We start from the raw sequence: 72,089 nt of genomic DNA on the forward strand, positions 1-72,089 counted from the left end.
CGTCTCAATATTGGCTGTCTTGTAAAATACAAAAATTCTATTTTTATGCAGTTACAGAAAATATAAATACTCGAATTTAACCTTAAAAAATTTACTCTGAAGACACTCTGATAGAAAAAATATACAATGCAATTTTCTACTATGTTTTAAAGTATATGCACCGACTCAATATTCTCTATCTTGTAAAATATGGAAATTCTAATTTTATGCGGTTACAGAATATATACATACTCATTTTAACACAAATGTTAAACACAAAATTACTAAAAATGTAAATATTCTCTTTTTACCCCAACGTTAAAAACAAAATTGTTCTGACAATACTCTGTTAGAAAAAATATACAATGCCCTTTTCTATTCTGTTTTAAAGTATATACACCATCTCCATATTCCCTCTTGTAAAACATGGAAATTCTATTATTACGTGGATAGAGAAATTGTAAGTATTTCCGTTTGACTTCAATGTTAAAAACGGAATTACTCTAAAGACACTCAGTTAGAAAAAATACACAATGCTTTTTTTACTATCTTTTTTAGTATATACACAATTTCAATATTCTCTCACATGTAAAATACAAAAATTCTAAATTTACGTGGTTAGACACAAATATAAATATTCTCTATGCACCCCAATGTAAAAAACAAAATTGCGTGGAAGATACTCTGTTAGAAAAAAAATATAATGCTCTTTTCTACTCTCTTATGGTATATATATACCATCTCAATATTCTCTCTCATGTAAAATACTGAAAATCTAAATTTACGCTGTTAGAAATAAATATAAATATCCTCTATGTCCCCGAATGATATAAGCAAAATTGCTCGAAAAATAGTCTGTTAGAAAAAATATACAATGCCCTCTTCCACATTCTTTTGGAGTATATACACAATCTCAATATTCTTTATCATGTAAAATAACAAAATTCTAAATATACGTGAATAGAAAAACATAAATATTATCTAATTACCCAAATGCTGAAAGGAAAATTGCTCTAATGATAATCTGTATGAAAAAATATACAATGCCCTTTTCTACACACTTTTGGAGTATATAAACCAAATCAATGTGCTCTCTCATGTAAAATATTAAAATTCTAAATTTACACGGATAAAAAATATATAAATATTATCTATGTAACACAATGTTAAAAGCAAAATTGCTCTAAAGAAAATCTGTTCCAAAAAATATACAATGCCCTTTTCTACACTGTTTTGGAGTATATACAGCAACTCAGTATGCTCTCTCATGTAAAATATAGAAATTCTAATTTTACGTGAATCACAATAAATCTAAATAATATCTAGGCGCCCCAAAGTTAAAAGAAAATGGCTCTGAATATAGTCTGTTACAAAAAATATACAATGCTTTATTCTACTCTGTTTTGGAGGATATACACCAACTCAATATGCTCACTCATGTAAAATACTGAAATTCTAATTTTACTTGAATTGATAAAAATCTAAATATTATGTAGGAACCCAAATGCTAAAAGTAAAATTGCTCTGAATATAATCTGTCAGAAAAAATATACAATGGCCTTTTCTACTCTGGGTTGGAGTATATACACCAACTCAATATGCTCTCTCAGGTGAAATTACGAAATTCTAATTTTAGGCGGATCGAAAAAAATCTAAATAATATCTAGGTGCCTCAAAGTTAAAAGAAATTGGCTCTGAATGTAGTCTGTTAGAAAAAATATACAATGCCTTATTCTACTCTGTTTTGGAGTATATACACCAAATCAGTATGCTCTCTCATGTAAAATACAGAAATTCTAATTTTACCGGAATCGAAAATATCCAAGTATTACCTAGGCACCCCAATGTTAAAAACAAAATTGCTCTTAATATAATCAGTCAGAAAAAATATACCATTCCCTATTCTACTCTGTTTTGGAGTATATACACCAACTCCATATGTTCTCTCATGAAAAATACAAAAATTCTATATTTAAGCGAATCAAAATAAATCTAAATATTATCTAGGCACCCAAGTGTTAAAAACAATATTGATCTGAATATAATCTGTCAGAAAAAATATAAAATGCCTTATTCTACTCTGTTTTAAAGTATATACAAAAACTCAGTATGCTCTCTCAGGTTAAATACCGAAATTCTAATATTACGTGAATCAAAAAAAAATCTAAATATATTTTAGGCACCCCAATGTTAAAACTAAAATTGCTCTGAATATAATCTGTCAGAGAAAATAAGCAATGCCATATTCTACGCTGTTTTAAAGTATATACACTAACTCGGTATGATCTCTCACTTAAAATACCGAAATTCTAATTGTACGCGAATCAGAAAAAAATCTAAATATCATCTAGGCGCTTAAAAGTTTGAAGAAAATGGCTGTGAATACAGTCTGTTAGAAAAAATATAGAATGCCTTATTCTATTCTGTTTTGGAGGATATACACCAACTCCATATGCTCTCTCAAGTAAAATACAGAAATTCTATATTTAAGCGAATCGAAAAAAATCTAAATATTATCTAGGCACCACAATGTTTTAAGTAAAATTGCTCTCAATATAATCTGTCAGAAAAATTATACAATGCCCTTTTGTACTCTGTTTTCGAGTATATACACAAACTCAATATACTCTCTCATGTAAAATAACGAAATTCTAATTTTATGCGAATCGAAAAGAATCTAAATAATATTTAGGCGCTTAAAAGTTACAAAAAATGGCTCTGAATATAGTCTGTTATAAGAAATATACAATGCCTTATTCTACTCTGTTTTGGAGCATATAAACCAACCCAGAATGCTCTCTCATGTAAAATATCGAAATTCTAATTTTACGCAAATCAAAAGAAATCTAAATAATATCTAGGCGCCCTAAAGTTAAAAGAAAATGTCTCTGAATATACTATGTTAGAAAAAATATACAATGCCTTATTGTACTCTTTTGTGGAGTATATACACCCACTCTATATGCTCTCTCATGTAAAATACAGAAATTCTACATTTAAGCGAATCAAAAAAAATCTAAAGATTACCTAGGCAGCCCAATGTTAAAAGCAAAATTGCTCTGAATATAATCTGTCAGAAAAAAATACAATGCCCTATTCTCCTCTGTATTGGAGTATATACACCAAATCAGTATTCTCTCATGTAAAATACCGAAATTGTAATTTTACGTGAATCGAAATAAATCTAAATAATATCTAGGCGCCCCACACTGAAAAGAAAATGGCTCTGAATATAGTATGTTAGAGAAAATATGCAATTCCCTATTCTACTCTGTTTTGGAGTATATACAGCAACTCAGTGTGCTCTCTCATATAAAAAACCGAAATTCTAATTTCACGTGAATCGAAAAAAATATAAACATTATCTAGGCACCCGAATGTTAAAAGAAAATTGCTCTGCATATAATGTGTCAGAAAACATATAAAATGCCCTTTTCTACTCTGTTTTGTAGTATATACACCAACTCAATATGCTCTCCCATGTAAAATACAGAGATTCTCTAAGTGAATCGAAAAAAAATCTAAATATTATCTAGGCACCGCAATGTTAAGAACAAAATTGCTCTGAATATAATCTGTCAGAAAAAATATACAATGCCCTATTCTACTCTGTTTTGGAGTATATACACCAACTCCATATGCTCTCTCATGTAAAATACAGAAACTCCATATTTAAGGGAATTGAAAAAAATCTAAATATTATCTAGGGACCACAATGTTAAAAGCAACATTGCTCTGAATATAATCTGTCAGAAAAAATATACAATGCCCTTTTCTACTCTGTTTTGTACTATATTCACCAACTAAATATGCTCACTTATGTAAAATACTGAAATTTTAATTCTACCCGAATCGAAAAATCTAAATGTTATCTAGACAACCCAATGTTAAAAGCAATATTGCTCTGAATATAACCTGTCAGAAAAAATATACAATGCCACATTCTACTCTGTTTTGGAGTATATAGACCAACTCAATATGCTCTCTGATGTAAAATACAGAAATTCTATATTTAAGCGTATTGAAAAAAATCTAAATATTATCTAGGCACCCCTTGATAAAAACAAAATTGCTCTGAATATAATCTGTCAGAGAAAATATACAATACCATATTCTACACTGTTTTGGAGTATATACACCAACTCCGTATGCTCTCTCAGGTAAAATACAGAAATTCTCAATTTAAGCGAATCAAAAAAAATCTAAATATTATCTAGGCACCCCAATGTTAAAAGCAAATTTTCTCTCAATAGAATCTGTCAGAAAAAATATAAGATGCCCTTTTGTACTCTGTTTTGTAGTACATACACCAACTCAATATGCTCTCTCATGTAAAATACCAAATTCTAATTTTATGTGAATCGAAATAAAACCTAAATAATATCGAGGTGCCCCAAAGTTAAAATAAAATGGCTCTGAATATAGTCTGTTTTAAAAAACATACAATGCCTTATTCTACTGTGTTTTGAAGTATATACACCAACTCAGTGTGCTCTCTCATGTAAAATAAAGAAATTCTAATTTTAAACGAATCTAAAAATTCTAAATATTATCTAGGCAACCCAGTGTTAAAAACAAAATTGCCCTGAATATAATCTGTCCGAAAAAATATACAGTGCCGTATTCTACTCTATTTTGGAGTATATACACCAACTCCATATGCTCTGTCATGTAAAATACAGAAATTCTATATTTAAGCGAATCGAAAAATATCTAAATATTATCTAGGAACCCCAATGTAAAATCCAAAATTGCCCAGAATATAATCTGTCAGAAAAAATATACAATGCTCTTTTCTACTTTGTTTTGTAGTATACACACCAATTCATTATGCTCTCTCATATAAAATACAGAAATTCTAATTTTACCCGAATAGAAAAAATCTAAATATTATCTTGGCACCACAATGTTAACAACAAAATTCCTCGGAATATAATCTGTCATAGAAAATATACAATGCCCTATTCTACTCTGTTTTGTGGTATATAAACCAAGTCCATATGCTTTCTCATGTAAAATACAGAAATTTTAATTTTACCCAAATCGAAAAAATCTGAATATTATCTAGGCACCACAATGTTAAAACCAAAATTGCTTTGAGTATAATCTCTCAGAAAAAATATACAATGCCCTATTCTAATCTGTTTTGGAATATATACACCAAGTCCATACTCTCTGTCATGTAAAATACAGAAATTCTATATTTAAGCGAATCGAAAAAAATCTAAATATAATCTTGCCACCCCAATGTTAAAAGAAAAATTGCTCTGAATATAATTTGTCAGAGAAAATATACTATGCCCTTTTCTACTCTGTTTTGTAGTATATACACCAACTCAATATGCTCTCTCATGTAAAATACTGAAATTCGAATTTTACGCGAATCGAAAAAATTCTAAATAATATCTAGGCACCCAAAAGTTAAAAGAAAATAGCTCTGTATATAGTCTGTTAGAAAAAATATACACTGCCTTATTCTACTCTTTTTTAGAGTATATAAACAAACTCAGTATGCTCTCTCATGTAAAATACAGAAATTAAAATTTTACGCGAATCGAAAAAATGTAAATGTTATCTAGGAACCCCAATGTTAAAAACAAAATTGCTCTCAATACAATCTGTAAGAAAAAATATACAATGCCCTATTCTACTCTGCTTTGGAATATATACAGCCACTCCATATGCTCTCTCATGTAAAATACAGAAATTCTATATTTAAGGGAATCAAAAAAATTCTAAATATTATTTAGGCACCCCAATGTTAAAAGAAAAATTGCTCTGAATATAATCTGTCAGATCAAATGCACTATGCCCTTTTCGACTGTGTTTTGTTGTATATAAACCAACTCCATATGCTCTCTCAGGTAAAATACAGAAATTCTAATTTTACGTGAATCGAAAAAAATCTGAATAATATCTAGATGCCCCAAAGTTAAAAGAAAATGGCTCTAAATTTCGTCTGTTAAAAAACAAATAAACAATGCCTTATTCTACCCTGTTTTGGAGAATACTCACCTACACAGTATGCTCACTCATGTAAAATTACGAAACTATAATTTTACGTGAATCGAAAAAAATCTAAATATTATTTAGGCACCCCAATGTTAAAAGAAAATTGCTCTGAATATAATCTGTCAGAAAAAATATACAATGACCTTTTCTACTCTGTTTTGGAGTATATACACCAACTCAATATGCTCTCTTGTAAACTAATGAAATTCTAATTTTACGCGAATCGAAAAAAATCTAAATAATATCTAGGCGCCCCAAAGTTAAGGAAAATAGCTCTGAATATAGTCTGTTAGATTAAACATACAATACCTTATTCTACTCTGTTTTGGAGTATATAAACCAACTCAGTATGCTCTCTCATGTAAAATACCGAAATTCTAATTTTACCTGAATCGAAAAATCTAAATATTATCTAGGCACTTCAATGTGAAAAACAAAATTGCTCTGAATATAATCTGTCAAAAAAAATATACAATGCCCTATATTACTCTGTTTTGAAGTATATAGACCAACTCTATTTGCTCTCTTGTAAAATACAGAAATTCTATATTTAAGCAAATTGAAAGAAATCTAAATATTATCTAGGCACCCCAATGTTAAAAGCAAAACTGCTCTGAATATAATCTGTCAGAAAAATTATACAATGCCCTATTCTACTCTGTTTTGTAGTATATACACCAACTCCATATGCTCTCTCAGGTAAAATACCGAAATTATAATTTTACGCGAATTGAAAAAAATTTAATATATCTAGGAGCCCTAAATTTAAAAGAATATGGCTCTGAAAAAGTCTGTTAGAAACAATATACAATGCCTTATTGTACTCTGTGTTGGAGTAGATACACCAACTCAGTATGCTCTCTCATGTAAAATACAGAAATTCTATATTTAAGCAAATTGAAAAAAATCTAAATATTATTTAGGCACCCCAATGTTAAAAGCAAAATTGCTCTGAATATAATATGTCAGAAAAAATATACAATGCCCTTTTCTACTCTGTTTTGGAGTATATACACCAACTCCATATGCTCTCTCATGTAAAATACAGAAATTCTAATTTTATGCGAATCGAAAAAAATCTAAATTATATCTAGGCGCCCCGAAGTTAAAAGAAAATGGCTCCGAATATAGTCTTTTAGAAAAAATATACAATGCCTTTTCCTACTCTGTTTTGGAGTATATACACCAACTGAGTATGCTCTCTCATGTAAAATACCGAAATTCTAATTTTACGTGAATCGAAAAAAATTGAAATATTATCAAGGCAGCCCAATGTTAAAAGCAAAATTGCTCGGAATATAATAGTTCAGAAAGAATATACAATGCCCGTTTCTGCTCTGTTTTGGAGTACATACACCAACTCAATATGCTCTCTCATGTAACATACGGAAATTGTAATTTTACACGAACCGAAGAAAATCTAAATGATATCTAGGCATTCCAAAGTTAAAAGAAAATGTCTCTGAATATACTCTGCTAGTAAAAATATACAATGCCTTATTCTACTTTGTTTTGGAGTATATACCCCAACTCAGTATGCTCTCTCATGTAAAATAGAGAAATTCTAATTTTAAGTGAATTTAAAAAATCTAAATATTATCTAGGCATCTGAATGTTAAAAACAGAATTTCTCTGAATATAATCTGTCAGAAAAAATATATAATGCCCTATTCTACTCTGTTTTGGAGTACATACACCAACTCCATATGCTCTCATGTAAAATACAAAATTCTATATTTAAGCGAATCGAAAAAAATCTAAATGTTATCTAGGAACCCCAATGTTAAAAGTAAAATTTCTCAGAATATAATCTGTCAGAAAAAATATACAATTCCCTATTCTACTCTGTTTTGGAATATATACACCAACTCAGTGTGCTCTCTCATGTAAAATACAGAAATTTTACATTTAAGCAAATCGAAAATAATCTAAATATTATATAGGCACCCCAATGATAAAAGCAATATTGCACTGAATATAATCTGTCAGAAAAAATATACAATGCCCTATTCTACTCTGTTTTGGAGTACATACACCAATTTCATATGCTCTCTCATATAAAATACAGAAATTCAATACTTAAGTGAATCGAAAAAAATCTAAATATTATCTAGGCACCTCAATGTTAAAAGAAAAATTTTTCTGATTATAGTCTGTCAGAAAAAATGTACAATGACCTTTTCTACTCTGTATTGGAGTATATACACCAACTCAATATGCTCTCTCATATAAAATACCGAAATTGTAATTTTATGCGAATCGAAAAAAATATAAATAATATCTAGGCGCCCCAAAGTTAAAAGAAAATGGCTCAGAATATAGTGTGTTAGAAAAAATATACAATGCCTTATTCTACTCTCTTTTGGAGTATATACACCAACTCACTGTGCTCTCTCATGTAAAATATCGAAATTCTAATTTTACGTGAATCACAACAAATGTAAATATTATCTAGGCACCCCACTGTAAAAACAAAATTGCTCTGAATATAATCCGTCAGAAAAAATATACAATGCCCTATTCTACTTTGTTTTGGAGTATATACACCAACTCCATATGCTCTCTCATATAAAATACAGAAATTCTATACTTAAGCGAATCAAAAAAAATCTAAATATTATCTAGGCACCCCAATGTTAAAAGAAAAATTTCTCTGAATATAATCTGTCAGAAAAAATATACAATGCCCTTTTCTCCTTGGTTTTGGAGTATATACGCCAACTCCATATGCTCTATCATGTAAAATACAGAAATTCTAATTTTACGTGAATCGAATAAACCTAAATATTATCTAGGCACCCCACAGTTAAAAATAAAATTGCTCTGAATATAATCCGTCAGAAAAAATACACAATGCCCTTTTCTACTCTGTTTTGGAGTATATACACCAACTTAATATGCTCTTTCTTGTAAAGTACAGAAATTCTATATTTAAGCGAATCGAAAAAATCTAAAAAATATCTAGGCACTCAAAAGTTAAAAGAAAATGGCTCTGAATATAGTCCGTTAGAAAAAATATACAATGCCCTTTTCTAAACTGTTTTGGTGTATATACACCAACTCAGTATGCTCTCTCATATAAAATACAGAAATTCTAATTTTACATGAATAGAAAAAAATATAAATATTATCTAGGCACACCGATGTTAAAAACAAAATTGCTCTCAATATAATCTTACAGAAAAAATATACAATGCCCTATTCTACTTCTTTTTGGAGTATATACACCAACTCCATATGCTCTATCATATAAAATACAGAAATTCTGTATTTAAGCGAATCGAAAAAAATCTAAATATTATCTAGGCACCCCAATGTTAAAAGGAAAATTTCTCTGAATAAATTCTTTCAGAAATAAGATACAATGTCCTATTTTACTCTGTTTTGTAGTATATAAAAAAATTCAATATGCTCTGTCTTGTAAAATACCAAAATTCTAATTTTACGTGAATCGAAAAAAATCTTAATATTATCTAGGCACCCCAATGTTAAAAGAAAAATTGCTCTGAATAAATTCTTTCAGAAATAATATACAATGCCCTATTTTACACTGTTTTGGAGTATATAAACCAATTCAATATGCTCTATCATATAAAATACCAAAATTCTAATTTTACGTGAATCAAAAATAATCTTAATGTTATCTAGGCACCCCAATATTAAAAGCAAGATTTCTCTGAATATAATCTGTGAGAAAAAATATACAATGCCCTTTTCTACTCAGTTTTGGACTATATACACCAACTCAATATGCTCTCTCATTTAAAATACTGAAATTCTAAATTTAAGTGAATCGAAAAAATCTAAATATTATCTAGGCACCCCAATGTTAAAAGCAAAATTGCTGTGAATTAATTCTGTTAGAAATAATATACAATGCCCTATTTTAATCTGTTTTGGAGTATATACACCAATTCAATATGCTATCTCATGTAAAATACCGAAATTCTAATTTAACGGGAATCGAAAAAAATATAAATATTATCTAGTAACCCCAATGTTAACAACAAAATTAGTCTGAATATAATCTGTCAGAAAAAATATACAATGCCTTATTTTACTTTGTTTTGGAGTATATACACCAACTCAATATGCTCCCTCATGTAAAATACCGAAATTCTAATTTTACGGGAATCGAACAAAATATAAATATTTTCTAGGCACCCAATGTTAAAAGCAAAATTGTTCAGAATATAATCTGTCAGAAATAATATACAATGCCCTTTCCTACTCTGTTATAAAGTATATAAACCAACTCAATATGCTCTCTCATGTAAAATAAAGAAATTGTAAATTTACGCAAATTAAAAAATTCTAAATATTATCTAGGCACCCCAATGTTATAAGCAAAATTCTTCTGAATGTAATCTGTCAGAAAAAATATACAATGCCTTTTTCTACTCTGTTTTGGAGTATATACACCAACTCAATATTCTCTCCCATGTAAAACACACACGTTCAAATTTTACACGAACCAAAAAAAATCTAAATATTATCTAGGCATTCCAATGTTAAAAGCAAGATTGCTCTGAATATAGTCTGTCAGAGAAAGAACACAATGCCCTCTTCTACTCTTTTTTGGAGTATATAAACCAACTCAATATGCTCTCTCATGTAAAATACAAAAATTCTAATTTTACCTGAATCGAAAAAAATCGAAATATTATCTAGGCACCCCAATGTTGAAAGCAAAATTGCTCTGAATATAATCTGTCAGAAAAATATACAATGCATTTTTCTACTCTGATTTGGAGTATATACACCAACCCAATATGCTCTCTCATATAAAATACAGAAATTCTAAATTTATGAGAATCAAAATAAATCTAAATATTATTTAGGCACCCAATGTTAAAAGCAAAATTGCTCTAAATATAACCTGTCAGAAATAATATACAATTCCTTTCCTACTCTGTTATAAAGTATATACACCAACTCAATATGCTCTCTCAGGTAAAATACCGAAATTATAAATTTACAAAATTAAAAAAATTCTAAATGTTATCTATGCAACCCAATGTAAAAAGCAAAATTGTTCTGAATGTAATCTGTCAGAGAAAATATACAATGCCTTTTTCTACTCTGTTTTCGAGTACATACACCAACTCATTTTGCTCTCCCATGTAAAATACAGAAGTTCAAATTTTACACGAACCTAAAAAAATCTAAATATTATCTAGGCATTTCAATGTTAAAAGCAAAATTGCTCTGAATATAGTCTCTCAGAGAAAATACGCAATGCCCTCTTCTACTTTTTTTGGAGTATATAAACCAACTCAATATGCTCTCTCATGTAAAATACCGAAATTCTAATTTTACCTGAATCGAAAAATATCTAAATATTATCTAGGCACCCCAATGTTAACAGCAAAATTGCTCTGAATATAGTCTTTCAGAAAAAAAAATACTATGCCCTTTTGTATTCAGTTTTGGATTATATACACCAACCCAATATGCTCTCTCATGTAAAATACCGAAATTCTAAATTTACACGAATCGAAAAAAATGTAAATAATATTTAGGCCCCCAATGTTAAAAGCAAAATTGCTCTGAATATAATCTGTCAGAAAAAATATACAATTCCCTTTCCTAATCTGTTTTAAAGTATATACACCAACTCAATATGCTCTCTCATGTAAAATACCGAAATTATAAATTTACGCAAATTAAAAAAATTCTAAATATTATCTAGGCACCCGAATGTTAACAGCAAAATTGCTCTGAATGTAATCAGTCAAAATAATATACAATGCCTTTTTCTACTCTGTTTTGGAGTATATACACCAACTCAATATGCTCTCCGATGTAAAATATAAAAATTCATATTTTACACGAACCGAAAAATCTAAATATTATCTAGGCATTTCAATGTTAAAAGCAAAATTGCTCTGAATATAATCTGTCAGAAAAAATAAACAATGCTTTTTTCTACTGTGTTTTGGAGTATATTCACCAGCTCAATATGCTCTCTCATGTAAAATACCGACATTCTAAATTTCCACGAATCGAAAAAAATCTAAATATTTTCTAGGCCCCCCAATGTTAAAAGCAAAATTGCTCTGAATAAAATCTTTCAGAGAAAATATACAATGCCCTTTTCTATTCTGTTTTGGGGAATATAAACCAACCCAATCTGCTCTCTCATGTAAAATAACAAAATTCTAAATTTATGCAAATCGAAAAAAATCTAAATATTATCGAGGCACCCAATGTTAAAAGCAAAATTGCTCTGAACATAATCTGTCAGAAATAATATACAATGCCCTTTCCTACTCTGTTATAAAGTATATACACCAACTCAATATGCTCTCTCGTGTAAAATACAGAAATTATAAATTGATGGAAATTAAAAAATTCTAAATATTATCTAGGCACCCCAATGTTAAAAGCAAAATTGTTCTGAATGTAGTCTGTCAGAAAAAATATACAATGCCTTTTTCTACTATGTTTTCCAATATATACACCAAGTCAATATGCTCTCCCAGGTAAAATACAGTAGGTCAAATTTTACACGAACCGAAAAAAATCTAAATATTATTTAGGCATTCCAATGATAAAAGAAAAATTGCTCTGAATATAATCTGTCAGAAAAAATATACAATGCTTTTTTCTACTCTGTTTTGGAGTATATACACTAACCCAATATGCTCTCTCATGTAAAATACCGAAATTCTAAATTTACGCGAATCGAAAATAATCTGAATATTATCTAGGCACCACAATGTAAAAACCAAAATTTCTCGGAAAAAAATCTGTCAGAGAAAATATACATTGCTCTTTTCTACTCTGTTTTGGAGTATATAAACCAACTCAATATGCTCTCCCATGCAGAGTAACGAAATTCTAAATTTACACGAACAGAAAAAAATCTAAACATTATCTAGGCATACCAATGTTAAAAGAAAAATTGCTCTGAATATAATCTGTCAGAAAAAATATACAATGCTTTTTTGTACTCTCTTTTGGCGCATATACACTAACCCAATATGCTCTCTCATGTAAAATATCAAAATTCTAAATTTACGCGAATCAAAAAAAATCTAAATATTATCTAGGCACCCGAATGATAAAATAAAATAGATCTGAATATAATCAGTCAGGAAAAATATACAATCCCCTTCTCTACTTTGTTTTGGAGTTTATACACCAACTCAATATGCTCTCTCATGTAAAATACCGAAATTGTAATTTTACGCGACTCGAAAGAAATCTAAATATTATTGAGGTACCACGATGTTAAAACCAAAATTTCTCTGAATATAATCTCTCAGAAATAATATACAATGCCCTATTCTACTCTGTTTTGATGTATATAAACAAACTCAATATGTTCTCTCATGTAAAATACCAAAATTCGAATTTTACGGGAATCGACAAAAATCTAAATATTATCTAGGCACCCCAATGTTAAAGGAGAATGGCTCTGAATATAATCTGTCAGAAAAAATATACAATGCTTTTTTCTACTCTGTTTTGGAATATATACACCAACTCAATATGCTCTCTCATGTAAAATACCAAAATTCAAAATTTAAATAAACAGCAAAAAGTCTAAATATTATCTAGGCATTCCAATGTTAAAAGCAAAATTGTTCTGAATATAATCTGTCAAAAATAATATACAATGCCCTTTCCTACCCTGTTATAAAGTATATACACAAGCACAATATGCTCTCTCATGTAAAATACGGAAATTCTAACTTTACGTGAATCGAAAAAAATCTAAATATTATCTAGACACCCCAATGTTAAAAGCAAAATGGCTCTGAATATAATGTGTCAGAAAAACTATAAAATGCCCTTTTGTACTTTGATTTTTAATATATACACCAACTCAATATACTCTCATGTAAAATACAGAAATTCTAATTTTATGTGAATAGAAAAAAATCTAAATGATATCTAGGAGCCCCAAAGTTAAAGAAAATGGCTCTGAATATAGTCGGTAAGAAAAAATATACAATGCCTTATTCTACTCTGTTTTGGAGTATAGACCAACTCAGTATGCTCCCTCATGTAAAATACCGAAATTCTAATTTTACGTGAATCGAAAAAAATCTAAATATTATCCTGGCACCCCAATGTTAAAATCAAAATTGCTCTGAATATAATCTCTCAGAAAAAATATACAATGCCCCATTCTACTTTGTTTTGGAGTATATACACCACCTCAATATGCTCTCTCATGTAAAATACAGAAATTCTATATTTAAGCGAATCGAAAAAGATCTAAATATTATCTAGGCACACCAATGTTAAAAGCAAAATTGCTCTGAATATAATCTGTCAGAAAAAAGATACAATGCTTTTTTCCACTATGTTTTGTAGTATATAAACCAACTCAATATGCTCTCTCATGTGAAATACTGAAATCCTAAATTTACACGAATCGAAAAATATATAAATAATATCTATGTGCCCCAAAGTGAGACAAAAATGCCTCTAAATATAGTCTGTTAGAAAAAATATACAATGCCTTATTCTACTCTGTTTTGGATTATATACACCAAGTCAGTATGCTCTCTAATGTAAAATACCGAAATTCTAATTTTACGCAAATCAAAAAAAATCTATATAATATCTAGGCTCCCCACAGTTAAAAGAAAATGGCTGTGAATATAGTCTGTCAGAAAAAATATACAATGCCTTATTCTACTTCGTTTCGGAGTATATACACCAACTCAGTATGCTATCTCATGTAAAATAAGAAAATTCATATTTTACGCGAATCTAAGAAAATCTAAATAATACCCAGGAGGCCCAAAGGTAAAAGAAAATGGCTCTGAATATAGTCTGTTAGAAATAATATACAATGCATTATCTTACACTGTTTTGGAGTATATACACGAACTCAGTATGCTCTCTCATGTAAAATACTGAAATTCTAAATTTACGTGAATCGAAGAAAATCTAAATAATATCTAGGTGCCCCAAAGTTAAGAGAAAATGGCCCTCAATATAGTCTGTTAGAGAAAATATACAATGCCTTATTCTACTCTGTTTTGGAGTGTATATACCAACACAGTATGCTCTCTCATGTAAAATACCGAAATTCTAATTTTACGTGAATCGATAAAAATCTGAATATTATGTAGGCACCCGAATGTTAAAAGCAGAATTGCTCTGAATATAATCTGTCAAAAAAAATATACAATGCCTTTTTATACTCTGTTTTGGACTATATACACTAACTCAATATGCTCTTTCAGGTAAAATACCGAAATTCTAATTTTATGTGAATCGAAAAAAATCTAAATAATATCTAGGCACAACGAAGTTAAAAGAAAATGGCTCTAAATATAGTCTGTCAGAAAAAATATACAATGCCTTATTCTACTCTGTTTTGGAGTATATACACCAACTAGATATGCTCTCTCACGTAAAATACCGAAATTCTAATTTTACTCGAATCGAAAAAATCTAAATATTATCTCGACACCCCAATGTAAAAAACAAAATTGCACTAAATATAATCTGTCAGAAAGAATACACAATACCTCATTCTACTCTGTTTTAGAGTACATACACCAACTCCATATGCTCTCTTATGTAAAATACAGAAATTCTATATTTAACCGAATCGAAAAAAATCTTAATATTATCTAGGCACCCCAATGTTAAAAGCAAAATTGCTCTGAATATAATCTGTCAGAAAATATATACAATGGCTTATTCTACTCTCTTTTGGAGTATATACACCAACTCAGTATGCTCTCTCATGTAAGATACAGAAATTCTAATTTTACGTGAATCGAAAAAATCTAAATATTACCTAGTCAACCAAATGTTAAAAACAAAATTACTCTGTATATAATCTGTCAGAGAAAATATACAATGCCCTATTCTACTCTGTTTTGGAGTACATACACCAACCTCATATGCTCTCTCATGTAAAATACCAAAATTCTAATTTTACGCGAATCGAAAAAAATCTAAATAATATCTAGGCGAACCAAAGTTAAAAGAAAATGCCTCTGAACATAGTCTGTTAGAAAAAATATACAATGCCTTATTCTACTTTGTTTTGGAGTATATACACCAACTCAGTATGCTCCCTCACGTAAAATACAGAAACTCTAATTTTACCCAATTCGAATAAATCTAAATATTTTCTAGGCACCCCAATGTTAAAAACAAAATTACTCTGAATATAATCTGTCAGAAAAAATATACAATGCCCTATTCTCCTCTGTTTTGTAGTATATACACCAACTCCAAATGCTCTCTCATATAAAATACCAAATTTCAATATTTAAGCGAATTGAAAAATATATAAATATAATCTAGGCACCACTATGTTAAAAGCAAAATTGCTCTGAATATAATCTCTCAGACAAAATATACAATGCCCTTTTCAACTCTCTTTTGGCGTATATACAACAACTCTATATGCACTCTCATGTAAAATACCGAAATTCTAATTTTACGTGAATCAAAAGAAATCTAAATATTTTCCAGGCACCACAATGTTAAAAGCAAAATTCTTCTGAATATAATCTGTCAGAGAAAATATACAATGCCCTCTTCTACTCTGATTTGGAGTATATACATCAACTCTGTATGATCTCTCATGTAAAATACTGAAATACTAATATTACATGAATCAAAATAAAATCTAAATATTTTCCAGGCACCACAATGTTAAAAGCAAAATTCCTCTGAATATAGTCTGTTAGAAAAAATAAACAATGCCTTATTCTAAACTTTTTGGAGTATATGCACCAACTCAGTGTGCTCTCTCATGTAAAATACAGAAATTCTAATTTTACCTGAATCGAAAATATCTAAATATTATCTAGGCACCCCAATGTTAAAAGCAAAATTGCTCTGAATATAATCTGTCAGAAAAAATATACAATGATCTTTTCTACTCTGTTTTGGAGTATATAAACCAACTCAATATGTCTCTTGTAAAATACTGAAATTCTAATTTTACGTGAATCGAAAAAAATCTAAATAATATCCAGGCGCCCCAGAGTTAAGAAAAATTGCTCTGAATATAGTCTGTTAGATAAAATATACAATGCCTTATGCTACTCTGTTTTGGAGTATATAAACCAACTCAGTATGCTCTCTCATGTAAAATACAAAAATTCTAATTTTACTCGAATCGAAAAAATCTAAATATTATCTAGGCACCCAAATGTTAAAAACAAAATTGCTCTGAATATAATCTGTCAAAAAATATACAATGCCCTATATTACTCTGTATTGAAGTATATAGACCAACTCCATTTCCTCTCTTGTAAAATACAGAAATTCTATATTTAAGCGAATCGAAAGGAATCTAAATATTATCTAAGCACCCCAATGTTAAAATCAAAACTGCTCTGAATATAATCTGTCAGAAAAAAATATACAATGCCCTATTCTACTCTGTTTTGTAGTATATACACCAACTCCATATGCTCTCTCAGGTAAAATACCGAAATTATAATTTTATGCAAATCGAAAAAAATTTAATAATATCTAGGCACCCCAAATTTAAAAGAAAATGGCTCTGAATATAGTCTGTTAGAAAAAATATACAATGCATTATTGTACTGTGTGTTGGAGTATATACCCCAACTCCATATGCTCTCACATGTAAAATAAAGAAATTCTATATTTAAGAGAATCGAAAAAAATCCAAAAATTATATAGGCACGCCAATGTTAGAAGAAAAATTGCTCTGAATATAATCTGTCAGAAAAAATATACAATTCCCTATTTTACTCTGTTTTGTAGTATACAAACCAACTCAATATTCAATATCATGTAAAATATAGAAATTCAAATTTTACCTGAATCGAAAAAATCTAAATATTACCTAGGCACCCCAATGTTAAAACAAAATTTCTCTGAATATACTCTGTCAGAAAAAATATGCAATGCTTTATTTTACTCTGTTTTGGAGTATATACACCAACTCAGTATGCTCTCTCATGTAAAATACTGAAATTTTAATTTTAGGTGAATCAAATAAAATCTAAATATTATCTAAGCACCCCAACGTTAAAAAAAATTGCTCTGAATATAATCTGTTAGAAAAAATATACACTGCCCTATTCTACTTTGTTTTGGAGTATATACACCAACTAGATATGCTCTCTCATGTAAAACACAGAAATTCGATATTTAAGCGAATCGAAAAAAATCTAAATATTATATAGGCACCACAATACTATAAGCAAAATTGCCCTGAATATAACCTGTCAGAAAAAATATTCAATTACCTTTTCTACTCTGTTTTGTAGTATATACACCAACTCAATATTATGTCTCATGTAAAATACCGAAATTCTAATTTTACCTGAATCGAAAAAATCTAAATATTGCCTAGGCACCCCAATGTTAAAAACAAAATTTCTCTGAATATAATATGTCAGAAAAAAATGTACAATGCCCTATTTCACTCTGTTTTGGTGTATATACACCAACTCAGTATGCTCTCCCATGTAGAATACCGAAATTCTAATTTTACACGAATCGAAAAAAATCTAAATCATATCTAGGCACACCGAAGTGAAAAGAAAATGACTCTGAATATAGTCTGTTAGAAAAAATATACAATGCCTTATTCTACTCTGTTTTGGAGTATATACACCAATTCCGTATGCTCTCTCATGTAAAATACCGAAATTGTAATCTTACGTGAATCGAATAAAATCTAAATATTATCTAGGCACTTGAATGTTAAAAGAAAAATTTCTCTGAATATAATCTGTCAGAAAAAATATACAATGGCCTTTTCTACAATGTTTTGGATTATATACACCAACTCAATATGCTCTCTCATGTAAAATACCGAAATTCTAATTTTACGCGAATCAAAAAAAAAACTAAATAATATCTAGGCGCCACAAAGTTAAAAGAAAGTGGCTCTAAATATAGTCTGTTAGAAAAAATATACAATGCCCTATTCTACTTTGTTTTGGAGTATATACACCAACTCAGTATGCTCTCTCATGTAAAATACCGAAATTCTAATTTTACCCGAACCAAAAAAATCTAAATATTATCTAGGCACCCAAATGTTAAAAGCAAAATTGCTCTGAATATAATCTGTCAGAAATAAGTTACCATGCCCTTTTCTACTTTGTTTTGGAGTATATACACCAACTAAATATGCTGTCTCATGTAAAATACCGAAATTCTAATTTTACGTGAATCGAAGAAAATCTAAGTATTATCTAGGCACCCCAGTGTTAAAAACAGAATTGTTCTGAATACAATCTGTCAAAAAATATGTAATGCTCTATTCTTGTCTGTTTCGGAGTATATACAGAAACTACATACGCTCTCTTATGTAAAATACAAAAATTCTATATTTAAGCGAATCGAAAAAAATCGAAATATTATCTAGGCACCCCAATGTTAAAAGCAACATTGCTCTGAATATAATCTGTCAGATAAAATATACAATTCCCTCTTCTACTCTGTTTTGAAGTATATACACCTACTCAATATGCTCTCTCATATAAAATACCATAATTCTAATTTTACGTGAATCAAAAAAAACTAAATATTATCTAGGAACCCCAATGCTAAAAACAAAATTGCTCTGAATATAATCTGTCAGAAAAAATATACAATGCCCTATTCTACTCTATTTTGGAATATATACACCAACTCGAAATGCTCTACAATATAAAATACAGAAATTCTTATTTAAAAGAATCGAACAAATCTAAATATTATCTAGGCTCCCGAATGTTAAAAGCAAAATTTATCCGAATATTATCTGTCAGGAAAAATATACAATGCCCTCTTTTACTCTGTTTTGTAGTATATAAACCAACTCAATATACTCTCTCATGTAAAATACAGAAATTCAAATTTTACCCGAATCGGAAAATTCTAAATATTATCTAGCCACTCCAATGTTAAAAACAAAATTGCTCTGAATATAATCTGTCAGAAAAAATATAAAATGCCCTATCCTACCCTGTTTTGGAGTATATAAACCAACTCCATATGCTCTCTCATGTAAAATACAGAAATTCTAACTTTACCTGAATCAAATAAATCTAAATATTATCTAGGCAACCCAATGTTAAAAACAAAATTGCTCTGAATATAATCTGTCAGAAATAATATACAGTGCTTTATTCTACTCTGTTTTGGAGTATACACACCAACTGCATATGCTCCCTCATATAAAATACAGAAATTCTATATTTAAGCGAATCGAAAAAAATTTCAATAATATCCAGGCGCCCCAAAATAAAAAGAAAATGGCTCTGAATATAGTCTGTAACAAAAAATATACAACGCCTTATTCTACTCTGTTTTGGAGTATATACACCAACTCAGTAGGCTCTCTCATGTAAAATACCAAAATTCTAATTTTACGGGAATCGAAAAAAATCTAAATAATATCTAGGCACCCCAAAATTAAAAGAAAATGGCTCTGAATATACTCTGTTAAAAACAATATAAAATGCCTTAATCTACTCTGTTTTGGAGTATATACACCAACTCAGTGTGCTCTCTCATGTAAAATACCGAAATTCGACTTTTACATGAATCAAAAATATCTAAATATTATCTAGGCATCGGAATGTTAAAAGCAAAATTGCTCCGAATATAATCTGTCAGAAAAAATATACAATGTTTTTTTCTACTCTGTTTTGGTGTATATACACCAACTCAATATGCTCTCTCATGTAAAATACCGTAATTCTAATTTTACAAGAATCAAAAAAAATCTAAATAATATCTAGGCGCCCCAAAGTTAAAGGAAAATGGCCCTCAATATAGTCTCTTAGAAAAAATATACAATGCCTTATTCTACTCTGTTTTGGAGTATATACACCAACTCAGTATGCTCTCTCATATAAAATACCGAAATTCTAATTTTACGTGAATCGAAAATAATCTAGATATTATGTAGGTACCCCAGTGTTAAAAACAAAATTGCTCTGAATATAATCTGTCATAAAAAATATACAATGTTCTTTTCTACTCTGTTTTGGAGTATATACACCAACTCAATATGCTCTCTCATGTAAAATACCACAATTCTTAATTTATGTGAATCAAATAAAAACTAAATATTATCTAGGCACCCCAATGTTAAAAGCAAAATTGCTCTGAATAGAATATGTCAGAAAAAATATACAATGCCCGTTTCTACTCTGTTTTGGAGTTTATACACCAACTCAATATGCTCTCTCATGTAAAATACCGAAATTCTAATTTTATGCAAATCGAAGTAAATCTAAATAATATCTAGGCGCCACAAAATTAACAGAAAATTGCTCTGAAAATAGTCTGTTAGAAAAAATATACAATGCCTTATTCTACTCTGTTTTGGAATATAGACACCAACTCAGCACGCTCTCTCATGAAAAAAACAGAAATCCAAATTTTACGTGAATCGAAAAAAATCTAAATATTATCTAGGCACCCCAATTTTAAAAGCAAAATTACGCTGAACATAATCTGTCAGAATAAAATACAATGCCCTTTTCTACTCTGTTTTGAAGTATGTACACCAATTCTGTATTCTCTCTCATGTAAAATACAAAAATTCTAATTTTACGTGAATCGAAAAAAATCTAAATATTATCTAGGCACCCCAAAGTTAAAAGAAAATGGCTCTGAATATAGTGTGTTAGAAAAAAATATACAATGCCTTATTCTACTCTGTTTTGGAGTATACACAACAACTCAGTAAGCTCTCTCATGTAAAATACAGAAATTCTAATTTTACGTGAATCGAAAAAAATCTAAATTATATCTAGGCGCCCCAAAGTTAAAAGAAAATGGCTCTGAATATAGTCTGTTAGACAAACTATACAATGCCTTATTCTACTTTGTTTTTGAGTATATACACCAACTCCATATGCTCTCTCATGTAAAATACAGAAATTCTATATTTAAGTGAATTGAAAAAAATGTAAATATTATCTAGGCTCCCCAATGATAAAGCAAAATTACTCTAAATATAATCGGTCAGATAAAATATACAATGCCCTTTTCTACTTTGTTTTGTAGTATAGACACCAACTCAATATGCTCTCTCATGTAAAAAACCGAAATTCTAATTTTACGTGAATCGAAAAAAATCTAAATTATCTAGGCACCCCAATGTTAAAAATCAAATTGCTCTGAGTATAACCTGTCAGAAAAAATATACAATGCAGTATTCTACTCTGTTTTGGAGTATATGTACGAACTCAGTATTCTCTGTCATGTAAAATACCGAAACTCTGATTTTACGTGAATCGAAAAAAATCTAAATATTATCTAGGCACCCCAATGTAAAAATAAAATTGCTCTCAAATAATCTGTCAGAAAAAATATACAATGCCCTTTTCTACTTTGTTTTGTAGTATATACACCAACTCAATATGCTCTCTCATGTAAAATAACGAAATTCTAATTTTACGCAAATCGAAAAACATCTAAATATTATCTATGCACGCCACTGTTAAAAACAAATTGTTCTAAATATAATCTGTCAGACAAAATATACAATGCCCTATTCTACTTTGTTTTGGAGCATATACACCAACTCCATATGCTCTCTCATGTAAAATATAGAAATTCTATATTTAAGCAAATCGAAAAACATCTAAATATTATCTAGGCACCTCAATGTTAAAATAATAATTGCTCTGAATATAATATGTCAGAAAATATATACAATGCCCTTTTCTACTCTGTTTTGTAGTATATACACCAAATCAATATGCTCTCTAATTTTAAATACCGAAATTCTAATTTTACGCGAATCAAAAAAAATCTAAATAATATCTACAAGCCCCAAAGTTAAAGAAAATGGCTCTGAATACAGTCTGTTAGAAAAAATATACAATGCCTTACTCTACTCTGTTTTGGTGTATATACACCAACTCAGTATGCTCTCTCATGTAAAATGTAGAAATTCTAATTTTACACAAATCAAAAAAATCTAAAAATTATCTAGGTACCCCAAAGTTAGAAACAAAATTGCTCTGAATATAATTTGTCAGAAAAAATATACAATGCCCTATTCTACTCTGTTTTAATGTATATACACCGACTAAATATGCTCTCCATTGTAAAGTATCGAAATTCTAATTTTACGCAAATCGAAAAAAATCTAAATATTATCTAGGGGCCCCAAAGTTAAAGAAAAATGGCTCTGAATATAATCTGTAAGAAAAAATATACAATGCCTTATTCTACTCTGTTTTGGAGTATATACACCAACTCAGCATGCTCTCTCATGTAAAATACCGAAATTCTAATTTTACGCGAATCGAAAAAAATGTAAATAATATCTTGGTGCCCCAAATGTAAAAGAAAATGGCTCTGAATATAATCTGTTAGAAAACATATACAATGCCTAATTCTACTTTGTTTTGGAGTATATACACTAACTCAGTATCCTCTCTCATGTAAAATACAGAAATTCTAATTTTACCCAAATCGAAAATACTTAAATATTATCTAGGCACCCCAATGTTAAAAACGAAATTGCTCTGAGTATAATCTGTCAGAAAAAATATGCAATGCCCTACTCTCTGTCTTGTAGTATATACACAATCTCAACACAATATGCTCTCTCATGTAAAATACAGGAATTCTAATTTTACCCGAATCGAAAAAATCTAAATAATATCTAGGCACCCCAATGTTAAAAACAAAATTGCTCTAAATATAATCTGTCAGAAAAAATATACAATGCCATATTCTACTCTGTTTTGAAGTATATATACCAACTCAATATGCTCTCTCATGTAAAATACCGAAATTCTAATTTTACACGAATAGAAAAATATCTAAATAATAACTAGGCGCCCAAAAGTTAAAAGAAAATGGCTCTGAATATAGTCTGTTACAAAAAATATACAATGCCTTATTCTACTCTGTTTTGGAGTATATACACCAACACAGTTTGCTCTCAGATGTAAAATACCGAAATTCTAATTTTACGCGAATCAAAAAAAATCTAAATAATATCTAGGCTCCCCACAGTTAAAAGAAAATGGCTGTGAATATAGTCTGTTAGAAAAAATATACAATGCGTTATTCTACTTCGTTTTGGAGTATATACACCAACTCAGTATGCTCTATCATGTAAAATACCGAAATTCAAATTTTACGTGAATCGAAAAAATTTTAATATTATCTAGGCACCAAAATGTTAAAAACATAATTGCTCTGAATGTAATCTGTCAGAAAATATATACAATGCCCTTTTCTACTGTGTTTTGTAGTATATACACCAACTCAATATGCTCTCTTATGTAAAATAACGAAATTTTAATTTTACGCGAATGGAAGAAAATCTAAATAATATCTAGTCGCCCCAAAGTTAAAAGACAATAGCTCTGAATGTAGTTTGTTATAATAAATATACAATGACTTATTCTACTTTGTTTTGGAGTATATACACAAACTCTGTATGCTCTCTCATGTAAAATACCAAAATTCAAATTTTACGCGAATCAAAAAAAATCTAAATAATATCTAGGAGCCCCAAAGGTAAAAGAAAATGGCTCTGAATATAGTCTGATAGAAAAAATATACAATGCCTTATTCTACGCTGTTTTGGAGTATATACACCAACTCACTATGCTCTCTCATATAAAATACAGAAATTCTAATTTTACCCGAATCGACAATATCTAAATATTATCTAGGCACCCCAATGCTAAAAACAAAATTGCGCTGAATATAATCTGTCAGAAAAAATATACAATGCCGTATTATACTTTTTTTTGGAGTATATACACCAACTCCATATGCTCTCTCATTTAAAATACAGAAATTCAAATTTTACCCGAATCGAAAAAATCTAAACATTATCTAGGCACCCTAATGTTAAAAACAAAATTGCTCTGAATATAATCTGTCAGAAAGAATATACAATGCCCTATTCTACTATTTTTTGGAATGTATACACCAACTCCATATGCTCTCTCATGTAAAATAAAGAAATTCTAATTTTACTCGAATTGAAAAAATCTAAATATTGTCTAGGCACCCCAATGTTAAAAACCAAAATGCTCTGAATGTAATCTGTCACAAAAAATATACAATGCCTTATTCTACTCTGTTTTGGAGTATATAGACCAACTCAGTATGCTCTCTCTTGTAAAATACCGAAATTCTAAATTTACGTGAATTGAAAAAAATCTAAATATTATCTAGGCACCCCAAAGTTAAAAGAAAATAGCTCTAAATATACTCTGTCAGAAAAAATATACAATGCCCTATTCTACTCTGTTTTGGAGTATATACACCAACTCAGTATGCTCTCTCATGTAAAATACAGAAATTCTATATTTAAGAAATCGAAAAAAATCTAAATATCATCTAGGCACCCCAACGTTAAAAAAAAAATTGCTCTGAATATATTCTGTCAGAAAAAATATACAATGCCCTTTTCTACTCTGTTTTAAAATATATACACCCACTCAATATGCTCTGTCATGTAAAATACCGAAATTCTAAATTTACACGAATCGAAAAAATTCTAAATATTATCTAGGCGCCCGAAAGTAAAAAGAAAATGGCTCTGAATATACTCTGTTAGAAAAAATATACAATGCCGTATTCTATTCTGTTTGGGAGTATATACACCAACTCAGTATGCTCTCTCATGTAAAATACAGAAATTCTAATTTTACGTGAATCAAAAAATATCTAAATATTATCTAGGCACCCCAATGTTGAAAGCAATTTGGCCCTGAAAATAGTCTGTCAGAAAAAATATACAAGGCCCTGTTCTTTTCTGTTTTGGAGTATATACACCAACACAATATGCTCTCTCATGTAAAATACAGAAATTCAAATTTAACCCGAATCGAAAAATATAAATATTATCTAAGCTCCCCAATGTTAAAAGCAAAATTTCTCTTAATATAATCTGTGAGAAAAAATATACAATGCCCTTTTCTACTCTTTTTTTTAGTATATACACGAACTGAATATGCTCTCTCATGTAAAATAACGAAATTCTAATTTTACACGAATCGAAATAAATCTAAATAATATCAAGGCGCACCAAAGTTAAAAGAAAATGCCTCTGAATATAGTCTGTTAGAAAACATATACAATGCCTTATTCTACTCTGTTTTGGACTATATATATCAACTCAGTATGCTCTGTCATATAAAATACAGAAATTCTAATTTTACCCGAATCGAAAAAATATAAATATTATCTAGGCTCTCCAACGTTAAAAAAAAATTGCTCTGAATATAATCTGTGAAAAAAAATATACAATGACCTTTTCTACTCTCTTTTGTACTATATACAGCAACTCAATTCGCTCTCTCATGTAAGATACAGAGATTCAAATTTTACACGAATCAAAAAAAATATAAATAATATCTAGGCCACCCACAGTAAAAAAAAAAAGTCTCTGAATATAGTCTGTTAGAAAAAATATACAATGGCTTATTCTACTCTGTTTTGGAGTATATACAACAACTCAGCATGCTCTCTCATGTAAAATACCGAAATTCTAATTTTACACGAATCCAAAAAAATGTAAATAATATCTTGGTGCCCCAAATTTAAAAGAAAATGGCCCTGAATATAGTCTGTTAGAAAACATATACAATGCCTTATTCTACTTTGTTTTGGAGTATATACACTAACTCAGTATCCTCTCTCATTTAAAATACAAATATTCTAATTTTACCCAAATCGAAAAAACTTAAATATAATCTAGGCACCCCAATGTTAAAAAGAAAATTGCTCTGAGTATAATCTGTCAGAAAAAATATGCAATGCCATACTCTCTGTTTTGTAGTATATACACAATCTCAACTGAATATGCTCTCTCATGTAAAATACAGAAATTCTAATTTTAACCAAATCGATAAAATCTAAATATTATCAAGGCTCCCCAATGTTAAAAACAAGATTGCTCTTAATATATTCTCTCAGAGAAAATATACAATGCCGTATTCTACTCTGTTTTGGAGTATATAAACCAACTAAATATGCTCTCTCATGTAAAATAACGAAATTCTAAGTTTACGCGTATCGAAGAAAATCTAAATAATATCTAGGCGCCCAAAATGTAAAAGAAAATGGGTATAAATATAGTCTGTCAGAAAAAATATACAATGCCCTATTCTACTCTGTTTTGGAGTATATACACCAACTCCATATCCTCTCTCATGTAAAATACAGAAATATTATATTTAAGCAAATAGAAAAAAATCTAAATAATATCTAGGCACCCCAATGTTAAAAGCAAAATTGCTCTGAATATAGTCTGTCAAAAAAAATATACAATGCCCTAGTCTAACCCTATTTGGAGTATATAAACCAACTCCATATGCTCTCTCATGTAAAATACAAATATTCTATATTTAAGCGAAGTGAAAAAAATTTAATATCATCTAGGCACCCCAATAATAAAAGCAAAATTGCTCTGAATATAATCTGTCTTAAAAAATAAACAATGCCCTTTTCAACTCTGTTTTGGAGTATATACACCAACTCAATATGCTATCTCATGTAAAATACCGAATTTCTAATTTTATGCGAATCCAAGAAAATCTATTTAATACCTAGGCTCTCCAAAGTTAAAAGAAAATGGCTCTGACTATTGTCTGTTAAAAAATATATAAAATGCCTTATTCTACTCTGTTTTGGAGTATATACACCAACTCAGTATGCTCTCCCATGTAAAATACAGAAATTCTAATTTTACCCGAATCAAAAAAATCTAAATATTATCTAGGCACCCCAATGTTAAAAACAAAATTGCTCTGAGTATAATCTGTCAGAAAATATATACAATGCCCTATTTTACTTTTTTCTGGAGTATATACACCAACTCCATATGCTCTCTCATGTAAAATGCAGAAATTCTATATTCAAGCAAATTGAAGAAAATCTAAATATCATCTAGGCACCACCATGTTAAAAGAAAAATTGCTCTGAATATAATCTGTCAGAAAGAATATACAATGCCCTTTTCTACTCTGTTTTGTAGTACATACACAAACTCAATATGCTCTCTCATATAAAATACCGAAATTCTATTTTACATGAATCAAAAAAAATCTAAATAATATCTAAGCAACCCAGAGTTAAAAGAAAAAGGCTCTGAATATAATCTGTTAGAAAAAATATACAATGCGTTTTCTACTCTGTTATGGAGTATATACATCAACTCAGAATGATCTCTCATGTAAAATAAAGAAATTCTACTTTTACCCGAATCAAAAAAATCTAAATATTATCTCGGCACCCCAATGTTAAAAACAAAATTGCTCTGAGTATAATCTGTCAGAAAAAATATACAATGCCCTATTCTACTCATTTTTGGAGTATAAACACCAACTCCATATGCCCTCTCATTTAAAATACAGAAATTCTATATTTAAGTGAATCGAAAAAAAACCTAAATATTGTCTAGGCACTCCAATGTTAAAAACAAAATTGCTCTGAATATAATCTGTCAGAAAAAATATACAATGCCCTATTCTACTCTGTTTTCGAGTATATACACAAACTCAGTATGCTCTCTCATGTAAAATACCGAAATTCTAATTTTACACGAATCGAAAAAAATCTAAATAATATCTAGGCACCCTAAACTTAAAAGAAAATGGCTCTGAATATAGTCTGTTAGAAAAAATATACAATGCCTTATTCTACTCTCTTTTGGAGTATATACACCAACTCAGTATGCTCTCTCATGTAAAATACAGAAATTCTAATTTTACCCGAATCGGAAAAAATCTAAATATTATCTATGCACCCCAATGTTAAAAGCAAAATTGCTCTGAATATTATCGGTCAGAAAAAATATACAATGCCCTTTTTTACTCTGTTTTGTAGTATATACACAAACTCAATATGCTCTCTCGTGTAAAATACCCAAATTCTATTTTTACGCGAATCGAAAAAAAGCTAAATAATATCTAGGCACGCCAATGTTCAAAGAAAAATTGCTCTGAATATAATCTATCAGAAATAATATACAATGCCCTATTCTACTCTGTTTTGGAGTATATACACCAACTCAGTGTGCTTTCTCATGTAAAATACCGAAATCCTAATTTTACGTGAATCGAAAAAACTCTAAATATTATCTAGGCACCTCAATGATAATAGTAAAATTGCTCTAATTATACTCTGTCAGAAAAAATGTATAATGCCCTTTTCTACTCCTTTTTGGAGTATATACAAACTCAATATGCTCTCTCATGTAAAATAACAAAATTCTAATTTTACGTGAATCGAAAAAAATCTAAATCATATCTAGTCGCCCCAAATTTAAAAGAAAATGGCTATGAATATAGTGTGTTAGAAAAAAATATACAATGCCTTATTTTACTCTGTTTTGGAGTATATACACCAAATCTGTGTGCTCTCTCATGTAAAGTACGGAAATCCTACTTTTACCCGAATCGAAAAAAATCTAAATATTATCTTGGCACTCAAATGTTAATAACAAAATTGCTCTAATGTAATCTGTCAGAAAATATATACAATGTCCTATTCTACTTTGTTTTGGAGTATATGAACCAACTGAATATGCTCTCTCATGTAAAATACAGAAATTCTATATTTAAGCAAATCAAAAGAAATCTAAATATTATCTAGGCACCCCAATGTTAAAAGAGAAATTGCTCTGAATATAATCTGTCAGAATAAATATACAATGCCCTTTTCTACTCTGTTTTAAAGTGTATACACCAACTGCATATTCTCTCTCATGTAAAATACAAAAATTCTATATTAAAACGAATCGAAAAAAATCTAAATATTATCTAGAAACCCCAATGTTAAAAGAAAAATTGCTCTGAATATAATCTGTCAGAAAAAATATACAATGCCTTTTTCGACTCTCTTTTGTAGTATATACACCAAATTAATATGGTCTCTCATGTAAAATACCGAAATTCTAATTTTATGCGAATCAAAAAAAAATCTAAATAATATCTAGGACCCCAAAGTTAAAAGAAAATGGCTCTGAATATTGTTTGTTACAGAAAATATACAATGCCTTATTCTACTCTGTTTTGGAGGAAATAAACCAACTCAGTATGCTCTCTCATGTAAAATACACAAATTCTAATTTTATCAAAATCGAAAAAATCTAAATAATATCTAGGCGCCCCAAAGTTAAAAGAAAATGGCTCTGAATATAGTCTGTTAGAGAAAATATACAATGCCTTATTCTACTCTGTTTTGGAGTATATACACCAACTCAGTATGCTCTCTCATGTAAAATACAGATATTCTAATTTTACCAGAATCGAAAAAATCTAAATATTATCTGGGAACCCCAATGTTAAAAAGAAAATTGCTCTGAATGTGATCTATCAGAAAAAATATACAATGCCCTATTCTACTTCTTTCGGAGTATATACACCAACTCCATATACTCTCTCATGTGAAATACAGAAATTCTTATTTTACCAGAATCGAAAATATCTAAATATTATCTAGGCACCTCAATGTTAAAAACAAAATTGGTCTAAAGATAATCTGTCAGAAAAAATATACAATGCCCAATTGTAATGTGTTATCGAGTATATACACCAACTCAGTATGCTTTCTCATGTAAAATACAGAAATTCTAATTTTACGTTAATCGAAAAAAATCTAAATATTATCTAGGCACCCCAATGTTAAAAGCAAGTTGCTGTGAATATAATCTGTCAGAAAAAATATACAATGTTCTATTCTACTCTGTTTTGGAGTATATAAACCAACTCCATATACTCGCTCATGTAAAATACAGAAATTTTTTATTTAAGTGGATCAAAAAAAAATCTAAATAATATCTAGGCACTCCAAAGTAAAAAGTAAATGCCTCTGAATATAGTCTGTTAGAAAAAATATACAATGCCTTATTCTACTCTGTTTTGGAGTAAATACACCAACTCAGTATGCTCTCTCATGTAAAATACCGAAATTCGAATTTTAAGTGAATCGAAAAAAATGTAAACATTACCTAGGCACCCTAATGTTAAAAGCAAAGTTGCTGTGAATATAATCTTTCAGAAAAAATATACAATGCCCTTTTCTACTCTATTGTGTAGTATATAAACCAACTCAATATGATCTCTCGTGAGAAATACAAAAGTTCTAATTTTACCCGAATCGAAAAAAACTAAATATTATCTAGGCACCCCAATATTAAAACCAAAATTGCTCTGATTATAGTCTGTTAGAAAAAATATACAATGCCCTTTTCTACTCTCTACTGGAGTATATATACCAACTCAATATGCTCTCTCATGTAAAATAGCCCAATTCTAAATTTACGCGAATCGAAAATAGTCTAAATAATATCTAGACGATCCAAAGTTAAAAAAAAATGCCTCTGAATATAGTGTGTTAAAAAAAATATACAATGCCTTATTCTACTTTGTTTTGGAGTAAATACACCAACTCAGTATGCTCTCTCATGTAAAATACAGGAATTCTAATTTTACCAGAATCGAGAGTATCTAAATATTATCTAGGAACCCCAATGTTAAAAACAAAATTGCTCTGAATATCAACTATCAGAAAAAATATACAATGTTCTATTCTACTCTGTTTTTGAGTATATACACCAACTCTACCTGCTCTCTCATGTAAAATACAGAAATTCTATATTTCAGGGAATCAAAAAAAACTAAATATTTTCTAGGCACCCCAATGTTAATAGGAAAATTTCTCTGAATATTATCTGTCAGAAAAGATATACAACGACCTTTTCTACTATGTTTTGGAGTATATACACAAAATCAATATGCTCTCTCATGTAAAATACCGAACTTCTAATTTCACGTGAATCGAAAAAATCTAAATATTCTCTAGGCACCCCGATGTTAAAAGCAAATTTGCTCTGAATATAATCTGTCAGAAAAAATATAAAATGCCCTTTTCTACTCTGTTTTGTAGTATATACACCAACTCAATATTCTCTCTCATGTAAAATACAGAAATTCAATTTGTACCCGAATCGAAAAAATCTAAATATTACCTAGGCACCCCAATGTTAAAAACAAAATTGCTGTGAATATAATCTGTCAGAAAAACTATACAATGCCTATTCTACTGTTTTCGATTATATACACAAACTCAGTATGCTCTCTCTTGTAAAATAACGAAATTCTGATTTTACACAAATCGAAAATAATCTAAATAATATCTAGGCGCCCCAAAGTTAAAAGAAAATGGCTCTGAATATAGTTTGTTAGAAAAAATATACAATGCCTTATTCTACTCCCTTTTGATGTATATACACCAACTCAGTACGCTCTCTCATGTAAAATACAGAAATTATAATTTTACCCGAATCGAAAGAAATCTAAATATTATCTAGGCACCCAATGTTAAAAACAAAATTTCTCTGAATAGAATCTGTCAGAAAAAATATACAATGACCTATTATACTCTGTTTTGGAGTATATACACTAACTCCATATGCTCTCTCATGTAAAATTGAGAAATTCAATATTTTACCGAATCGGAAAAAATCTAAATATTATCTAGGCACCCCAATGTTAAAAGCAAAATTGCTCTGAATATTATCTGTCAGGTAAAATATACAATGCCCTTTTTTACTCTGTTTTGTAGTATAAACACAAACTCAATATGTTCTCTCATGTAAAATATCCAAATTCTAAATTTTCTCAAATCCAAAAAAAAATCTAAATAATATCTAGGAACCCCACTCTTCAGAGCAAAATTGCTCTGAATATAATCTATCAAAAAAATATACAATGCCTCATTCTACTCTGTTTTGGAGTATATAAACCAACTCAGTATGCTCTCTCATGTAAAATAAGGAAATACTAATTTTACGTGAATCGAAAAAAATCTAAATATTATCTAGGCACCACAAGGTTAAAAGTCAAATTGCTCTAAATATACTCTGAAAGAAAAAATATATAATGCCCTTTTCTACTTTTTTTTAAAGTATATACACAAACTCAATAGGCTCTCTCATGTAAAATACGGAAATTCTAATTTTACGCAAATCGAACAAAATCTAAATAATATCTAGGCGCCCGAAATTTTAAAGAAAATGGCTATGAATAAAGTGTGTTAGAAAAAAATATACAATGCCTTATTCTACTCTGTTTTGGAGTATATACACCAACTCAGTATGCTCTCTCTTGTAAAACACAGAAGTTGTATATTTAAGCGAATCGAAAAATATCTAAATATTATCTAGGCACCCCAATGTTAAAAAAAATATTGCTCTTAATATAATCTTTCTGAATAAATATACAATGCCCTATTCTACTCTGTTTTGGAGTGTATACACCAACTCCATATGCTCTCTCATGTAAAATACAGAAATTCTATATTAAAGTGAATCGAAAAAAATGTAAATATTATCTAGAAACCCCAATGTGAAAATCAAAATTGCTCTGAATATAACCTGTCATAAAAAATATACAATGCCTTTTTCGACTCTGTTTTGTAGTATATACACCAAATTAATATGGTCTCTCATGTAAAATACACAAATTCTAATTTTACCAGAATCGAAAAATCTAAATAAGATCTAGGCGCCTCAAAAGTAAAAGAAAATGGCTCTGAATATAGTCTGTTAGACAAAATATACAATGCCTTATTCTACTTTATTTTGGAGTATATACCCCAACTGAGTATGCTCCCTGAGGTAAAATACCGAAAAAATAGTTTTACGCGAATCAAAAAAAATCGAAATATTATCTAAGCACGTCAATGTTGAAAACAAAATTGCTCTGAATATAATCTGTCAGAAAAAATATACACTGCCCTACTCTACTCTGTTTTGGAGTATATACTTTAACTCCATATGCTCTCTCATGTAAAATACAGAAATTATATATTTAAGCGAATCGAAAAAAATCTAAATATTATCTAGGCACCACAATGATAAAAGCAAAATTGCTCTGAATATAATCTGTCAGGAAAAATATACAATGCCCTTTTCTATTCTGTTTTGTAGTATATACACCAACTCAATATGCTCTCTCATGTAAAATACAGAAATTCTTATTTTATTCAAATCGAAAAATTCTAAATAATATCTAGGCACCCCAATGTTAAAAGCAAAATTGCTCTGAATATAATCTGTCAGAAAAAATATTCAATGCCCTTTTCTACTATGTTTTGTAGTATATACCCACACTTAGTATGGTCTCTCATGTAAAATGAAGAAATTCTAATTGTACCCGAATTGAAAAAATCTATTATCTAGGCACCCCAATGTTAATAGCGAAATTGCTCTGAATATAATCTGTCAGAAAAAATATACAATGCCTTTTTTAACTCTGTTTTGTAGTACATACACCATCTCAATACGCTCTCATGTAAAATACCGAAATTCTAATTTTACACGAATCGAAAAATATCTAATTAATATCTATGCGCCCCAAAGTTAAAAAAAAATGGCTCTAAATATAGTCTGTTACAAATAATATAAAATTCCTTATTCTACTCTGTTTTGGAGTATATACACCAACTCGATATGCTCTCTCTAGTAAAATACAGAAATTCTATATTTACGCGAATCGAAAAAATCTAAATATTATCTAGACAACCCAATGTTAAAAGCAAAATATTTCTGATTATAATCTTTCAGAAAAAATATACAACGCCCTATTCTACTCTGTTATGGAGTATATATATTAACTCTATATGCTCTCTCATGTAAAAAACAGAAATTCTATATTTAGGCGAATCGAAAAAATTCTAAATATTATCTAGGCACCCTAATGTTAAAAGCAAAATTGCTCTTAATATAATTTGTCAGAAAAAATTTACAATGCCCTATTCTACTCTATTTTGGAGTATATACACCAACTCAGTATGCTATCTCATGTAAAATACCGAAATTCTAATTTACGCGAATGGAAAAATATCTAAATAATATCTAGGCGACCCAAAGTTAAAAGAAAATGGCTCTGAATATACTATGTTAGAAAAATATACAATGCCTTATTCTTCTCTGTTTTGGAGTATATACACCAACTCAATATGCTATCTCATGTAAAATACAGAAATTCTAATTTAACCCAAATCGAAAAAAATCTAAATATTATCTAGGCACCCCAATGTTAAAAGCAACATTTCTCTGAATATAATCTGTCAGAAAAAATATGCAATGCCTTATTCTACTTTTTTTTGGAGTATATACACAAACTCTATATGCTCTTTCATGTAAAATATGGAAATTCTAATTATAGGTGAATCGAAAAAAATCTAAATAATATCTAGGCACCCCAAAGTTGTTAATAGAAAATGGCTCTTAATATAGACTGTTAGATAAAATATACAATGCCTTATATTACTCAGTTTTGGTGTATATACACCAACCCTGTATGCTCTCTAAAGTAAAATACCGAAATTCTAATTATATGCGAATCGGAAAAAATCTAAATAATATCTAGGCTCCCCAAAGATAAAGAAAATGGCTCTAAATATAGTCTGTTAGAGAAAATATACAATGCCTTATTCTACTTTGTTTTGAAATGTATACACCAACTTCACATGCTGTCTCATGTAAAATACATAAATTGTATATTTAAGCGAATCGAAGAAAATCTAAATATTATCTAGGCACCCCAATGTTAAAAGCAAAATTGCTCTGAATATAGTCTGTCAGAGAAAATATACAATGCCTTTTTCTACTCTGTTTTGTAGTATATACACCAACTTAATATGCTATCTCATGTAAAATACGGAAATTCTAATTATACGTGAATCGAAAAAAATCTAAATAATTACTAGGCGCCCCAAAGTTAAAAGAAAATGTCTCTGAATACAGTCTGTTAAAAAAATATACAATGTTTTATTATACACTGTTTTGGAGTATATACACAAACTTCGTGTACTCTCTCATGTAAAATATAGAAACTCTAATTTTACCAGAATAGTTAAAATCTAAATATTACCTAGGAACCCCTATGTTTAAAACAAAATTGTTCTGAATATAATCTGTCAAAAAAAATATACAATGCCATTTTATACTCTGTTTTGGAGTATATACACCAACTCCATATGCTCTCTCATGTAAAATAAAGAAATTATAAATTTAGGCGAATCGAAAAAAATCTAAATAATATCTAGGCACGCCAAAGTTAAAAGAAAATGGCTCTTCATGTACTCTGTTAGTAAAAATATACAATGCCTTACTCCACTCTGTTTTGGAGTATATACACCAACTCACTATGTTCTCTCATGGAAAATACAGAAATTCTAATTTACGTGATTCGAAAAAATCTAAATGTTATCTAGGAACCCGAATGTTAAAAACAAAATTGCTCTGAATAAAATCTGTCAGAAAAAATATACAATGCCCTATTCTACTCTGTTTTGGAGTATATACACCAACTCCATATGCTCTCTCATGTAAAATACAGAAATTCTATATTTAAGCGAATCGAAAATAATCTAAATATTATCTAGGCACCCCAATGTTAAAAAAAAATTGCTCTAAATATAATCTGTCAGATAAAATACACAATGCCCTTTTCTACTCTGTTTTGGAGTATAAACACCAACTCAATATGCTGTCTCATGTAAAATACGGAAATTCTAATTATATGCGAATCGAAAATAATCTATATAATATCTAGGCGCCCCAAAGTTAAAAGAAAATGGCTCTTAATATAGACTGGTAGAAAAAATATACAATGCCTTATTCTACTCTGTTTTGGAGTATGTACACCAACTCAGTATGCTCTCTCATGTAAAATAATGAAATTCTAATTTTACGTGAATCGAAAAAAGTCTAAATAATATCTAGGGGCCCCAAAGTTAAAAGAAAATGGCTCTAAATATAGTCTGTTGGAAAAAATATACAATGTTTTATACTACTCTGTTTATGAGTATATACACCAACTTCGTTTACTCTCTCATGTAAAATACAGAAATTCTAATTTTACCGGAATAGTTAAAATCTAAATATTACCTAGGCACCCCAATGTTTAAAACAAAATTGCTCTGTATATAATCTGTCAGAAAAAAAATACAATGCCCTATTCTACTCTGTCTTCGGGTATATACACCAACTCCACATGCTCTCTCATGTAAAAAAGAGAAATTCTATATTTAAGCGAATCGAACCAAATCTAAATATTATCTAGGCACCCCAACATTAAAAGCAAAAGTGCGGTGAATATTTTCGGTCAGAAAGAATATACAATGCTCGTTTCTACTCTGTTTTGTAGTATATACACCAACTCAATATGCTCTCTCATGTAAAATAGAGAAATTCGAATTTTACTCGAATCAAAAAACTATAAATATAATCTAGGCACCCCAGTGTTATAAGCAAAGTTGCTCTGAATATAATCTGTCAAAAAAAATATACAATGCCAAATTCTACTCTGTTTTGGAATATCTACACCAACTCAGTATACTCTCTCATGTAAAACACTGAAATTCTAATTTTACGTGAATCGAAAAAAATCTAAATATTATCTGGCACCCCAATGTTAAAAGCAAAATTGCTCTGAATATAATCTGTCATAAAAATTATACAATGCCCATTTTTACTCTGTATTGGAGTATATACACCAACTCAATATGCTCTTTCATGTAAAATACCCAAATTCAAATTTTACGTGAATCAAAAAAAATCTAAAAAATATCTAGGCTCCCCAAAGTTAAAAGAAAAAAGCTCTGAATATAGTCCGTTAGAAAAAATATACAATGCCTTATTCTACTATGTCTTGGAGTATATACAGAAACTCAGTATGCTCTCTCCTGTAAAATAAAGATATTCAAATTTTACCCGAATCAAAAAATCTAAATATTATCTAGGAACCCAATGTTAAAAACAAAATTGCTCTGAATATAATCTGTCAGAAAAAATATACAATGCCCTATTCTACTCTGTTTTTGAGTATATAAAACAACTCTACTTGCTCTCTTATATAAAATACAGAAATTCTATATTTAAGCGAATCGAAAAAAATCTAAATATTATCTAGGCACCCCAAAGTTAAACACAAAATAGCTCTGAATATACTCTGTCAGAAAAAAAAACAATGCCCTCTTCTACTCTGTTTTCGAGTATATACACCAACTCCATATGCTCTCTCATGTAAAATACAGAAATTCTACATTTAAGCGAATCGACAAAAATCTAAATATTATCTACGCACCACAACGTTAAAAGCAAAAGTGCTATGAATATATTCGGTCAGAAAAAATATACAATGCCCTTTTCTACTTTGTTTTGTAGTATATACACCAACTCAATATGCTCTCTCATGTAAAATACAGAAATTCTAATTTTACCCGAATTGAAAAAATCTAAAAATTATCTACGCACCCCAATGTTAAAAACCAAATTGGTCTGTATATAATCTGTCAAAAAAAATATACAATGCCATATTGTCCTCTGTTTTTGAATATATACACCAACTCAGTACACTCTCTCATGTAAAATACCGAAATTCTAATTTTACGTGAATCGAAAAAAATCTAAATATTATCTGGGCACCCCGATGTTAAAAGCAAAATTGCTCCGAATATAATCTGTCATAAAAATTATACAATTCCCTTTTCTATTCTGTATTGGAATATATACACCAACTCAGTATGCTCTCTCATGTAAAATACAGCAATTAAAATTTTACCCGAATCGAAAAAATCTAAATATTATCTAGGCACCCCAATGTTAAAACTAAATTGCTCTGAATATAATCTGTCATAAAAAATATACAATGCCCTTTTCTACTCTGTTTTGGAGTATATACACCAACTCAATATGCTCTCTCATGTAAAATACCGAAATTCTAATTTTACGTGAATTGAAAAAAATCTACATAATAACCTGGCGACCCAAAGTTAAAAGAAAATGGCTCTGAATATAGTCTGTTAGAACAAATATACAATGCCGTATTCTACTATGTTTTGGAGTATATACACCAAATCAATATGCTCTGTCATGTAAAATACAGAAATTCTAATTTTACCCAAATCGAAAATATCTAAATATTACCTAGGCACCCCAATGTTAAAAACAAAATTGATCTGAATATAATCTGTTAGAAAAAATATACAATGCCCGATTCTTCTCTGTTTTAAGGTATACACCAACTCCATATGCTCTCTCATGTAAAATACAGAAATTCTATATTTAAGAGACTTGAGAAAAATCTAAATATTATCTAGCACCCCTATGTTAAAACAAAATTGCTCTAAATATAACCTGTCAGAAAAAATATACAATGCCCTTTTCTACTCTGTTTCGTAGTATATACACTAACTAAATATGCTCTTTCATGTAAAATACGAAAATTCTAATTATACGTGAATCGAAAAAAATCTAAATAATATCTAGGCGCCCCAAAGTTAATAGAAAATGGCTCTTAATATAGACTGTTAGATGAAATATACAATGCCTTATAATACTCTGTTTTGGGTATATACACCAACTCAGTATGCTCTCTAATGTAAAATACCGAAATTCTAATTATACGCGAATCGGAAAAAATCTAAATAATATCTAGGCGCCCCAAAGATAAAGAAAATGGCTCTAAATATAGTGTGTTAGAGAAAATATACAATGTCTTATTCTACTTTGTTTTGGAATATATACACCAACTCCCCATGCTGTCTCATGTAAAATACATAAATTGTACATTTAAGCGAATCGAAGAAAATCTAAATATTATCTAGGCACCCCAATGTCAAAAGCAAAATTGCTCTGAATATAGTCTGTCAGAGAAAATACACAATGCCCTTTTCTACTCTGTTTTGGAGTATAAACACCAACTCCATATGCTCTCTCATGTAAAATACCGAAATTATAAATTTAGGCGATTTGAAAAAAATCTAAATAATATCTAGGCACCCCAAAGTTAAAAGAAAATGGCTCTTCATGTACTCTGTTAGTAAAAATATACAATGCCTTATTCCACTCTGTTTTGGAGTATATACACCAACTCAGAATGTTCTTTCGTGGAAAATACAGAAATTATAATTTACATGAATCGAAAAAATCTAAATGTTATCTAGGCACCCGAATATTAAAAACAAAATTGCTCTGAATAAAATCTGTCAGAAAAAATATACAATGCCCTATTCTACTCTATTTTGGAGTATATACACCAATTCCATATGCTCTCTCATGTAAAATACATAAATTCTATGTTTAAGCGAATTGAAAGAAATCTAAATATTATCCAGGCACCCCAATGTTAAAAACAAAATTGCTGTAAATATAATCTGTAAGATAAAATACACAATGCCCTTTTCTACTCTGTTTTGGAGTATATACACCAACTCAATATGCTGTCTCATGTAAAATATGGAAAATCAAATTATATGTGAATCGAAAATAATCTATATAATATCTAGACGCCCCGAAGTTAAAAGAAAATGGTTCTTAATATAGACTGGTAAAAAAAATATACAATGCATTATTCTACTCTGTTTTGAAGTATATACACCAACTCTGTATGCTCTCTCATATAAAATACCGAAATTCTAATTTTATCCGAATCGAAAAAATCTAAATATTATCTAGGAAACCCAATGTTAAAAACAAAATTGCTCTGAATATAATCTGTCAGAAAAAATATACAATGCCTGATTCTTCTCTGTTTTGGAGTATACACCAACTCCATATTCTCTCTCATGTAAAATACAGAAATTGTATATTGAAGCGACACAAAAAAAATCTAAATATTATCTAGGCACCCCTATGTTAAAAACAAAATTTCTCTGAATATAATCTGTCATAAAAAATATACACTGCCCTTTTCTACTTTGTTTTGTAGTATATACACCAACTCAATATGCTCTCTCAAGTAAAATAAAGAAATTCTAAATTTACGTGAATCGAAAAAAATCTAAATATTATCTAGGCACCCCAATGTTAAAAGCAAAATTGCTCTTAATATAATCTGTCAGAAAATGTATACAGTGCTTTTTTCTACTTTGTTTTGGAGTATATGCACCAACTCAATATGCTCTTTCATTTAAAATACAGAAATTCTAATTATACGCGAATCGAAAAAAATCTAAATATTATCTAGGTGCCCCAAAGTTAATAGAAAATGGCTCTTAATATAGACTGTTAGAAAAAATATACAATGCCTTATATTACTCTGTTTTGGAGTATATAGACCAACTCAGTATGCTCGCTCATGTAAAATACCGAAATTTTAATTTTACGCGAATCGAAAAAAATCTGAATAATATCTAGGCGCCCCAAAGTTAAAAGAAAATGGCTCTGAATATAGTCTGTTAGAGAAAATATACAATGTCTTATTCTACTTTGTTTTGCAGTATATACACCAACTCAGTATGCTCTATCATGTAAAATACAGAAATTCTACTTTTACCCAAATCGAAAAAATCTAAATATTATCTAGGCACCCCAATGTTAAAAACAAAATTGCTGTAAATATAATCTGTCAGATAAAATATACAATGTCCTATTCTAGTCTGTTTTGAAGTATATACACCAACTCAATATTCTCTCTCATGTAAAATACAGAAATTCTATCGTTAAGCAAATCGAAAATATCTAAATATTAACAAGGCACCCCAATGTTAAAAACAAAATCGCTCTGAATATAATTTGTAAGAAAAAATATACAATGCCCTTTTCTACTCTATTTTGGAGTATATACACCAACTCCATATGCTCTCTCATGTACAATAGAAAAATTCTATATTTAAGCGATTCAAAGAAAATATAAGTATAATCTAGGCACCCCAATGTTAAAAGGAAAATTGCTCTGAATATAATCTGTCAGATAAAATATACAATGCCCTTTTCTACTCTGTTTTGGAATATATACACCAACTAAGTATGCTCTCTCATGTAAAATACTGAAATTCTAATTTTACGTGAATCGAAAAAAATCTAAATATTATCTAGGCAACCCAATGTTAAAAGTAAAATTGCTCTGAATATAATTTGTCAATAAAAATATACAATGCCCTTTTCTACTCTGTTTTGGAGTATATTCACCAACTCCATATGCTCTCTCATGTAAAACACCGATATTCTAATTTTACGTGAATCGAAAAAAATCTTAATCATATGTAGGCGCCCCAAAGTTAAAAGAAAATGGCTCTGAATATAGTCTATTAGAAAAAATATACAATTTTTTATTCTACTCTGTTTTGGAATATATGCATCCACTGAGTATGTTCTCTAATAGAAAATACCGAAATTCTAATTTTACGTGAATCGAAACAAATCTCAATATTATCTAGGCACACCAATGTTAAAAGCAAAATTGCTCTGAATATAATCTGTCAGACAAAATATACAATGCTCTTTTCTACTCTGTTGTGGAGTATAAACTCCAAGACAATATGCTCTCTCATGTAAAATACCGAAATTCTAATTTTACGCAAATCGAAAAATATCTAATTAATGTCTAGTCGCCCCAAAGATAAAAGAAAATGGCTCTGAATATATTCTGTTAGAAAAAATATACAATGCCCTATTCTACTCTGTTTTGGAGTATATACACCAACTCAGTAGTCTCTCTCATGTAAAATACCAAAATTCTAATTTTACGTGAATCGAAAAACATCTATTTTCTAGGCACCCCAATGTTAAAAACAAGATTGCTATGAATATAATCTGTCATAAAAAATATACAATGCGCTATTCTACTCTGTTTTGGAGTATTACACCAACTCCATATGCTCTTTCATGTAAAATACAGAAATTCTGTATTTAAGCGAATCGAAAAAATCTAAATATTATCTACGCACCCCAATGTTAAAAGCAAAATTGCTCTGAATATAATCTGTCAGAAAAAATATACAATGCCATTTTCTACTCTGTTTTAGAGTATATACACAAAGTCAATATGCTCTCTCACGTAAAATACTGAAATTATAATTGTACGTGAATCGAAAATAATCTAAATAATATCACAGCGTCCCTAAGATAAAAGAAAATGGCTCTGAATATATTCTGTTAGAAAAAATATACAATACCTTATTCTACTCTGTTTTGGAGTATATACACCAACTCATTAGGCTCTCTCATGTAAAATACAGAAATTCTAATTTTACGTGAATCGAAAAAAATCTAAATATTATCTAGGCACTCCAATGTTTAAAGCAAAATTTCTCTGAATATAATCTGTAAGACAAAGTATACAATGCCCTTTTGTACTCTGTTTTGGAGTATATACACCAAGTCTATATGCTCTCTCATGTAAAATACCGAAATTCTAATTTTACGTGAATCGAAAAATATCTAAATAATATCTAGGCGCCCCAAAGATAAAAGAAATTGGCTCTGAATATATTCTGTTTGAAAAAATATACAATGCCCTATTCTATTCTGTTATGGAGTATATACAGCAACTCAGGGGTCTCTCCCATGTAAAATACCGAAATTCAAATTTTACGTGAATCGAAAATAATCTAAATAATATCACGGCATCCCTAAGATAAAAGAAAATGGCTCTGAATATATTCTGTTAGAAAAAATATACAATGACTTATTCTACTCTGTTTTGGACTATATACACGAACTCAGTATGCTCTCTTATGTAAAATACCGAAATTCTAATTTTACACGAATCGAAAAAATCTAAATATTCTCTAGGCACCCCAATGTAAAAAACAAAATTGCTCTGAACATAATCTGTCATAAAAAATATACAATGCGCTTTTGTACTCTGTTTTGTAATATATACACCAACTACGTATGCTCTCTCTTGTAAAATACAGAAATTCTAATTTTACGTGAATCGAAAATAATCTAAATATTATCTAGGCATCCCAATGTTAAAAGCAAAATTGCTCTGAATATAATCTTTCAGAAAAAATATACAATGCCCATTTCTACTCTGGTTTGGAGTATATACACCAACTCAATATGCTCTCTCATGTAAAATACCGAAATTCCAATTTTACGCGAATCGAAAAAAATCTGAATAGTATTGTGGCGCCCTAAAGTTAAAAGAAAACGTCTCTGAATATAGTCTGTTAGAAAAAAAAATACAATGCCTTATTCTACTCTTTTTTATATATATAAACCAACTAAATATGCTCTCTCATGTAAAATACCGAGATTCTAATTTTACACGAATCAAAAATATCTAAATATTATCTAGGCACCCAAATGTTAAAAAAAAAATTGCTCTGAATATAATCTGTCATAAAAAATATACAATGCCCTTTCCTACTCTGTTTAAAAGTATATACACCAACTCAGTATGCACTCTCACGTATAATACCGAAATACTAACTTTACGTGAATCGAAAAAAATCTAAATATTATCTAGGCACTCCAATGTTAAAAGCAAAATGGCTCTGAATATAATATGTCAGAAAAAATATACAGTGCCCTATTATACTCTGTTTTGGAGTATATACACCAACTCCATATGCCATCACATTTAAAATAGAGAAATTCTATATTTAAGTTAATCGAATAGAATCTATATATCTAGGCACCCCAATATTAAAAGCAAACTTGCTCTGAATATAACCTGACAGAAAAAGTATACAATGCCCTTTTCTACTTTGTTTTGTAGTATATACACCACCTCATTATGCTCTCTCATGTAAAATACCGAAATTCTAATATTCCCGTATCGAAAAAAATCTAAATAATATCTAGTGGCCCCAAAGTTAAAAGAAAATGACTCTGAATATAGTCTGTTATGAAAAATATACAATGCCTTATTCTACTCTGTTATGGAGTATATACACCAACTCAGTATGCTCTCTCATGTAAAATAGCAAAAGTATAATTTTACGCGAATCGACAAAAAGCTAAATAATATCTAGGCACCCCAAAGTTAAAAAAAATTGCTCTGAATATAGTCTGTTACAAAAAATATACAATGCCTTATTCTACTCTGTTTTGGAGTATATACACAAACTCCATATGCTCTCCCATGTAAAATACCGAAATTCTAATTTTACCCGAATCGAAAAAATCTAAATATTATCTAGGCACCCCAATGTTAAAGCAAAATTGCTCTGAATATAATCTGTCAGAAAAAATATACAATGCCCTTTTCTCCTCTGTTTTGTAGTATATAAACCCACTCAATATGCTCTCTCATTGAAAATACAGAAATTCTAATTTTACCCGAATCGAAAAAATCTAAATATTATCTAGGCACCCCAATGTTAAAAACAAAATTGCTCTGAATATAATCTGTCAGAAGAAATAAAAACTGCCCTATTCTACTCTGTTTCAAAGTATATACACCAACTCAGTATACTCTCTCATTTAAAATACCGAAATTCTCATTTTACGTGAATTGAAAAAAATCTAAATATTATCTAGGCACCTTAATATTAAAAACAAAATTGCTCTGAATATAATGAGTCAGAAAAAATATACAATGCCCTATTCTACTCTGTTTTGGAGTATATACACCAACTCTATATGCTCTCTCATGTAAAATCCAGAAATTCTATATTTAAGCGAATAGAAGAAAATCTAAATATTATCTAGTCACCCCAATGTTAAAAGCAAAATTGCTCTGAATATAATCTTTAAGAAAAAATATAAAATTTCCTTTTCTACTCTGTTTTGTAGTATATACACCAACTCAATATGCTCTCTCATCTAAAATACAGAAATTCTAATTTTACGTGAATCGAAAAAAATCGAAATATTATATAGGCACCTTAATGTTAAATGCAAAATTGCTGTGAATATAATCCTTCAGAAAAAATATACAATGCCCTTATCTACACTGTTTGGAGTATATACACCAACTCAATATGCTCTTTCATGTAAAATACCGAAATCTTGATTTTATGCAAATCGAAAAAAATCTAAATAATATCAAGGTGCACGAAAGTTAAAAAAATGGCTGTGAATATAGTCTGTTAGAAGAAAATACAATGCCTTATTCTACTCTGTTTTGGATATATACATCAACTAAGTATGCTCTCTCATGTAAAATACCGAAATTCTAATTTAAAAAAAAACAAAAATATCTAAATATTATCTAGGCACCCCAATGTTAAAGGAAAATTGCTCGGAATATAATCTGTCAGAAAAAATATACAATGCCCTTTTCTACTCTATTTTGGAGTATATACACCAACTCAATATGCTCTCTCATGTAAAATACAGAAATTCTAATTTTACCAGAATCGAAAAATTGTAAATATTATCTAGGCACCTTAATGTTAAAAACAAAATTGCTCTTAAGATAATCTGTCAGCATCTCCAGCTGACAGATTATCTTAAGTGCAATTTTGGGGAGAAATGGCAAATGTAGGTGAAGGGGAGAAGAAAAGCAAAGCACACTGCCATGTGTGTACCTAAGCAACTGTCTTGCATGCTCTGCTCATGTACCCCAAAACCTATAATCCAATAAAAAATTTAAAAAAATAAATAAATAAATAAAAATAAAAAATAAATAAAATTGAAAAAAAAAGATAATCTGTCAGAAAAAATATACAATGCCCTATTCTACTCTGTTTTGGAGTATATACACCAACTCCATATGCTCTCTCATGTAAAATACAGAAATTCTATATTTAAGAGAATCGAAAAATATCTAAATATTATCTAGGCACCCCAATGTTAAAAGCAAAATTGCTCCTAATATAATCTGTCAGAAAAAATATACAATGCCCTATTCTAATCTTTTTTCGATTATATACACCAACTCAATATGCTCTCTCATATAAAATAACAAAATTCTACTTTTACGCGAATCGAAAAAAATCTAAATAATATCTAGGCGCCCCAAACTTAAAAGAATATGGCTCTGAATATATTCTGTTAGAAAAACTGTACAGTGCCTTATTCTGCTCTCTTTTAAAGTATATACTCCAACTCAGTATGCTCTCTTATGTAAAATACTGAAATTCTAAGTTTATGTGAATCGAAATAATCTAAATATTATCTAGGCACCCGAATGTTAAAAGCAAAATTTCTCTGAATATAATCTTCCAGAAAAAATATACAATGCAATTTTCTACTATGTTTTGGAATATGTACACCAACCCAATATACTATCTCATGTAAAATACCGAAATTTTAAATTAACGCTAATCAAATGAAATATAAATATTATCGAGGCACCACAATAATACTAGCAAAATTGCTATGAATATAATCTATCAGAAAATATATACAATGCTTTTTTACTCAGTTTTGGAGTATATACACCATCTCAATATGCTCTCTCATTTAAAATACCAAAATTCTAAATTTACGCGAATTGAAAAAAGCTCAATATTATCTAGGCACCCCAAGGTTAAAAGCAAAATTTCTCTGAATATAATCCGTCAGAAAAAATACACAATGCTTTTTTCAACTCTGTTTTGGAGTATATACAACAACTCAAAATGCTCTCTCATGTAAAATAAGAAAATTCTAATTTTACGCGAATCGAAAATATCTAAATATTATCTAGGCAAACCAATGTTAAAAGCAAAATTGCTCTGAATATAATCCCTCAGAAAAAATCTACAATGCCCTTTTCTACTCTATTTTGGAGTATATAAACCAACTCAATATGCTCTCTCATGTGAAATACCGAAATTCTAAATTTATGCGAATCGAAAAAATCTAAATATTATTTAGGCACCCCAATGTTAAAAGCAAAATTGCTCTGAGTATATTCTGTCATAAAATATATACAATGCCTTTTTCTACTCTGTTTTGGCGTATATACAACAACTCAATATGCTCTCTCATGTAAAATACCGAAATTCTAATTTGACTCGAGTCGAAAAATATCTAAATATTATCTAGGCACCCCATTGTTAAAAGCAAAATTGCTCTTAATATAGTCTGTCACAATAATTATACAATGCCCTATTCCAATCGGTTTTGAGGTATATACACCAACTCAGTATGCTCTCTCAAGTAAATTACACAAATTCTATATTTAAGCAAATTGAAAAAAATCTAAATATTATCTATGCACCCCAATGTCAAAAGCAAAATTGCTCTGAATATAATCGGTCAGAAAAAATATACAATGCCATTTTCTACTCTGTTTTGTAGTGTATACACCAACTAAATATGCTCTCTCATGTAAAATACAGAAATTCTAATTCTACCCGAATCAAAAAAATATAAATATTATCTAGGCACCCCAATGTTAAAAGCAAAATTGCTCTGAATATAATCTGTGAGAAAAAATATACAACGCTCTTTTCTACTCTGTTTTGGCGTATATACACCAACTCAACATGGTCTCTCATGTAAAATACGGAAGTTATAATTTTAGATGAATCAAAAAAAATCTAAATAATATCTAGGATCCCGAAAGTTAAAAGAAAATGGCTCTGAATATAGTCTTTTAGAAAAAATATACAATGCCTTATTCCACTCTGTTTAGGAGTATATACACCAACTCAGGATGCTCTCTCATGTCAAATACCGAAACTCTAATTTTACCAGAATCGAAAATAATCTAAATATTATCTCGGCACACCAGTGTTAAAGAAAATTGCTCTGAATATACTCTGTCATAAAAAATATGTAATGCCCTATTCTACTCTGTTTTGAGTATATACACCAACTCCATAAGCTCTCTCATGTAAAATACAGAAATTCTATATTTAAGCGAATTCAAAAATATCTAAATATTATCTAGGCACCCCAATGTTAAAAACAAAATTGCTCTGAATATAATCTGGCAGAAAAAATATACAATGCCCTACTCTACTCTGTTTTAAAGTATATACAACAACTTCATATGCACTCTCATGTAAAATACAGAAATTCTATATTTAAGTTAATCAAAAAAAATCTAAATATTATCTAGGCACCCCAATGTTAGAAGCAAAATTGCTCTGAATAAAATTTGTCAGAAAAAATATACAGTGACCTTTTCTACTCTGTTTTGGAGTATATACACCAACTCAGTATGCTCTCCAATGTAAAATACCAATATTCTAATTTTACGTGAATCGAAAAAAATCTATACATTATCTAGGCACTTCAATGTTAAAAACAATATTGCTCTGAATATAATCTGAAAGAAAAAATATACAATGCCCTATTCTACTCTGTTTTGAATTATATACACCAACTCAATATGCTCTTTCATGTAAAATACAGAAATTCTATATTTAAGCGAATCGAAATAAATGTAAATATTATCTAGGCAGTCAAATGTTAAAAGCAAAATTGCTCTGAATATAATCTGTCAAAAAAATACACAATGCCATTTTCTACTCGGTTTTGTAGTATATACACCAACTCAATATGCTCTGACATGTAAAATACAGAAATTCTAATATTATAAGAATCGAAAAAATCTAAACATTATGTAGGCACGTCAATGTTAAAAACAAAATTGCTCTGAGTATAATCTTTCAGAAAAAATATACAATGCTCTATTCTACTCTGTTTTGGAGTATGTACACCAACTCAGTATGGTCTCTCATGTAAAATACCAAAATTCTAATTTTACCCGAATCGAAAAAATCAAAATATTATGTAGGAAACCCAATGTTACAAACAAAATTGCTCTGAATATAATCTGTCACAAAAAATATTCAATCCCCTATTCTACTCTTTTTTGGAGTATATACACCAACTCAGTATGCTCTCTAATGTAAAATACCGCAATTCTAATTTTACGTGAATCGAAATAAATCTATATATTATCTAGGCACTTCAATGTTAAAAACAATATTGCTCTGAATATAATCTGTCAGAAAAAATATACAATGCGCTATTCTACTCTGTTTTGTATTATATACACCAACTCAATATGCTCTTTCATGTAAAATACAGAAACACTAGTTTACCCGAATCAAAAAAATCTAAATATTTTATAGGCACGTTAATGTTAAAAACAAAATTGCTCTGCATAAAATCTGTCAGAAAAAACATACAATGCCCTTTTCTACTTTGTTTTGGGGTATATACACCAACTCCATATGCTCTCTCATGTAAAATACCAAAATTCTAATTTTACGCAAATCGAAAAAAATCTAAATGATATCTAGACGCCCCGAAGTTAAAAGTTAATGGCTCGGAATATAGTCTGTTAAAAAAAATATACAATGCCTTATTCTGCTCTGTTTTGGAGTATATAAACCAACTCAGTATGCTCTCTCATGTAAAATAGAGAAATTCTATATTTAAGCGAATCGAAAAAACTTTAAATATTATCTGGGCACCCGAATGTTAAAAGAAAAATACCTCTGAATATAATCTGTCAGGAAAAATATACAATGCAATATTCTACTGTTTTTAGTATATACAGGAACTCAATATGCTCTCTCATGTAAAATACAGAAATTCTAATTTTACCCGAAACGAAAAAATCAAAATATTATCTAGGCACCCCAATGTTAAAAGTAAAATTTCTCTGAATATAATCTGTCAGAGAAAATATACAATGCCCTATTCTACTCTGTATTGGAGTATATACACCAATTCAGTATGCTCTCTCAAGTAAAATAGAGAAATTCTATATTTAAGTGAATTGAAAAAAATTTAAATATCATCTAGGCACCCCAATGTTAAAACAAAATTGCTCCGAATATAATCTGTCAGAAAAAATATACAATGCCCTTTTCTACTCTGTTTTGTAGTATATACACCAACTCAATATGCTCTCTCATGTAAAATACAGAAATTCTAATTTTATCCGTATCGAAAAAATCTAAATCTTACGTAGGCACGCTAATAATAAAGAAAAAATTGCTCTGAATATAATCTGTCAGAAAAAATGTACAATGTCCTATTCTACTCTGTTTTAAAGTATATACACCGACTCAGTATGCTCTCTCACTTAAAATACCGAAATTCAAATTTTAGGTGAATCGAAAAAAATCTAAATATTATCTAGGCATCCCAATGATAAAATCAAAATTTCTCTGAATATAATCTGTCAGAAAAAATATACAGTGTCCTTTTCTACTCTGTTTTGGAGTATATCCACCAACTCCACATGCTCTCTCTTGTAAAATACAGAAATTCTAATTTTACGCGAATCGAAAAAAATCTAAATAACACCTAGGCTCCTCAAAGTTAAAATAAAATGGCTCTTAATATAGTCTGTTAGAAAAAATATAGAATGCCTTATTCTACTTAGTTTTGAGTATATACACCAACTCAGTATGCTATCTCATGTAAAATACTGAAATTCTAATTTTACCCGAATCGAAAAAATCGAAATATTATTTAGGTAACCGAATGTTAAAAACAAAATTGATCTGAATATAAACAGTCAGAAAAAATATACAATTCACTATTCTACTCTATTTTGGAGTATATATACCAACTCCATATGCTCTATCCTGTAAAATACAGAAATTCTATATTTAAGCGAACCGAAAACAATTTAAATATAATCTAGGCACCCCAATGTTAAAAACAAAATTGCTCTGAATATAATCTGTCAGAAAAAATATACAATTCCTTATTCTACTTTGTTTTGGAGTATATACAAAACTCCATATGCTCTCTCATGTAAAATACAGAAATTCTAATTCTATCATAATCGAAAAAATATACATATTGTCTAGGCATCTGAATGTTAAAAACAAAATTGCTCTGAATATAATCTGTCAGAAAAAATATACAATGACCTATTCTACTCTGTTTTGTAGTATATACACCAACTTCATATGCTCACTCATGTAAAATACAGAAATTCTAATTTTACCCGAATCGAAAAAATCTAAATAATATGTAGGCACCCCGGTGTAAAAAACAAAATTTCTCTGAATATTATCTGTCAGAAATAATACACAATGCCCTATTCTACTCTGATTTGGAGTATATACACCAACTCAGTATGCTCTCTCATGTAAAATACGGAAATTTTAATTTTATGCGAATCGAAAAAACTCTAATTAATATCGAGGTGCCCCAAAGTTAAAATAAAATGGCTCTGAATATAGTCTGTTAGACAAAATATAAAATGCCTTATTCTACTCTGTTTTGGAGTATATACACCAACTCAGTATGCTCTCTCATGTAAAATACAGAAATTCTATATTTAAGCGAATCGATAAAAATTTAATATTATCTAGGCACCCCAATGTTAAAATCAAAATTGGTCTCAATATAATGTGTCAGAAAAAATATACAATGCCCTTTTCTACTCTGTTTTGGAGTATATACACCAACTCCATATGCTCTCTCATATAAAATACGGAAATTCTATATTTAAGTGAATCGAAAAAAATCTAAATATTATTCAGGCACGCCAATGTTAAAGCGAAATTGCTCTGAATATAATCTGTCAGAAAAAATATATAATGCCCTTTTGTACTCTGTTTTGTAGGATATACACCAACTAAATATGATCTCTCATGAAATATACAGAGATTCTAATTTTACCCGGATCAAACAAATCTAAATATTATCTAGGCACCACAATGTTAAAAACAAAATTGCTCTGAATATAATCTGTCAGAGAAAATATACAATGCCCTATTCTACTCTGTTTTGGAGTATATACACCAACTCCATATGCTCTCTCGTGTAAAATACAGAAATTCTATATTTAAGCGAATTGAAAAAAATCTAAATATTATCTAGGCAAACCAATGTTAAACGCAAAATTGCTCTGAATATAATCTGTCAGAAAAAATATACAATGCTCTTTTCTGCTCTGTTTTGAAGTATACACACCAACTCCATATGCTCTCTCATGTAAAAAAGCGAAATTTTAATTTTATGCTAATCGAAAAAAGTCTAAATAATATCTAGGCGCCCAAAATGAAAGAAAATGGCTCTCAATGTAGTGTGTTAAAAAAAATGTACAATGCCATATTCTACTTTGTTTTGGAGTATATACACCAACTAAGTATACCCTCTGATGTAGAATATGGAAATTCAAATTTTACATGAATTGAAAAATTCTAAATATTATTTAGGCATCCGAATGGCAAAAGCAAAATTGCGCTGAATATAATCTGTCAGAAAAAATATACACTGCCCTTTGCTACTCTTTTTGGAGTATATACACCAACTCAATAAGCTCTCTCATGTCAAATACAGAAATTCTAATTTTACCCGAATCTAAAACAATCGAAATATTATATAGTCGCCCCAAAGTTAAAAGAAATAGGCTCTGAATATAGTCTGTCAGAAAAAACATACAGTGCCTTATTCTACCCTGTTTTGGAGTATATACACCAACTCAGTATGCTCTCTCATGTAAAACACCGAAATTCTAAATTTATGTGAATCGAATAAAATCCAAATATTATGTAGGAACCCCAATGTTAAAAACACAATTGCTCTTAATGTAATCTGTCATAAAAAATATACAATGCCCTATTCTACTCTATTTTAAAGTATATACACCAACTCCATATGCTCTCTCATGTAAAATACAGAAATTATAATATTACTAGAATTGATAAAATCTAAATAATATCTAGGCACCCCAATGTTAAAAACAATATTGCTCTAAATATACTCTGTCAGAAAAAATATACAATGCCCTATTCTACTCTGTTTTGGAGTATATAAACCAACTCCATATGCTCTCTCAAGTAAAATACAGAAAATCTATATTTAAGCGAATCGAAAAAAATCGAAATATTATCTAGTCACCCCAATTCTAAAAACAAAATTGCTTTGAATATAATATGTCAGAAAAAATATACAATGCCCTCTTCTACTCTGTTTTGGTGTATATACACCTACTCAGTATGCTCTCTCATGTAAAATACCGAAATTCTAATTCTACGTGAATCGAAAAATAACTAAGTATTATCTGGGCACCCCAATGATAAAAGCAAAATTGCTCTGAATGTAATCGGTCAGAAAAAATATACAATGCCCTATTCTACTCTGTTTTGGAGTATATACACCAACTCACTATGCTCTCTCAGGTAAAATATCGAAATTCTGATTTTACACGAATCGAAAAAAACCTAAATAATATCTAGGCGCCCCAAAGTTATAAGAATATAGCTCTGAATATACTCTGCTTAAAAAAATATACAATGCCTTATTCTACTCTGTTTTGAAGTATATAAACCAACTCAGTATGCTCTGTCATGTAAAATCCCGAAATTCTAATTTTACGCGAATCGAAAGAAATCTAAATAATATCTAGGCGCCCCAAAGTTAAACGAAAATGGCTCTGAATATAGTCTCTTAAAGAAAATATACAATGCCTTATTCTACTCTTCTTTGGAGTATATACCCCAACTCAGGATGCTCTCTCATGTAAAATACCGAAATTCTGATTTTACCCGAAATGAAAAAATCTAATTATTATCTAGGCACCCCAATGTTAAAATCAAAATTGCTCTGAATAAAATCTGTCAGAAAAAATATACAAGGCCCTATTCTACTCTGTTTTGGAGTATATACACCAAATCCATATGCTCTCTAATATAAAATACAGAAATTCTATATTTAAGCGAATCGATAAAAATCTAAATATTATCAAGGCACGCCAATGTTAAAAGCAAAATTGCTCTGAATCTAATCAGTCAGAAAAAATAAACAATGCTTTTTTCTACTCTTTTTTGGAGTATATAGACCACCTCAATATGCTCTATCATGTAAAACACAGAAATTCTAATTTTACGTGAAAAAAAATCTAAATAATATCTAGGCGCCCCAAAGTTAAAAGAAAATGGCTCTGAATATAGTCTGTTAGAAAATATATACAATGCGCTATTTTACTCTGTTTTGGAGTATATACACCAAATCAGTATACTCTCTCATGTAAAATACGAAAATTATAATTTTACCCGAATCGAAAAAAATCTAACTAATATCTAGGCACCCCAATGTTAAAATCAAAATTGCTCTTAATATAATGTCAGAAAAAGTATACAACGTTCAATTGTACTCTGTTTTGGAGTATATACACCAACTCCATATGCTCTCTCATGTAAAACAAAGAAATTCTATATTTAAGCGAATTGAAAATGATCTAAATATTATCTAGGCACCCCAACGTTGAAAGCTAAATTGCTGTGCAAATCATCTGTCAAAAAAATATACAATTCTCTATTCTACTCTGTTTTGTAGTATATACACCAACTCGATATGCGCTCTCTTGTAAAATACCGAAATTCTAAATTTACGTGAATCGAAAAAAATCGAAATATTATCTAGGCACCCCAATGTAAAAAGCAAAATTGCTCTGAATATAGTCTGTCAGAAAAGATATACAATCACCTTTTCTACTGTGTTTTGGTGTATATACACCAACTCAGTAGGCTCTCTCATGTAAAATACCGAAATTGTAATTTTACGTGAATCGAAAAAAATCTAAATATCTAGGCGCCCCAAAGTTAAAGGAAAATGGCTCTGAATATAGTCTGTTAGAAAAAATATACAATGCCTTATTCTACTCTGTTTTGGAGTATATACACAAACTCAGTATGCTCTTTCATGTAAAATACAGAAATTATAATATTACCCGAATTGATAAAATCTAAATACTATCTAGGCACCCCAATGTTAAAAACAAAATTGCTCTGAATATACTCTGTCAGAAAAAATATACAATGCCCTATTCTACTCTGTTTTGGAGTACATAAACCAACTCCATATGCTCTCTCATTTAAAATACAGAAAATCTATATTTAAGTGAATCAAAAAAAATCTAAATATTATCTAGGCAGTCCAATGTTAAAATCAAAATTTCTCAGATTATAATCTGTCAGAAAAAATATAGAATTCCCTATTGTACTCTGTTTTGGAGTATATACACCAACTCCATATGCTCTCTCATGTAAAATACCGAAATTCTAATTTTACGCGAATCGAAAAAATTCTAAATATTATCTAGGGGCCCCAAAGTAAAAAGAAAATGGCTCTGAATATAGTCTGTTCGAAAAAATATACAATGCATTATTCTACTCTGTTTTAGAGTATATACACGGACACAGCATGCTCTCTCATGTAAAATAAAGAAATTCTAATTTTACCCGAATTAAAAAAATCTAAATATATTCTAGGCACCCCAATGTTAAAAACAAAATTTCTCTGAATATAATCTGTCAGAAAAAATATGCAATGCCCTGTTCCTCTCTGTTTTGGAGTATATAGACCAACTCAATATGATCTCTCATGTAAAATACTGAAATTCTTATTTTACCCATATAGAAAATATCTAAATATTATCTATGCTACCCAATGTTAAAAGCAAAATTGCTCGGAATATAATTTGTGAGAAAAAATATACAATGCCCTTTTTATTCCTTTGTAGTATATACACCATTTCAATATGCTCTCACATGTAAAATAATGGAATTATAATTTTACACGAATCGAAAAAAATCTAAATAATATCTAGGTGCCCCAAAGTAAAAAGAAATTGGCTCTGAATATATTCTGTTAGAAGAATTATACAATGCCTTATTCTACTTTGTTTTGGAATATATACACCAACTCAGTATGCTCTCCCATGTAAAATACAGAAATTCTAATTTTACCCGAATAGAAAAAATCTAAATATTATCTAGGCTCCCCAATGTTAAGAACAAAATAGCTCTGAATATAATCTGTCAGAAAAAATATACAATGCCCTATTCTACTGTATTTTGGAGTATATACACCAACTCAGTATGCTCTCTCATGTAAAATAAAGAAATTCTAATTTTACCCGAATCGAAAAAATCTAAATATTATCTAGGCACCCCAATGTTAAAAGCAATATTGCTATAAATATAAACTGTTAGAAAAAATATACAATGCCCTTTTCTACTCTGTTTTGTAGTATATATACCAACTCAATACGCTCTCTCATGTAAAATACCGAAATACTAATTTTACACGAATCAAAAAAAATCTAAATAATATCTAGGGGCCCCAAAGCTAAAAGAAAATGGCTCTGAATATAGTCTGTGAGAAAAAATATACAATGCCTTATTCTACTATGTTTTGGAGTATATACACCAACTCAGTATACTCTCTCATGTAAAATATCGAAATTTTAAATTTATGTAAATCGAAAAAAATCTAAATATTATCTAGGCACCCCAATGTTAAAATCAAAATAGCTCTGTATATAATGTCATAAAAAATATAAAATGCCCTGTTCTACTCTGTTTTGGAGTATATAAACCAACTGCATATGCTCTCTCATGTAAAACACAGAAATTCTATATTTAAGCGAATCGAAAAAAATCTAAATATTATCTAGGCACCCCAATGTTGAAAGCAAAATTGCTCTGAAAATAATCTGTCAAAAAAATATACAATGCCCTTTTCTACTCTTTTTTGTAGTATATACACCAACTAAATATGCTGTCTCATGTAAAATACAGAAATTCTAATTTTACCCGAATCGAATAAATCTAAATATTATCTAGGCACCCCAATGTTAAAAGCAAAATTTCTCTGAATATAATCAGTCACAAAAAGTATACAATGTTCTTTTCTACACTGTTTTGGGGTATATACACCAACTCACTATGCTCTCTCCGGTAAAATACCGAAATTGTAATTTTACATGAATCGAAAAATAACTAAATATTATCTGGGCACCCTAATAATAAAATGAAAATTACTCTGAACATAATCTGTCAGAAAAAATATACAATGCCCTTTTCTACTCTGTTTTGGAGTATGTATACCAACTCAATATGCTTTCTCATTTAAAATACAGAAATTCTAATTTTACCCAAACCGAAAATACCTAAATATTATCTCGGCACCCCAATGTTAAAAACAAAATTGCTCTGAATATAATCTATCGGAGAAAACATACAATGCCCTTCTTTACTCTATTTTGGAGTATATAAACCAACTCTATATGCTCTCTTATGTAAAATACAGAAATTGTATATTTAAGCGAATCTAAAAAAATCTAAATATTATCTAGGCAACCCAATGTTAAAAAAAAATTGCTCTGAATATAATCTGTCAGAAAACATATACAATTCTCTATTCTACTCTGTTTTGTAGTATATACACCAACTCGATATGCGCTCTCTTGTAAAATACCGAAATTCTAAATTTACGTGAATGGAAAAAAATCTAAATATTATCCAGGCACCCAATGTTAAAAGCAAAATTGCTCTGAATATAATCTGTCACAAAAAATATACAATGCCCTTTTCTACTCTGTTTTGGAGTATATACAACAACTCCATATGCTCTCTCATGTAAAATACAAAAATTGTATATTTAAGTGAATCGAAAAATTTAAATATTATCTAGGCTCCCCAATGTTAAAAAAAAATAGCTCTGAATATAATCTGTCAGAAAAAAAATACAATCCTGTATTCTACTGTGTTTTGGAGTATATACACCAACTCCATATGCTCTCTCAGGTAAAATGCAAAAATTGTGTATTTAAGCGAATCGAAAAAAACCTAATATTATCTCGGCACCCCAGTGTTAAAAACAAAATAGCTCTGAATATAATCTGTCAGAAAAAATATACAATCCTGTATTCTACTGTGTTTTGGAGTATATACACCAACTCCATATGCTCTCTCTTGTAAAATACAGAAATTCTATATTTAAACGAATCAAAAAAAATCTAAATAATATCAAGACGCTCCAAAGTTAAAAGAAAATGCCTCTGAATATAATCTGTTAGAAAAAATATACAATGCCTTATTCTACTCTGTTTTAGAGTAAATACACCAACTCAGTATGCTCTCTCATGTAAAATACAGTAATTAAAATTTTACCCGAATCGAAAAAATCTAAATATTATTTAGGCACCCCAATGTTAATAATAAAATTTATCTAAATATAAAGTGTCAGAAAAAATATACAATGCCCTATTCTACTATGTTTTGGCGTATATACACGAACTCAGTGTGCTTTCTCATGTAAAATACCGAAATCCTAATTTTACGTGAATCGAAAAAAGTATAAATATTATCTAGGCACCGCAATGTTAAAAGTGAAATTGCTCTAAATATACTCTGTTAGAAAAAATATACAATGCCCTTTTCTACTCTTTTTTGGAGTATATACACAAACTCAATATGCTCTCTCATGTAAAATACCGAAATTCTAAATTTACGTGAATTGAAAAAAATCTAAATCATATCTAGGTGCACCAAAATTAAAAGAAAATGGCTGTGAATATAGTGTGTTAGAAAGAAAAATACAATGCCTTATTCTACTCTGTTTTGGAGTATATACACCAACTCAGTATGCTCTCTCATGTAAAATAGAGAAATTCTATATTTAAGCGAATCCAAAAAAATCTAAATATTATCTAGGCACCCCAATGCTAAAAGAAATATTGCTATGAATATAATCTGTAAGAATAAATATACAATGCTCTTTTCTACCCTGTTTTGGAGTTTATACACCAACTCCATATGCTCTCTCATGTAAAACAGAGAAATTCTATATTAAAGCGAATCGAAGAAAATCTAAATATTATCTACGCACCCCAATGTCAAAAACAAAATTTCTCTGAATATAATCTGTCAGAAAAAATATACAATGCCCTTTTCTACTCTGTTTGGGAGTATATACACTAACGTTATATGCTCTCTCGTGTAAAATACAGAAATTATATATGTAAGCAGATCGAAAAAAATCTAAATATTATATATGCACCACAATGTTCAAAACAAAATTGCTCTGAATATTATCTGTCATAAAAAATATACAATGCCTTATTCTACTCTTTTTTGGGGTATATACACCAACTTTATATGCTCTCTCATGTAAAATACAGAAATTCTACATGTAATCGAATCGAAAAAAATCTAAATATTATCTAGGCTCCCCAATGTTAATAGCAAAATTTCTCTGAATATAATCTGTCATAAAAAATATAAAATGTTGTTTTCTACTCTGTTTTGGAGTATATACACCAACTCCATATGCTCTCTCATGTAAAATACCGAAATTTTAATTTTACGTGAATCGAAAAAAATCTAATTAATATCTAGGTGCCCCAATGTTAAAAGTAAATGGCTCTGAATATAGTCTGTTAGAATAAATATACAATGCCTTATTCTACTATGTTTTGGAGTATATACACCAATTCAGTATGCTCTCTCGTGTAAAATACAGAAATTCTAATTTTACCCGAATCAAAAAATCTAAATATTATCTAGGCACCCCAATGTTAAAATAAAAATTGCTCTGAATATAAACTGTCAGATCAAATATGCAATACCCTATTCTACTTTGTTTTGGAGTATATACACCAACTATATACGGTCTCTAATGTAAAATACAGAAATTCTCTATTTAAGCGAATCGATAAAAATATAAATATTATATAGGCACCCCAATGTGAAAAGCAAAATTACTCTGAATATAATCTTTCAGGAAAAATATACAATGCCTTTTTCTACTCTGTTTTGGAGTATATACACCAAATCCATATGCCCACTCATGTAAAATACAGAAATTATATATTTAAGAGAGTAGAAAAAAATCTAAATATTATATAGGCACCCTAATGTTAAAAAAAAAAATTGCTCTTAATATATTCTGTCAGAGAAAATATACAATGCCCTATTCTACTCTGTTTTGAAGTAAATACACCAACTCCATATGCTCTCACATGTAAAATACAGACATTCTATATGTAAGCGAATCGAAAAAAATCTAAATATTATCTAGGCTCCCCAATGTTGAAAGCAAAATTGCTCTAAATATAATCTGTCAGAAAAAATATACAATGCCCTATTCTACTCTGTTTTGGAGTATATACACCAACTCAATATACTCTCTCATTTAAAATACCAAAACTCTAACTTTAAGCGAATCGAAATAAATCTAAATGATATCTAGGCACCCCAAATTTAAACGAAAATGGCTCTGAATATAGTCAGTTAGAAAAAATATAGAATGCTTTATTCTACTCTATTTTGGAGTATATACACCTACTCAGTATGCTCTCTCGTGTAAAATACAGAAATTCTAATTTCACCCGAATCGAAAACATGTAAATATTATCAAGGCACCCCAACGTTAAAAACAAAATTGCTCTGAATAAAAACTGTCAGAAAAAATATACAATGCGCTACTCTAATTTGTTTTTGAGTATATACACCAAGTCTACATGCTCTCTCATGTAAAATACAGAAATTCTATATTTAAGCGAATCGAAAAAATTCTAAATATTACTCGGCACCCCAATGTTAAAAACAAAATTTCTCTCAATATAATCTGTCAGAAAAAATATACAATACCCTTTTCTACTCTGTTTTGGAGTATATACAGCAACAGAGTATGCTCTCTCATGTAAAATACTGAAATTCTAATTTTACGTGAATCGAAAAAAATGTAAATATTATCTAGGCACCCCAATGTTTAAAGAAAAATTGCTCTGAATATAATCTGACTGACAAAATATACAATGTACTTGTCTACTCTGTTTTGGAGAGTATACACCAACTCAATATGCTCTCTCATGTAAAATACCAAAATTCTTATTTAATGCGAATCGAAAAAAATCTAAATAATATCTAGGCACCCCAATGATAAAAACAATATTGCTTTTAATATAATCTGTCAGAATAAATATACAATGCCGTATTCTACTCTGCTTTGGGGTATAAAATACAACTCCATATGCTCTCTCATATAAAATCAGAAATTCTATATTTAAGTGAATCGAAAAAAATCTCAATATTATCTAGGCACCCTAATGTCGAAAGCAAAATTGGTCTGAATATAATCTGTAAGAAAAAATATACAATGCCCTATTCTACTCTATTTTGTAATATATACACCATCTCCATACGCTCTCTTATGTAAAATACAGAAATTCTTACTTTAGCAGAAAAGAAAAAATCTAAATATTATCTAGTCACCCCAATGTTAAAAACAAATATGCTCTGAATATAATCAGTCAGAAAAAATATAAAATGCCCTATTCTACTCTGTTTTGGAGTATGTACACCAACTCAATATGCTCTCTCATGTAAAATACCAAAATTCTAATTTTACACGAATCGAAAAAATACTGAATAATATCAAGGTACCCCAAAGTTAAAAGAAAATGGGTCTGAATATAGTCCGTAAGAAAAAATATACAATGCCTTATTCTACTCTGTTTTGGAGTATATACACCAGTTCAGTATGCTCTCTCATGTAAAATAAAAAAATTCAATATTTAAGCGAATCGAAAAAAATCTAAATATTATCTAGGCACCCCAATGGTAAAAGTAAAATTGCTCTAAATATAGTCTGTCAGAAAAAATATACAATGCCATTTTCTACTCTGTTTTGTAGTATATATATCAACTCAATATGCTCTCTCATGTAAAATACAGAAATTCTATATTTAAGCGAATCAAAAAATATCTAAATATTATCTAGGCACCCATATGTGAAAAACAAAATTGCGTTGAATATAATCTGTGACAAAAAATATAGAATGCCCTATTCTACTCTGTTTTGGAGTATATACACAAACTCCATATGCTCTCTCATGTAAAATACAGAAATTCTATATTTAAGCGAATCGAAAGAAATCTAAATATTATCTAGGCACCCCAATGTTAAGAGCAAAATTGCTCTGAATATAATCTGTCAGAAAAAATATACAATGCCTTATTCTACTCTGTTTTGGAGTATATACACAAACTACATACGGTCTCTAATGTAAAATACAGAATTTCTCTATTTAAGCGAATCCAAAAAAATCTGAATATTTTCTAGGCACCCCAATGTTAAAAGCAAAATTGCTCTGAATATAATCTGTCAGAAAAAATATACAATGCCCTATTCTACTCTTTTTTGGAGTGTATCCACCAACTCCATATGCTATCAAATAAAAAATACATAAATTCTATATTTATGCGAATCGAAAAAAATCTAAATATTATCTAGGCACCCCAATGTAAAAAGCAAAATTTCTCTGAATATACTCTGTCAGAAAAAACGTAAAATGCCCTTTTTCACTCTGTTTTGGCGTATATACACCAACTCAGTTTGCTCTCTCATGTAAAATACCAAAATTCTAATTTTACGTGAATTGAAAATAATCTAAATATTATCTAGGAACCCGAATATTAAAAGCAATTTGTCTCTGAATATAATCTTTCATAAAAAATATACAATGCCATAATCTAGTCTGTTTTGCAGTATATACATTAACTCAATATGCTCTCTCATGTAAAATACCGAAATTCTAATTTTATGTGAATCGGAAACAATCTAAAGAATATCTAGGCGCCCCAAATTTAATAGAAAATGGCTCTGAATACAGTCGGTTAGAGAAAGTATACAAAGCCTTTTTCTAATCTGTTTTTGAGTATTTACACCAACTCAGTATGCTCTCTCATGGATAATAACAAAATTCTAATTTTACCCCAATCGAAAAAATCTAAATATTATCTAGGCACCCTAATGTTAAAAACAAAATTGCTCTGAATATATTCAGTCAAAAAATATATACAATGCAATATTCTACTCTGTTTTGGAGTATATAAACCAACTCAATATGCTCTCTAAGGTAAAATACCGAAATTCTAATTTTAGACTAATCGAAAGAAATCTAAATAATATCTAGTCAACTTAAAGTTAAAAGAAAATGGCTCTGAATATATTCTGTTACGAAAAATATACAATGCCTTATTCTACTATGTTTTCGAGTATATACACCAACTCAGTATGCTCTCTCATGTAAAATACAGAAATTCTAATTTTACCCAAATCATAAAAATCTCAATATTATCTAGGCACCCCAATGTTAAAATCAAAATTGCTCTGAATATAAACTGTCAGAAAAATATACAATGCCCTATTCTACTCTTTTTTGAAGTATATACACCTTCTTCATATGCTCTCTCATGTAAAATACAGAAATTCTATATTTAAGCGAATCGAAAAAAATCTAAATATTATCTAGGCACCCCAATGTTAAAAGAAAAATTTCTCTGAATATAATCTGTCAGAATAAATATACAATGCCCTTTTCCACTTTGTATTGGAGTATATAAACCAACTCAATATTCTCTGTCATGTAAAATACAGAAATCCTAATTTTACGTGAATCGAAAAAAATCTAAATAATATCTCGGTTCCCTAAACTTAAAAGAAAATGGCTCTGAATATAGTGTGTTAGAAAAAATATACAATGCCTTATTCTTCTCTCTCGTAAAATATATAAACAAACTCAGTATGCTCTCTCATGTGAAATACCGAAATTCAAATTTTGACAAAATCGAAAAAATCTAAATATTATCTAGGCACCCAAATGTTAAAAACAAAATTGCTCTGAATATAATCTCTCAGAAAAAATATACAATGCCCTATTCTACTCTTTTTTGGAGTATATACACCAACTCCATATGCTCTCTGATGTAAAATACAGAAATTCTATATTTAAGGGATCCGAAAAAATTCTAAATATTATCTAGGCAACCCAATGTTAAAAGAAAAATTGATCTGAATATAATCTGTCAGAAATAATATACAATGCCCTTTTCCACTTTGTTTTGGAGTATATAAACCAACTCAATATGCTCTGTCATGTAAAATACCGAATTTCTAATTTTACGAGAATCGAAAAAAATCTAAATAATATCTAGGCGCCCCAAATATAAAAGAAAATGTTTCTGAATATACTCTGTTAGAAAAAATAGACAATGCCTTATTCAACTCTGATTTGGAGTATATACACCAACTCAGTATGCTCTCTCATGTAAAATACAGAAATTCTAATTTTATGCAAATCGAAAAAAATCTAAATAATATCTAGGCACCCCAAAGTTAAAAGCAGAATTTCTCTGAATATAATCTGTCAGAAATAATATACAATGCCCTTTTCCACTTTGTTTTGGAGTATATACACCAACTCAGTATGCTCTCTGATGTAAAATACAGAAATTCTATATTTAAGGGATCCGAAAAAATTCTAAATATTATCTAGGCACCCCAATGTTAAAATCAAAACTGCTCTGAATATAATATGTCAAATAAAATATACAATGCCCTATTCTACTCTTTTTTGGAGTATATACACGAACTCCATATGCTCTCTAATGTAAAATACAGAAATTCTAATTTTACTCGAATCGAAAAAGTCTAAATATTATCTAGGCACCCCAATGTTAAAAACAAAATTGCTCTGTTTATAGTCAGTTAGAAAAAATATACAATAACCAATTCTACTCTGCTTTGGAGTATATAAACAAACTGAATATGCTCTCTCAGGTAAAATACCGAAATTATAATTGTACTCAAATCGAAAACAATCTAAATAATATCTAGGCACCCCAAAGTTAAAAGAAAATGGCTCTGAATATAGTCTGTTAGAAAAAATATACAATAGCTTATTCTACTCTGTTTTGGAGTATATATACCAACTCAGTATGCTCTCTCATGTAAAATACAGAAATTGTAATTTTACCCGAATCGAAAAAATCTAAATGTTATCTAGGCACACGAATGTTAAAAACAAAATTGCTCTGAATATAATCTGTCATTGAAAATATACAATGCCCTATTATACTCTGTTTTGTAGTATATACACCAACTCAAAATGCTCTCTCATGTAAAATACAGAAATTCTATATTTAAGTGAATCGAAAAAAATCTAAATAATATTTAGACGCCTGCAAGTTAAAACAAAATGGCTCTGAAAATAGTCTGTTAGAAAATACATAAAATCCCTTATTCTACTCTGTTTTGGAGTATATACACCAATTCAGTATGCTCTCACATGTAAAATACCGAAATTCTAATTTTATGCAAATCGATATAAATCTAAATAATATCTAGGCACCCCAAATATAAAAGAAAATGGCTCTGAATATAGTGTGTTAGAAAAAATATACAATGCCTTATTCTACTCTGTTTTGGAGTATATACACCTACTCAGTATGTTCTCTCATGTAAAATACAGAAAATCTAATTTTTCCCGAATCGAAAAAATCTAAACATTATCTAGGCACCCCAATGTTAAAAGCAAAATTGCTCTGAATATAATCTGTGAGAAGAAATATACAATGCTCTTTTCTACTCTGTTATGGAGTATATACACCAAATCAGTATACTCTCTCATCTAATATACCAAAATTCTAATTTTACGCGAATCGGAAAAAATCTAAATAATATCTAGGCTCCCCAAAGTTAAAAGAAAATGGCTCTGAATATAGTCTGTTTGAAAAAATATAAAATACCTTATTCTACTCTGTTTTGGAGTATATACACCAACTCAATATGCTCTCACATGTAAAATACAGAAATTCTAATTTTACCCGAATCGAAAAAATCTAAATATTATCTAGGTACCCCAATGTTAAAAACAAAATTGCTCTGAATATATTCCGTCACAAAAAATATTCAATCCCGTTTCTACTCTATTTTGGAGTATATAAACAAACTCAATATTCTCAATCATGTAAAATATCGAAATTCTAATTTTACGCGAATTACAAAAAATCTAAATATTATCTAGGTACCCCAATGTTAAAGGAAAATGGCTCTGAATATAATCTGTCAGAATAAATATACAATCCCCTTTTCTAGTTTATTTTCGAGTATACACACCAATTCAATATGCTCTCTCACATAAAATACCGAAATACTAAATACACGGGAATCGAAGAAAATCTAAGTATTATCTAGGCACCCCAATGTAAAAAGCAAAATTTCTCGGAACAAATTCTGTCTGAGAAAGTATACAATGATTTTTTCTACTCTCATTTGGAGTATATACACCAACTCCATATGCTCTCTCATGTAAAATACCGAAATTCTAAGTTTACACGAACCAAAAAAAATCTAAATATTATCTAGGCACACCAATGTTAAAAGCAAAACTGCTCTGAATATAATCTTTCAGAAAAAATATACAATGCCCTTTTCTACTCTGTTTTGGAGTATATACACTAATTCAATACGCTCGTTCCTGTAAAATACCCAAATTCTAATTATACGCGAATCGAAAAAAATCTAAATACTATCTTAGCACCCCAATGTTAAAATAAAATAGTTCTGAATATAATCTGTCAGAAAAAATATACAATGCCCTATTATACTCTGTTTTGGAGTATATACACCAACTCCATATGCTCTCTCATGTAAAATGCCAAAATTCTAAATTTACGTGAATCGAAAGAAATCTAAATATTATTGAGCTACCCCAATGTTGAAACAAAATCGCTCTGATTATAATCTGTCAGAAATAATATATAATGCTTTATTCTACTTTCTTTTGAAGTATATACACAAACTCAATATGCTCTCTCATGTAAAATACCGAAATTCTAATTTTACGGGAATAGAAAAAAATCTAAATATTGTCTAGGAACCTTAATGTTAAAAGCAAAATTACTCTGAATATAATTTGTCAGAAATAATATACAATACCTTTTTTTACTCTGTTTTGGGGTATATACACCAACTAAATATGCTGTCTCATGTAAAATACTGAAATTCTAATTTTACGCAAATCGAAAAAAATCTAACTATGATCTAGGCACCACAATGTTAAAAGCAAAACTGCTCTGAATATAACCTCTCAGAAAAAATACACAATGCCCTTTTCTACTCTGTTTTGGAGTAAATACACCAACACAATATGCTCACTCAGGTACAATACCGAAATTGTAATTTTACGCTAATCGAAAAAAATCTAAATATTATCTAGGACCCCAATGTTAAAAGAAAATGACTCTTAATATAACCTGTTAATCAAAATATACTATTCCCTTTTCTACTGTGTTTTGCAGTATATACACCAACAGAATATGCTCTCTAATGTAAAATACGGAAATTCTAATTTTACGTGAATCAAAATAAATCTAAATATTAACTAGGCACTTCAATGTTAAAAGCAACATTGATCTGAACATAATCTGTCAGAAAAAATATACAATGTTCTTTTCTACTCGGTTTTGAAGTATATACACAAACTCAATATGCTCTCTCATGTAAAATACTGATATTCTAAGGTTATGTGAATTGAAAAAAATCTGAATATTATCTAGGCACCCCAATGTTAAAATCAAAATTTCTCTGAATATAATCTTTCAGAAAAAATATACAATGCCCTATTCTACTCTGTTTTGGAGTATATACACCAACTCAATATGCTCTCTCATGTAAAATACAGAAATTCTAATTTTACCCGAATCGAAAAAGTCTAAATATAATCTAGGCACACCAATGATAAAAACAAAATTGCTCTGAATATAATCTGTCAAAAAAAATATACAATACCCTATTCTCCTCTGTTTCGGAGTATGTACACCAACTCAGTATACTCTGTCATGTAAAATACTGAAATCCTAATTTTACGTGAATCGAAAAATATCTAAATATTATCTAGGCACCCCAATGTTAAAAGCAAAATTGCTCTGAATATAATCTGTCATAAAAATTATACAATGCCCTTATCTACACTGTACTGGAGTATATACACCAACTCCATATGCTCTCTCATGTAAAATACAAAAATTCTAATATTACCTGAATTGAAAAAAATCTAAATAATATCTAGGCGCCCCAAAGTTGAAAGAAAATGGCACTGAATATAGTCTGTTAGAAAAAATACACAATGCCTTACTCTACTAAGTTTTGGAGTATATAAACGAACTCAGTACGCTCTCTCGTGTAAAATAAAGATATTTTAATTTTACCCGAATCAAAAAAATCTAAATATTATCTAGGCACCCCAATGTTAAAAAAAAAATTGCTCTGAATATAATCAAGCAGAAAAAATATACAATGCCCTATTCTACTCTGTTTTTGAGTATATACACCAACTCTACCTGCTGTCTCATGTAAAATACAGAAATTCTATTTTTAAGCAAATCGAAAAAAAACTAAAGATTATCTAGGCACCCCAATGTTAAAAGCAAAATTTCTCAGAATATCATCTGTCAGAAAACATATACATGGCCCTATTCTACTCTGTTTTGGAGTACATATACCAAATCAGTATGCTCTCTCATGTAATATAACAAAATTCTAATTTTACGTGAATCGAAAAAAATCTAAATAATATCTAGGTACACCAAAGTTACAAGAAAATGTCTCAAAATATAGTATGTTAGAAAATATATACAATGCCTTATTCTACTCTGTTTTGGAGTATATACACCAACACAGTATGCTCTCTCATGTAAAATACAGAAATTTTATATTAAAGCAAATCGAAAAAAATCTAAATACTATCTACGCATCCAAATGTTGAAAGCAAAATTTTACTGAATATAATCTGTCAGAAAAAATAAACAATGCCCTTTTCTACTCTTTTATGTAGTATATACACCAACTCAATATGCTCTCTCATGTAAAATACCGAAATTGACATTTTAGGCGAATCAAAAAAAATCTAAATAAAATCTAGGCACCCCAAAGTTAAAAGAAAATGGCTCTGAATATAGTATGTAAGGAAAAATATACAATGCCTTATCCTACTGTATTTTGGTGTATATACACCAACTCAGGATGCTCTCTCACGTAAAATACAGAAATTCTAATTTTACCTGAATCAAAAAAATCTAAATATTATCTAGGCACCTCAGTGTAAAAAAGAAAATTGCTCTGAATATAATCTGTCAGAAAAAATATAAAATGCCCTATTCTACTCTGTTTTGGAGTATATACACCAACTCCATATGCTCTCTCATGTAAAATAAAGAAATTCTATATTTAAGCAAATCGAAAAAATTCTAAATATTATATACGCACCTCAATGTTAAAAGAAAAATTGTTCTGAATATAATCTGTCAGAAAAAATATACAATGCAGTCTACTTCTGTGTTTTGTAGTATATACACCGACTCCATATGTTCTCTCATGTAAAATACAGAAATTCTATATTTAAGCGAATCAAAAAAAATCTAAATATTATCTAGGCACCCCAATGTTAAAATCAAAATTTCTCGTAATATAATCTGTCAGAAAAAATATACAATGTACTATTCTACTCTGTTTTGGAGTATATACACAAACTTAGTATGCTCTCTCATGTAAAATACCGAAATTATAATTTTAAATGAATCGAAAAAAATGTAAATATTATCTAGGCTCCCCAATGTTAAAAACAAAATCGCTCTGAATGAAATCTCTCAGAAAAAATATACAGTGCCCGTTTCTACTCTGTGTTGTAGTATATACACCAACTCAATATGCTCTCTCATGTATAGTACCGAAATTCTAATTTTATGCGAATCGACAAAAATCTAAATAATATCTAGGTGCCCCAAAGTTAAAGGAAAATGGCTCTGAATATAGTCTGTTAGAAAAAATATACAATGCCTTATTCTACTCTATTTTGGATTATATACACCAACGCAGTATGCTCTCTCATGTAAAATACAGAAATTCTAATTTTACATGTATCGAAAGAAATCTAAATATTATCTAGGCACCCAAATGTAAAAAACAAAATTGCTCTGAATATAACCTGTCAGAAAAATTATACAATGCCCTATTCTACTCTGTTTTGGAGTATATACACCAACTCAGTGTGCTATCTCATGTAAAATACAGAAATTCTAATTCTACCCGAATCGACAAAAATCTAAATATTATCCGGGCACCCGAATGTTAAAAGCAAAATTGCTCTGAATATAATCCGTCAGAAGAAATATACAATGCCCGTTTCTACTCTATTTTGGAGTATATAAACCAACTCAATATGCTCTCTCATGTAAAATGCAGAAATTCTAATTTTACCCAATTCGAAAAAATCTAAATATTATCTAGGCACCCCAATGTTAAACGCAAAATTGCTCTAAATATAATCTGTCAGAAAAAATATACAATGCCCTTTTCTACACTGTTTTGTAGTAGAGACACCAACTAAATATGCTCTGTCATGTAAAATACAGAAATTCGAATTCCACTGGAATCGAAAAAATCTAAGTATTATCAACCACCCCAATATTAAAAGAATAATTGCTCTGAATATTATCTGTCATAAAAAATATATAAGGCCCTATTCTACTTTGTTTTGGAGTATATACACCAACTTCATATGCTCTCTCATGTTAAATACAGAAATTCGATATTTAAGCGAATCGAAAAAATCTAAATATTATCTAGGCACTCCAATGTTAGAAACAAAATTGCTCTGAATATAATCTGTCAGAAAAAATATACAATGTTCTATTCTACTCTGTTTTGGAGTATATACACAAACTCAGTATGCTCTCTCAAGTAAAATACCAAAATTATAATATTAAATGAATCGAAAAAAATGTAAATATTATCTAGGATCCCCAATGTTAAAACCAAAATTGCTCTGAATGAAATCTGTCAGAAAAAATATACAATGCCCTTTTCTACTCTGTTTTGTACTATATACAAAGCTTTCATATGGTCTCTCATGTAAAATACAGAAATTCTAATTTTACGAGAATTGAAAAAAATCTAAATAATATCTAGGCGCCTCAAAGTTAAAAGAAAATGTCTCTGAATATAGTCTGTAAAAAAAAAATAGAATGCCTTATTCTACTCAGTTTTGGAGTATATATACCAACTCAATATGCTCTCTCATGTAAAATACAGAAATTCTAATTCTACCCGAATCGACAAAAATCTAAATATTATCTATGCACCCCAATGTTAAAAACAAAATTGCTCTGAATATAATCTGCCAGAAAAAATATACAATGCCCTATTCTAATCTGTTTTAAAGTATATACACCAACTCCATATGCTCTCTCATTTAAATACAGAAATTCTATATTTCAGCGAATCGAAAAAAAATCTAAATATTATCTAGGCACACCTATGTTAAAAGCAAAGGTTCTCTGAATATAATCTGTCAGAAAATATATACAGTGTCCTTTTCTACTTGGTTTTGTAGTATATACACCAACTCAATATGCTCTTTCATGTAAAATACAGAAATTCTAATTCTACTCGAATCGAAATAAACTAAATATTATCTTGGCCCCCCAATGTTAAAAGCAAAATTGCTCTTAATATAATCTGTAAGAGAAAATATACAATGCCCTTTTCTACTCTGTTTTAAAGTATATACACCAACTCAATATGCTCTCTCATGTAAAATAGCAAAATTCTAATTTTAGGAGAATCAAAAATAATCAAAATAATATCTAGGCGCCCCAAAGTTAAAACAAAATGGCTCTGAATATAGTCTGTTAGAAAAAATATACAATGCCTTATCCTACTCTGTTTTGGAGTATATAAACCAACTCAGGATGCTCTCGCATGTAAAATACAAAAATTCGAATTTTACCCAAATCGAAAAAATCTAAATATTATCCAGGCACCCCAGTGTTAAAAAAAAATTGCTCTAAATATATTCGGTCAGAAAAAATATACAATGCCCAATTCTACTCTGTTTTGGAGTAAATACACCCACTCCCTATGCTCTCTCATGTAAAATACAGAAATTCTGTATTTATGC

This window comes from Callithrix jacchus, chromosome 12 (genome assembly GCF_049354715.1).
Source record: "Callithrix jacchus isolate 240 chromosome 12, calJac240_pri, whole genome shotgun sequence".
Classification (NCBI taxonomy): Eukaryota; Metazoa; Chordata; class Mammalia; order Primates; family Cebidae; genus Callithrix; species Callithrix jacchus.